This window comes from Mustela putorius, unplaced genomic scaffold, assembly GCF_011764305.1.
Source record: "Mustela putorius furo isolate JIRA1106 unplaced genomic scaffold, ASM1176430v1.1 tig00000198_pilon_pilon_pilon, whole genome shotgun sequence".
NCBI classification, from domain to species: Eukaryota; Metazoa; Chordata; class Mammalia; order Carnivora; family Mustelidae; genus Mustela; species Mustela putorius.
The window spans coordinates 6,560,964-6,633,052 of NW_025421311.1; the positions used below are offsets into that span (position 1 = coordinate 6,560,964).

General features: G+C 41.9%; 1 non-coding gene across 1 annotated transcript; it reads right to left on the bottom strand.

Annotated features, from left to right (window-relative positions):
* Positions 1–35,569: 35,569 nt before the first annotated feature.
* On the bottom strand, positions 35,570–35,677 carry LOC123391331. Its single transcript, XR_006605977.1, has one exon. It is a non-coding gene; the product is annotated as a U6 spliceosomal RNA (small nuclear RNA).
* Between the last annotated feature and the right edge of the window lie 36,412 nt (positions 35,678–72,089).

A 72,089-nucleotide genomic window follows, 5' to 3' on the forward strand; every position in this document is an offset into this window, starting at 1 on the left:
AAAACTGTATATTCTCCAAGAATCACCACTCTAGCTTGCAAAACCTAGAGGATTTATTTAGGAGTATTTTACTTCTGCCCCAGATTGGGGAATCAATTTTTTGCAGATTATCATTGATGCCCATGTGTCTCAGCCTTTATCAGACACTATAAGTTGCTGAAAGTCTATAAACAATTTTTTAAAAAAGATTTTATTTATTCATTTGACACAAAGAGAGTGAGACAGGGAACACAAGCAGGGGGATTGGGAGAGGGAGAAGCTGGCTTCCCGCTAAGCAGGGGGCCCGAAGCGGGGCTCAATTCCAGGATCCTGGGATCATGACCTGAGCCCAAGGCAGACACTTAATGTGCCCCAGGTGCCCCTCTGTAAGCGATGTTTTATGCTAGATCCCAGTGCTCAGGAAATTACAGTCCAGCCTGGAGTGGACATGTGATGTGAGGTGGTAAGCAAGATGAAGTGGGGGAGCAAGATACGCAGCTACTAAGCAATTAAAAGGCAAGGCGCAGCCACATTTAACTAAATGAAATGTGTTATCTAGATAGTAAAGGGCTATGAATGATGAGGAAGAGGAGAGAGAGATCATTGGGAGTTAAAAATAAAATGTTTCCTCCCTTCATAAAAATAAGTGTTGATATTGGGGGTGGGGTGGAGGGGATACCACAGTATTCTTGCACATACCCAGTCTATTAGAGCACTGAATCCCTGGGCCTGTGCCATTTTTACCTAGTTGATTTTTTTAAACTGATTTCTTATAATAGTTTTGTTCTCACTTAGTAAGTGAGGAAGTCACTTAGGTTAATGAGTTACTTAAGATTACAGAACTTGTAAGGGTAAAATGGAATTTTAATATAGATCTGCTGGTTGCAAAATTAAAAGAAAATTGTATTCTATCCTTGTAACCCTCTAACCTCAAATGTCTGAGGTCTGTGCTATTTAGGACTCCCAGTGATAATCCAAAAATAGTATCAAGAAACTTCAAGAGACGTGTGATTATCAGGACCCCTGCAAGGACACAAGGCTAGTATGCTGCTGTATTGGTGGGAAGACTATGACTCTGCTGGTTTCAAGATAACTGAGGAGGAAGACTGACTCTTTCCCTCTTCTTGCAATCTCCAAGTCAGCATTGTCTTAGGAAGTTAGTGGTGACCTGACTCACTCCTCAGGTCATGGATCCTTGAGAAAATTCAAGTCTTGTATTTGTCTTTGAAAATGTCCTAGCAGGGCCTAGAGATGATAAGTTCTGCTCCAATATATGCCAAATCATCAAATTATGCTTAAACTAGTGAAGGATTTTAAGTACCTACCGTATATCTCCATAGTGCCTTGTATAGTGTCTAGAACAACAATAACTCAGTGGTACATTGAAGGTAAATTGTACAATCTTCTAAGAGTTAATTGTTAAGTTTTCAGAAGTTTTTTCAGCTGGTTAAACACAGACACGTTAAACATTAAATTATAGGGGTAGCTGGGTGGCTAAGTTGTTTAATCATCTGCCTTCGGCTCAGGTCATGATCCCAGAGGTGTCCTGGGATTGAGCCCCACGTTGAGCTCTTTGCTCAGTGGGAGCCTGCTAGAAGCTCCCTGCCACTTCCTTTGTTTGTACTCTGTCTCTGTCAAGTAAATTTAAAAAACTTTAAAAAAACATTAAAGTATATAAACATATTTTTGAATAAGTTACAGTAGAAGGATGCTCAAAAATCATCATCCCATAATTCTTCTGCATTTTACTGTTGTCTTCATTCTTGAATGTTATTTGTATCTGTTGAATCTCTAGAGTGGAAATAATCATGTGCTACTGCACATAGATTTCTCACTTCGCCCTGAGTGACATGTTTATAGTCTGAAATCAGCCGTGCCGCAAGAACTTACACCATGGAAATAGGCAAACACTACAGATCAGCATGTCACTTGTTTGTTGATTGTCTAGATTCAAGAATGTTAGTTACACTGCCAGTGTCAATAATACAGATTAAACATGATAACATGTCATGTCTGTAACTGTTACATTACAAATAGCACAAAAGATTGAGATAATATTTTTCTAGTATTCAACTGTTACTCAGATCAGCAAGGAAGTCACTCATGTCGTTGAAAAATGAGTAAAGTTCCAACCTACTTCTACCTTGGGTCACTTCCATCCTATGAATATAAACAAAATATCAGCCAACGTTCATGTCAGAAGTATTCTCATTCATTAATTGCAGGCATAGTTTGAGTATGGATTCAAGACTTTGGCAAAAAGTCAAAGTTATTTTCCGAGAATTAATTGGTTATGTGAAAATTACAACAAAGTTACATATTTTATTATCTATAAATTCTATTTATCTATTCTGTATATCAAATTTTAATAACTGTGTATGTGTATATAAAATTATGTACACATAAACATAAGTATGTTTATTGATATCCATTTAGAGATAGATACAGACAGACATGGACTCTTTTTGCCAGAGAGGTAATTATTCATTATCTATGAGCATACGACACTGTAAAACCCAATCGGCCCTCAAACAGATAAATCAGTGTGTAAAGGTATTTTTTGTATGATTATAGCAAATACTATAAGGGACCATATCAAAGAAACCACATGCTTTGGGGGAATCAAAAGAGAGAAAGAGAGGGGAGGAGGAGAGAGGGAGAGAGAGAGAAAAGGTGAGACACAGAGAGAGGACACTACCTAGGCAGGATCACCGCTGTGATTCAATGTTCCTGTTATTCAGTGGTGATCCTTCCTACTTAGTAATGCCCATGAAGGTCTTGGCCTTTTTGATGGATCTTTAAGGATGGTGAGAATATACAGGCAGGAGAGGGCATTCCCAGTAAACAGGACATGACGTAGTGTTCTCCAGATGCATGAAGTTTCCTTTTATTGCAAGGAACAGGAGCTGACTTTGTCCAGGGTAAGTAAAGAGAAATGGATTTGGCAGAGAATCTCTGGGGAAGGCTGAGGTTTGGAATGAGGACAGCCTAAAGCCGTGCCCCAAATCACGGCACAAAATAGTCTCAACAGCTCAGGCATGGCGAACTGTGTGTATACCACAGCCGCGGGCACCAGTGCTTACAGCGAGGTCTCCGCAGCCTGCGACTGTCAGAGTTCTTCACCGTTCTTCCCTCCTTTGAGGACGACAGTGGGGGTCAGCTTGGGGATGCCTGAGTCACAGTCCATACTTTGGTGCCATAGTGAACTGGGAAAGCAGGTCAGTTCCAACTTCATTAAAAGGATATAGACCCCCTTCCCCGTATAGTTTCTTGGGGAAGGAAGTTCACCCAGCATAGATGGGGTGCCGGGGGTGGGGGAAGTTCAGTTGGTATTGTTTTCAATGTGATTGAATAACCATTTATTAAACATTCTATTTGCCAAGGACTGTGGTACGTACTGTGAATTCCAGTGCATGAGGCAGCCCATGAATTCAAGGTCCTTACTTTTAGGAGCAGAAATAGATGTACACCCAAGTAAACAGAATGCTGTAGGATCAGCTGTACACATAAAGAAGTGAGGGAGGCTGGGCTTTGGGGGCTGTCAGGGAAATAGACAGAAGAAGGCAAATGAAACGAATCTTAAAGGACGAGTAGATTTTTTACTTGCACAGAAGACAAGGACCTTCCAGTCACATTCATGCTCCAAGTACCCCCATTTGGGGAGAATATAGTGAGACACTACACTAGAATATGAAGAGATGGTGTGGAGGGATAAAAAGAGGCATCAGGAACCATGGAATGTTTTTGGGCAACAGATAAAGCATGATCAGAATGTGGAACGTGAACCCTAGTAAAGTATTTCAGCAGTCGTATGGAAAGCAGAAATAACAGAACCACATCATGCCCATATCCAAACCAGTGTTGAGAAGAAAAGCCCATGAGGGCTCAGGCAGTAGTAGAGAAAAAACAAGGATGCACGAAACACTGTGAATTTGGTAACTTGTTGTCCGTTCAATGGAGATAAAGTTAGCCTTGCTGCTTTTGTACCAGGAGGTCAAGCGCCTGCCCTAACGCTCTAGGCATGTCTGTGTCTCCGCATTTGGCCACCAGCCCTCCAAAGCCCAGCTGGTGTTTCATTCATAACAGAGCTCAGGTGTTTGCCCTTTGTGCAAACACTGTAGCTCTGCAAACTTCAGAAAGGCCTTGATCAATTTTGTCACATCCCTTTTATGAAGTAGAATGATTGTTTGCTTAGCTGCCAGGCTCACAAAGAGCGGTTCCTCTGTGTTTTCTCCAAGGTTGCATGGATCCAGGGATTACCTTCCCTGAACTGGATACCCAGGCAGATCCTGTGTGGGTCTGGAGTCATTCTCCCATCCAACAGGACCTGACAAGGGCTACTGGGCTTTACAGATGGACTTCTTTTATAGTATATTTGATAAAGCTTATCTCTCCCCAAATGTTAATGGCATCTTCTTTGATAAAGGGACTGAAATGTAACCTAATTGAATTAAAATTCCATGAGCAATAAGTGACAGGCAGTTCCGGGGTTTTTATCTGTTTGTTTTGAAGCTATCACACATAATACTTTTTGAAATAACTAAATAAAAAATCAAACTGTAACAATCATGCAGGTGTTAACTTTTTTCTCCATAGATGAAAACCCATTAATTTTCTTGCTTCTCTACAGAGAGAGGCCATAAACAGAAATATAACCCTTTCATGTCTCACTAGTCTCCAAATCAAAGACTGTAACTTGCCTTCAATTATTCATTACTTATAGATTCTTTTTATTCTTTGTATGTATTAAGAAGTGCAGCTTTCTTATAAAACTACATATTATTTCTTTTTTTTTTTTTAAAGATTTTATTTATTTATTTGACAGAGAGAGATCACAAGGAGGCAGAGAGGCAGGCAGAGAGAAAGAGGAGGAAGCAGGCTCCCTGCCGAGCAGAGAGCCCGACGCTGGACTCGATCCCAGGACCCTGAGATCATGACCTGAGCCGAAGGCCGCGGCTTAACCCACTGAGCCACCCAGGCACCCAAAAACTACATATTATTTCTGATTAGAAGCCCCAACTTTCATGTAAACCTGTTTAAGCAAATTTCCTAGAGCTCAGATAACCTAAGCTGTGATCACAAGAGGGCTCTGTCCCACAGACACTCAGCCCAGTTACAGTGGGGTGTCTGAGGAATTGCAAAATCAAGGCACTACAGATAGAGTATTCCAGTAGGAAGTATAGTGAAACTGGGTGCAGAAGGATTCTTGATTGAATATTAACCTGGGGCAAAAGTAATGTTCTGATGATGACAACTACTTCAAACAGTACCCCAACAATGGTTCAGTGATTGCAAAAGTGGTTTCCTTACTCTAAGTATTGGATTTATGTCTGAGTGTACTGATCTACCTGCAGTGCAGAAGTAGGGCCAAATTTGTGAAAATAACAGTGAGAATACTCACTTTTGGAGAAAACTATGAAACAGCATTGTGTATGGGTTCTGGATTGTTTTGTCTTCTCTGCTTTATTCTGTCCCTCCTCACTTTGGTTCCCAGTTGTCACAGTGTGTTTATTCAAGAGTCCATTCCTTCTGTCCTGTTTTCTTCCATTGTTCTGTGTGTCCTATGTCAAGTTTGCATTTATGTGTGCAGTGTCTTTCTCTTATTCTCTGGAAAGATGGAGAAGACTAAACTCTTCTGTTTCTCAAGATACATAGAGCATATTCCTAAATCTGCCTGGTCTTGTGTGTGCTTTGTGGGCAGGTCACTCATTAACTATCTGTGATAGTTATAGGATTATTTAAGATTGTCACTTTGATAAATGTCCTATGGGGTTTAATGGCCTTATCTTTTAATCTCTTTTTCCTGTTTCCAGATCTTTGTCACTCTTGGATGTTGTATAGCTTTTCTCTTTCCAGTTCTTTTCTTCTCTCTTCAATTGTGTTTTGTAATTTTAACAAAATATTTATGAAAGTTTAACACATGTGCAGAAATGTGCACAGTTCACAAGTGTATATAGTTCCATAAATTCTTAAAGCGTGGACACCCCAATGTAGCCACAATCTACAATAACCACTGCAAGAAATTATTACAGACAAGTTTTCCTGCATGCCTCTTCCTAATCACTTTTCTTGCATCCACAAAGGCAATCATTATTTTTACTCCTACCCGTGTAGATTAGCTAGCTCTACCTGTTATTAAGCTTTATATAAATGGAATCGTGGTCTGATCTCTTGTGTGTTTAGTTTCATTGACAGATAGCAAAGAAGGTCTATCATTTTTTTTTCTTTTCAAAATTAGCTTTTGACTTGTTTAATTTTCTTTCTTTCCATTTTATGGATTTCAGCTCTGTTACTCATTATTTCATCCTTCTTTGGTTTGAATTGCTCTTATCTTTGTAACTTCTTTTTTTGAAAGATTTGGGTGTTTTTTTTTTTTTGAGAGAGAGAAAGAGTAGGGGAGTTAGGGGGAGAGGCAGAGAGACTGGGGAAGAGAATCTTAAGCAGACTGCACTGGGTGCAGAACCTGGGGTTGTTGGGGGCTCAATATCAGGATCCTGAGATCATGACCTGAGCTGAAACCAAGAGTCAGTCACTTAACCAACTGCACCACCCAGGTGCCCCTCTGTTTGTAATTTCTTAACATGGAAGCTTAATTATCAATTTTAGTTCTTTGATTCTAATATAAGCATATAAATTATTAAATTTCCTTCTAATTAACTGATTTAGTTGTATCAAATATTATATTCATTTCAACTCAGTTAAAGATGTTTTCTGATTACTGTTGTGATTTTTCTTCAAAATGTGGGTTGTTTAGGTGTATTGTTTACTCCCCCAAATAAACAACCAAGATTTACCAAAAAAATTAGGTTAATTTCTAATTTGATTTAGTTCTGATTATAGAACAAACTTTGTACCAATTCAGTTCTCAATTTATGGTGACCTTTTTGCTTTAGAATATTGCATAAACTGAAGAATTTTCCATTTGTACTTGGAAGGTACACATATTCTGCTATTATATGAAATGTTCTATTTGTCAGACCATTTAGTTTGTAGTCCTATAAACTTGCTGATTTTGTGTCTAGGAGCTTTCAAATATGTTACTATAATCATTATCTTCTCTCTTTTCAAATATAATTTTTTTGCATAATGTATTTTGACATTTTTTCTTATATGCACATACATGAGTAATTGTTTTATCATTCTGTTGTATTAACTTTTTATCATTATGAAATGTCTTATCTTTAGTGATTTTTCTTTTCTTTCCTTTTCTTTTTTCTTTTTTCTTTTTTTTTTTTTTTTATAGAGAGGGAATGTGCACACATGGGGTTGGAGGAAAGAGGCAGAGGGAGAGAAAGAGAATCTTCAGCTGGTTCCATGCTCTACGTGTGTTGTCCCCCTCTCTCTGCTCTTCCCTGCCTGCCCCACCCCGACTCTCTTTTTTGAAAAAAGGAAAAAAAATAAACATTTTAGATGAAACATTGTATTTACTCTAGATTCTTGTGGTGATCTTTATTTCTTCCCATAGACCAGGGGTCTCATCTGGTGTCCTTCCACACATTCTTTATTTCTTGAGAGGGAGATCTGCTAGCGACAGATTCCTTCTGTTTTGTTGTTGTTGTTGTTTTTGTTTGCTTTGGTTTTTGTTTGTTTTTAAATGTGCATACCTGTATTTAACCTTCATTTTTGAGAAATAGTTTTTTACTAGATGTAGGATACTTGGGTGATCTTTTTTCCCTTCTCTGAGCCCTTTGCATCTGCCATTTCACTTCTTTGCAGCTTTCATCGTTTCTGATGAGAAGTCGACTGTCAATGGTATTGACCACCCCGGTGTGTCATGAGCCATTTCCTCTTGCTGTTTTCAAGCTCTTTCTCTTTGTTTTGACTGTGGGGTTTCTAGGTGTGGTTATGGCTATATTTATCATACTTGGTGTTTGTTGAGCTTCTTGGATCAGTAGATTAATATTTTTTATCAAGTTTGGACAGTTTCTGACCATTATTTTTTCTTTATCTCTTATTTTTTTTAAAAGATTTTATTTATTTGAGAGAGAGAGAGAGTGAGGGAGACAGCGTGAGTGGGGGGAGGGGCAGAGAGAGCAGCAGACTCCGCTCTGAGCAGAGAGCCCAGTGATGGGCTTGACCCCACCTGAGCTAAAGGCAGATGCCTAACTAACTGAGCCACCTAGGCACCCCTGACCATTATGTTTTCAAATATTTTTTTCTGTCCCCTTCTCCCATCCTTTCTGTGGAACTCCCACTGTACAGATACTGATATGATTGATAGTATCTTACAGGTCTCTGGACCTCTTCATTTTCCTCTAATCTTTTTCTCACTATTCTTTGTGAGATGATTTGTAATTTATCTTCCTTCCTATATACTGATTTTTTTTTCTCTTCTCCCATTTCATATTTTCTATGGAACCGACCTAGTGTATTTTTCTTTCCATTATTGTACATATATCAACTTTAGAAATTCTTTTTGAAATAGTTCTCATTTCTCAAGTGAGGTCCCTCTTAAGATGTTGTCATCACATGTCCTTTCATTCTCTGGGCATAGTTTACTTTGGAATTCTTCAACAATTGGGTTCACTCAGCATCTTTTTCTTTAACTGCCCCCCCCCCATATATCTCATATATGTATGGTACATTTTCAGTAATGCATTGTATCAACTCTGAATTCTGACTTATTTTTCTGAAAATTTAAAAAAAAAAATAGTAACTACCAGAACGTAAACTGCAAAATCTATCTTCACTGCATTATATGGCTTTTGATATCTCTGCTTGGACTTTAGGGATTTCCCTGTATCTGCATGCCTTCCGAGGAGTCAGTGAGTTCAACAGAAATTGTGCTCCAACACCTTAAGCCCATAAGTCTTCTATACCTGCAGCCCATTTAATTTGTATGACTCTGGGAGTACATTCAAATTTCAGCCTGTTTTCAAGTCTCTTGCCCTCCCCTGTTTTATAGGTTCTTCCTAGTATCTTCTCCACATGCATGCAATTCTCAGTGAGGGGTCTGTAGAATTCTTGGCTAGACTTTCTGTGGTTCTCTTGTTCACAGGGTACCCTTGTTGAATTTCTGACTGAACTGCCACTGTCTCCAACCAGGACCACAAACTTAGGCTAGCAAAGAAAAAGATTTCTCATTTATTTTTATTAAGCTTACCACTTTTATTCAATAAATTAGCATCCACCCATTCTACCCTGCACTTGAAATCAAACTTTCTCAGGAAAGCTGCTGGGATTCTCAGATACCATGATAAAATAGCTGTTCTTGATGACAGTGCTGGGAAGTAGGGGTTAGGTGACAGGAATGGCCCAGCCAAGAAGGTCACAGATTCCTACTGATCTCATTGAAGCTGTAGCAATTTTTCCAAGAATAAATATTTCTCCATTTGTTTTTGCCTTTTGTTAATTTCTAGGGCCCTAAATTTGTTTTTAATAATTTTATTCAGCTTTATAGTTCTTGTTTTAACCTAGCCTTCACCAGAATTTCCTAAACTCCCCAATTCCTGAAATTCTTTTACCCAATTATTTGTATAGGACCATGTCTTTGTAAATTAATTCCATGTCTTTTTGGTCTTTGACTGTTCCTTAAATGTTGATAGTTTTCAAGTGTCTACTCAACATACTTCTATTCTCATAAAACTCATGCTCTCTAATTACATGTAGTCTTCTCAGGCTACCCTACAAAATATCACAAACTGTGTGATTTAAACAACAGGAATTTATTTCCCTCACAGTTCTGATGGCTAGGAGACCAAGATCAAGGTGCAAGTGATTTGGTTCCTAGTAAGAACTGCCTTCCGACTTGCAGACAGTTACATCCTCACTGCATCCTCTTAAGGCTGAAAGAGAGAGAGAGGGAGCAAACTCATTGGTGTCTCTTCCTATAAGAGCATGGATCCTGTCATAACCTGATTGTCTCCCCAGCCCTATTTCCAAATACCATCACATTGGGGGTTAGGACCTCCACATATGAATTTTTGGGAGACATAAACATTTAATCCATAGCAGGAGAGATGGAGTAGGGTCTCTCAGCCAGAGAAAGCTGGCACAGGTACAGAATACCGAGTAGGAGAGGATGGTTGGGTCATAGAGGAGACTGCAACTTAGAACGGGTACCTAGGAAAGGGGCTCAGGCTGATATGATACCCAGTGCCCCAAAACCACAGCATCAGTGACACTAGTGGGTGCGGAATGGAAGAGTACTGCTTGGTATAATAAACTTCAACAATTCGGGGAGTGGCAGTGTAAATGTATTTGACAGAGAAACCCATGGTCTTTTGTGCACAAAAATCTCTACAAAAGATTAAATTGACCTGAAAAAATACATTTTTCCTTCTTCTCTGGTATATTCTTACTAAACTTATAATTCAATCTTCTGCCTTCCTAGAAAGTTATCTACAATTAGGAGTTAGGTAATAGGAGAAGCACTTACATAATCACAATTCTGACTAACCAGGACTTGGGAGAAGACCTACTTATGTGTAGATTAAGTAGGGCATAGTGTTAACAAATATCTCAAGTGGGTGTTTTAAAGAGAACAAGGGAAATATTAAGTGAGACACAAGGGAATATGAGTAGGAGTAATGAGATGACAGGCAGAAGGGAGTAAAGAGACTAGAGCAGCCCATGATTGAAGTAAGAAGAAACGTCACTAAAATCCAGAAGACTCAAATAAAATCATGCTATTTCTCTGAGGAGAGTATTTTATGAGACTAAGAGTCTCTAAGATAAATGCGTAGGAAAGTGAAAGTGAAGTACACTTTTATGACCATTGTGTCCTCTCAGTGAGGATGTCATACTTCAGTATTTTTATCTGTGCAAAAAACAAACAAACAAAAACTAAACAACAACATCCCCAAACCAAAGCAAAACAAAAAAACATCTGCGGTGTTGATATAAAATTTCTAGTTTAACACAGTTGCTAATCTCTTGAAGATGTCGGGCCTCTTCATGATGCACCACTCATTGCAGCCCAGAACATTCCCAGTGTTAGTTACATGCTGACAATTTGTGTAGCTTTGCAAGGGTTAGAGAGCCAGGAGAAAGATATTTAACTGAAGCTCATGTATGTGTTCATGTCCACAGGATAGTTGAGGACATGCTTAGCTGTGTTAAACATTTACAAGAATTTGTTTATTTAGTTCCTTAAACTAATGCTATAAAGTATATTCTCCTATGTGGTAAGGTTAGATTGACTTACTGTATCCAACTATTTTCTATTCTCCCCAAAAGAGAACAGACATTGACTACAGGCTGGAATACTTGGCTTTCTCCATTGCTTATTTCCCACTGCTATGATTGTAACATTTTCCAGGTAAAAACTGTTCCCTTAGCCTGGATCTCAGAACGATCTGTGCCAGGCAGGAAGCACAGCTAACACATATCATGAACAAGATACAAAGCTGTGTTGTCTAAAATCACTAAGACTTGCAACTTGTTACACACTATAATCTAGTGGGAACTGACTAATACATTTTTTAAAAGATTTTATCTATTTGACAGACAGAGATCACAAGCAGGCAGAGAGAGAGGAGAAAGCAAGCTCCCCACAGAGCAGAGAGCCCGATGTGGGGCTCAATCCCAGGACCCTGGGATTATGACCCGAGCCGAAGGCAGAGGCTTTCACCCACTGAGCCACCCAGGCACCTCTGACTAATACATTTTATTCCTGTTTTGTGCATGATAAAATTGAGTCACTGAAAGAAAAGTTATAAAATTGGCTGAGAATGTACAATTAAAGAGCAGTGGACCTGAGAGGCCATGCAATCCCTAAGCTCTCCTAACTTTTTACTGTTTGGATTCAGCGCATTTTTTGTAAACCTCATTCTGCCCTGATTATTCAGACCCAGCCCTCTGCAGTTTCTACAAAACCCACAATAGAGAATCATTGAAATATCAGACCTAGATTCAACTCTTTGGAAAGCTGGAATGAGAAAAAAATCATTTGTTAATAGAATCATGTACATGATCAGTTTCTTCACTGAAAATGGAAAGGACATCATTGGGTTTCCTGAAAAGCTCTTGCAAACATTTAGTAATACTGGACTTTATAGAGTTCCTCATCTGTTTAATGATGGTATTTTCTGGGCTAATATTCTTTGGGTTTATGATCCTTATTGTAATGAAGATAGGTTAGAAGTGAAAAGAACAAGATTCCAGTACTGGTAATATCATTTGTCAAAGTTCAACCTGGGATAAACCACTTATCTTCCTATAACTTCATTCACAGTATTTGTGAAGTAAGGATAGTAATTCCTATGATACAGCCCACAATCGTCATTAAAGAGATTAAAGAGATTAAATTGTGAAATTAAATTTACAAAGCGCCACCTATCTCATTTAATCTCTCCAGCTTCATCTGTTATAAAGATCCACATGCAAACATAAATGGCTATTCTTCTCATTAGGGCCTCAACATGAGAAAGGGTTTGAAGGATCATATACAGATCTTTAACTTTGCGATGAGAAATGCAGAGTTCCAGGTAAGGGTTGAGAGAGGAAAGAAAACGGAAATTGTTCTCCCCTTTATAAAACGCCACAAAAGCTCCTATATTTGTTTTGTGAATCTGTTCTCCTTTCTGCAGTGGGGAGAAGAAAACACATTCTGTGATGAAGCCTAGTAGGGATGAGCTCCTAGGTAACTGGAGACAGGGAAGAAAGAGTAGTTAGAGGAGAGGCAAGATTATTTGCTATATACAAGGTCTCTGCTCTCCCAGCTGTGTATATAGTAACCAGCTTTCTAGTGATAAGCATTTGTCAAAATCAGCAATCAAACTTGGAGACGATTCAAGAAATCATCTTTTCATTCTTTCAGAAACATTTATTGAGGGTCCTCTATGTGCCAAGCTTTGTTCTAGATGTTGGAGGTACAGGAGAAAACAGAACAAGGTCCCTCCTTGATGTACATTTTAGTGAAAAATGACAGACAATAGGCACAAAATAAATAAGTTCATAATAAGTAGAATTTCAAAGGTGACCAGTTCTATGGAGAAATTCAAAAACAGAGACTGAGTTGGGGTGGAGAGATGGAGAGACAGCTCAGATGGCCTGGAAGATACTGCTGAGAAGATGGGGGAGGAGCCTACTAACCAAGGAAGAAATGCAGTTGCAGGAGGGACTGAGGTAGAAATGCAAGACAACTATGGTTCAAGTATAGTTTGACGGAACCTAGTCAGAGAGAAGTGCTGAGGCTCCATTTGTATAGGACTTCTAGGCCAGGAGATGTGTCTTCACTTGCTTGAAGCACAGTTGGAAATCACTGTATGGCTTAATTCTGCAGTGATGTGGTCTTCATATATATTTTTTTAAAGATCACCCTTGATCTCTGTGCAGACTGTAGACAGAAGTGGGTCAAGCAAAGAGACTGGGAGATCAGTGAAGAGGCAAGGCAGTAATCGAGTAGAAGATGCTTGTGATTAGATTGGCTACAGGGGCGGAGTTAGGGCAAAATGGGCAGACTCGTACCACATTTTGGCAGTGGATCCAGGGAAACACCGTGATGGCTTGGAGCTGCAGTGCAAAGGAAAGAAAAACCGACAAGGATTTCAGCATGGATTAGGGTTTTGGCATTTTACTAGATTAGGAAGATTTATGGGGGAACCCGCTGCCATGGGTGGGTAGTGATCGAGAGGTTTCTCTTGGATACCATTCTGCATGACAGTCACAACATCCGAAGGGGCAGATGCAGTAAGCAGTTAGGTATCCAGTCTGGAGATCCAAGGAAAGATTTAGGCAAGGGATATGGACAAGAGATTAATCAGTATATGCGTTAAATATAAATCCCTCGTGATGAGGGTGTAGATGAAAGAAGAAAACCAAGAAAAATCCTAGAGAAATATAATATTTAGACCCAGAAACCACCTACCACCCACACAGAAGTAGCACAATAGCTAAACAATAAATATTTGGCAAATGAATAAATTTGTTACCATAGGGGCTGCCTAATTTATTAGGAAAAACACTGTGCTGTGCCTGGGCCAACACATCTGGTTTATTTATTAAAATATGGTAAATTTGTCATTCTTATGCTAATGACTATTAGGGATTGACTGTTGAAGGCTATTAGTCTTCATTTTCTTATATTTTCATCCGCTCTTAATCTCTGCATAATGCTGGTAGTTTTTGCCATTCTCCTGGCCTGAAATCTCCAAGATTTCAAGAGGGAAATCTTGAGCGGATTGTGTTGATCATCCTTTCAACTACAGATGTGAAACAGAGGTTTGCTTTTATTTCCCATCTGTCTTGCACATCCACGTGATCCAGTCATTGCCGTGGGGAGCTTCTGAGTGTCCTGGGTTGCCATGATTTGGAAGGGGCCGAGCAGAATGTTAGCCCTCACAAATGGCACTCTGACTCCGTTATCAGCGTGTCGCAGGGAGTCAGATATTGCTGGGAAGCCCACACCGGATGGTTACAGAACTTCATCCTGAAGGCCATTCACAGTGTTCATCTGAGCTGCAGCAGAAGACCTTTCTTTCGTATACTGACTTGGCTCCCACTTTTCAGTGCTGGCACCCATGCGGACAGATTTGGGGTGTTCTCTAGGTGCTGATTGCTCTCTGCTCCGTGAAGTGGAGTGCCTCCCTTTCCGTCTCTAACTTTCCTGCCCATCATCAGCTCTGCAGATTCTTAATGTTGGAAGGTGTGTGGCTCTTGAACTATGAGCTCTCTTTCCCATGTGCTATTTATACAGAAATACTGCGTTTCTTGTTGCGGGGACTTTTTTCTTGTTGCTATTCAAAGCTAAACTCATGCTATTCAAGGTCATCACTTTATTTTCATGAGATGACTGTCTTTTACCACTTTGATTTTGATATTTTATTCCACGGGTGGAATTGACATTCCTTGTAGACATCCTCCTAAGGCTGTTAATGAAATCGAAATAACTGGGGCCTCTGGTGGCTCAGTCAGTTAAGTGTCTGCCTTCAGCTCAGGTCATGGTCCCAGGGTCCTGAGACGGAATCACGCATCCGGTTCCTGCTCAGCAAGGTATCTTTTCTCCCTCTGCCACTCTCTTGCTCATTCTCTCTCTCTCTCTCTCTATCAAGTAAATAAATAAAATTAGAAAGGAAAAGAAATTGAAGTAATTGTTACTGTTGAGGAGGAGAGAAAAAAGGATAACCAGAAAAAAGTGGAGAGAAAAATCTTAGGTAATACTTAGAAAGAGCATCCGTTGGTAAAATGTGTTAGGTAGGGAATATTCAGTATTATACTACTGTATTTTTATTTTGTTTCTCATGTTTTAAAGGAAACTTTCAGGGCAAAAAATATGCTTTCTAACATACAGAGAGCAGGGAGGCTTTGCCACCCTCCTACATTCTTTGTCTGTACTATATAAAATTATTCTCCAGGAGATAAGACCCCAAATGGCTCCATTCTGTCATGGTTTGAGTTTCTGCAGAGGCAAACCCTGTGCTAAGGATTTGAGTGCAGGTTGCTTATGCAGGAAATGTGCCAAGCATCAGGAGTAGGGAAGTAAGGGAGGAGAACGAAGTCGTTCCAGGTACATAAGTGAGCAGTGTCGCGGCCGGTGCGACAAACCGACCAGGGTCAAGAGGGTAAGAGGATGGTGAAAAGAAATTAAGAGACAAAGAGATGGGGGCAGGAGGAGCACCAAGGAGGATGTCCAATAGTGCCAGTTTTATTCAAGGCTGCGAGGCATTATATAGCTAACAGAAACAATCATAAGAAAGTACCTATTTTTAGCTGATTACTAAAGAGTTTGTAACATGCACAGAAAATCCTTCAAGCTTTCCCATTATCTATTTCCCAAGTGCCAAAAGCAGACCTTCTAGCGCCAGATGTACTGATTTCAAGGCCACTCAAGACATAGTTTGTGAAAGCACAGCACGGTCTTACAGTGGTGTAGTCTATAGCCCATGCAAGGGCCGCAAGGATCAGCCAAGAATTTCTGGCCCCGGCCAAATTGTCTCTATCTGACTAGCCAACGTGTGGGAAGTCACGTAGGCGAGCGCACAACACGTAGCACAGACCCTTTCTCAGTGCTACTCGACTTTATTGACCTTAGCCTTTTGTTCGGCTATTTAGCCTTTAAAGGAGGCATAAATCAGGGCCTGGTTTGGTCCTGTCTCAAGCCTTACCATGGCCTCCTATAGAGCAGGTTACCAGAGAGGGCAGCTGGGGCTCAAATACAGCTGGGACTCTTGGGAGGTCACATGGGTGTGCTTCAGTAGGTCATGGTGGGAATGAGGAAGCTTTGTCATTTGGCTCTCGTCTTTTATTGGCCGACTTCTCCTTGGGAGACCAGCTGATGCTCCAGCCTGCCTCACATGGGCCTACCACCTCAGAAGAAAGTAGGGACATGGGATGCTTGTAGTGGAAAGCTGTCGGCACCCTTGAGAACTGTGAATGCCAAGGCGGTATGTGTGCGGCACTTAACCTCTCAGTCTCAGTAGCTTATGAACAGCAAAACGCTTTTCTCACTAGTACTGCGTGTACATCACAAGCTGGCACACTCGTCTGTCTCGTCAGTGACGTCTCTTCAGAATGAGGCTGACTGAAAGTTGATGGTCTCTGTGGCAGAAGGAAATGGAGCTCTAAAGGATGAGACACAAACAATTAAATTCTCCTGCCTAGGGCGCCTGAGTGACTCAGTGGGTTAAAGCCTCTGCCTTCAGCTCAGGTCATGATCTCAGGGTCCTGGGATCGAAGCCTGCATCGGGCTCTCTGCTTGGCAGGGAGCCTGCTTCCCCCTCTTTCTCTGCCTGCCTCTCTGCCTACTTGTGATCTCTCTCTCTCTCTGTCAAATAAATAAATAAAATCTTTAAAAAAAAAAAAAATCCTCCTGCCTAGAAACAATAGTTGTCACTTCTTCTGACAACTCATTGGCTGGAAATAGTTACACGATTCCTCTCAAAAACAAGGGAGCCAGGAAACTGAGTGTGGTATACGCCTGAAAATAAAAGAGAGAGAGAGAGAGAGAGAGAGAGAGAGAAATAGATACAAAGAGGCAGCACAATTTACCACAGATTTTTTCTTCTGGTCACCAGATATTTCATTAACATTCTTCTCACATGCAAATATTCTCACCCTCTCCCTAATGAAAACTACCCCAAAAGTCCTGTCCAGTCTCAGAATTAGGAAACACCTTCCCTCCCCAAGCGCCCAGTAGACAATGGTGCAAGCAGTAAAGACTCCCATTTGGAAATGGGAATGATGGAAGTACAAAGCTGACTCTCTTCTGTGGTAATTCTGATATCCTACTGGGCAGACGCTGGAAGGGGCTTCCGACAGGCAGGAGAAGCATCCCTCACTTGAGCTGCATGTCTCCCAGGGGGAGCTCCCTTGTTTGTTTCCTGCGTGAAATATGTCTCTACTTTCTGGGACATCAATCATTTTCCATAATCCTTTTTGGTCAGATTTAGAGTGGGAGTTGGGCCTACGTGCTCCTTGAAGAATGAGTAGATTTTTCTTAACCTGGGTTTTTGTCATAGAAAGTCGAGGGCCCCCGGGTTAATTCTTAAGCAAGCGCAGTCTCCTTTACCCTAGACTAATGCAAAAAACAAATACACTCTTTCAAAAACTTAGGTTTCTTATGAATATTTGAGTTATGCTGCTCCATTTATCAATAATCCCACTCAAAATTCTTCTCAAGACCAATTTTCATGTCCGCCATCTTTCTTTTCCTCCTTACTTCACGCCTTTGCCTCTCTATTTAGTTGAAGGTGTTTGGAACATATGAGGCTCACACTGTCAGTCTTTTCCCCCCACTGAATCATTTTATCCAACTGAAAGGTTTTACTGGGGCTACCATAATCCATTCAGAGGTTTTTAAACAGTCAGCATAATAGCCACTTGATTTGAGTCTAGCTGCAAATTTGAATTTTAAATCTATGTTACTCAAAGCATTTTTCAACTTTAATCTATCATTATTTGAAGTTGGAAGCAATTATCTCTACTGTATTTACAAGTTTCCAAAATTGCAGGGACCCTGTCCCCCATTTTCTTTCATTCCTTCTTGGAATCTGGTCAATTCTTTTCTCTTTTCTGTTCTTCTTTCTGACAGCTTGCTGAACACAGCTACTAGCAACCAATACATGCAAATACCACTTTCAACCTTTTCTCTGTTGCTAAAAGTTCATTAAGTGCATGCTTGGCTCCCCAAGTTATTGTAGGCATCAGTTCTACCAAACGTCTTGCCAGCGTATAATATGGAAAGCTACCCTTCTCATGCTTGAGAGTAGTTTTCTTTCCACCCACCACCTGATTCCTAAGCCAACGGCACCTACTTTTCATATTTTTTGTGGTGGTGTTCCACTTCTAGATAAACACTTCTACGTCAGCCACTGTGGTATAAGTAATGCTGCAATAGGAGCAACCTGGAAATGTTCAGTGCTGCAAAGTAACAGGCTTACTTCTTAATCTTGCTTTTATATCCATCGCAGTTTTGCCGGGAGATTTGCTCAGTGTCATCTTATTCTAACTACATGCTGATGGAGAAGCCATCATCTTGAAATTTGTCACTGCGGAGTGAAAATGTGGTCTGGGTAGTCTTACACAACAATTAAATGTTCCAGTCCCAAATGGACACACGTATCACTTCTGCTCACAAATCCTTAACCAGAAACTGTCATTTGGTGCTGTCTAGTGACCAAAGGGTCATGAAATTCAGACTTGCCTTTGCCTGGAAAGAGAAAATAACCTAATGCTTATTAAGCAGAGCAGTGACTACCCGAGTCAATTATATGTTTTAAGCAGAACAAATTTGTTTAATATAATAGTGTTTGCTACTTATCTTTATGTAGGTTGCTAAAAAGGATTTTCTTAACTCAGATTTTAAGGTGTATTTGTGTGTCTCACTGTAACAAGGAAACTGAAGATAATGGACATTAAGAATAGTTTGAAAAATAATCATTTGACTCAAATGTTATTTCTTTTTTTTCCTTTTTAAATGATGCCTTTGAAAGAGTAAAATTATACTGTTGGTATCATATAGTGTATAGACCAATGTTGCCTATAATAAAGATTATATTTCATTTTTATTAAATTTTTCTTGAGAGAGAGAAATGCATGAGCTGACAGTGGAGGTGGGGGGCTGCGGAGAACAGAGAGAGAGAGAGAGAGAGAGAATCATAAGCAGGCTTCATGCCCGGTGCAGAGCCCAGGGTGGGGTTTGATCTCATAACCCAGAGATCATGATCTGAGATCATGACTTGCGCCAAAATCAAGAGTTAGACACTTAATTGACTGATTCACCCACGTGCTCCAAGATTTTGTATTTAAAAAAAAAAAAAAAAAGGGATAGAACCTGAGCAGAGAAGAGACACACTGTTCTCTCCCACTTCCTAGCGGACGGGAGGCAGAGGAGCGCCCATGCTCTACTGTCTGGGAGTGTGCGGCAGGTGTCCCCTGCTGAAGAGCCCGTTCGTACTTCAGCTTTGTGCCCGCTCCTGACCGCTTGGGAATGTAGGACCCCCAGATACTGAGGTTTCAGAAACCCAAAATGTTAGTGCTTGAGGGAGCTTTTGATATCATGTAACCTAATTTCTAATTTTTCAAAATAAGAAAACTTTATTAATGGTAGGCATTAGTGATTATACTACAAATAATTACCGCTTATTGAATATTATGTGTCAGAAACTGTTTCAAGCAGTTTATATTTGTTTTTTCATTTAATCCTGCAACCAAACCAATGGAGAGATATGGTTATTATCGCTAGCCATGTTTTATATATTAAAAAGCTTTGGTGGAGGGAGGGCCTCTGACTTGCCTAAATTAGTGCAGACAGCCAGTGCTAGGTCTTGGACTCAAATGCAAAGCCACCTGGTCCCAATACCCTTGTCGAACCCAGAGGATACGTGCTTGTAGCAGCTCATCTGTCATTATTAGATTTTCATTCTCAGTACTTTCTATTTTAATACAGTAATGCATTACCAGAATTTGTTTTCCCTCATAATATTAAAAAGAAATATCTCTGAGTTCTATGATAGGCATAAAGAAATACCTTTGCTGAACTGATTCCAGTAAAGGCTGGATCTCCAAATCCCAAGATGTGTAATTATTGTGTCCAGATGCTGGGATGACAAGTTTTATTTACATGTCCCTCATTTGTTTCCATGCTTGGTTTGGTCCCTCTTTGCTCTGCAGCTGTCCTTGGGGGCATTTCTGCTTAATGGAATAACAAGATCAATGAGCAAGGCTGTTTTATGAGCCTCAACAAATGGCAGAATAAGTGGCTTGATGGTCACGTTTCTGTAGGTCTGTTACCAGGACTTGGACGTTCTGTGTTTTATAATAGCCATTGCTCAGGGAATGCAGATGGAGAGATTTAAAGAGAGCCCTGATGAAATTATGTAAACCCCTGGCTCCACTCGTACCTGAGGTTAATTCCATATTCTCCCTGAGAAAGTCTTTTTTTTCCTCTTAAGGTGTTTCAAGTATTATAATTAGCTACATCGTGTTGGTGCCTTAATTCACCTGGTCAAGGTCCATCAGATATACTTTCTATATCTTATGAATAGTTTCTTCTACAACAAATCTACATGAGGGACAAGTACTCTAAAGGACACAGACTGGTTCTCATCCCTACATTCTAAGGCCTCTGTTTGCATTAATTGGGCAATTTGGCAACATCATCCCTCACTCTATATAATGATATTCCCTTCAAAATTACTTACAACGTTCTACTCTTACACTGTCTTCTATTGTAGGTCTTCATAATGAAGAGTCTGTTTTAGTTTCCTGTAATGGACGTGACAAATTATCACAAGTTTAGTGGCTTAAGACCAGGCAAATTTATTCTTATTATTTTAGGGGTCAGAATTCAGAGATAAATATCATTGGGTGAAAGTCAGGGTGTCAGGGTGTCAGCAAGGACAGGACTCTGCCCCTTAAGTGGCTTTAGGTGAATCCTTTTCCAGCTTTGCATTCATTTGTTTCTGGCCTCTTCCAACATCCTAAAAGCCGGTGGCATTGAACCTTCAGATGTCTGCTCCATTACATCACTTTCTCCTCTGTGGCAATAGTCCCTTCTGCCCACCTCTTACAGTGACGCTTGTGATTATTTTTGGGTCCATTCAGATAATTCAGGATAATCTCCCCATGTCAAGATCCTTAATTTAACATCTTTTGCCATATAAGGCAAAAATCACACATTCCAGATAATAGGAAGGAAGCATCTTTTGGGCTCATTATTTAGCTTACCACAGTGTCCCTAGAAACTGTTTCTCTCTGTTGTAAAGCCTAATTTGAGGACCTTGTCTCCTAGTATGTATTTCTATATATAAGGAATGTGATTTTGAATTTTGTATTGAAAAAATATTTCTCTTAAATAATAAGTGAGCTTTTTCTTTATATAAATTATGATGGCTCCATTTCAGTCTTTTTTTTTTTTTTTAATTTTTTATTTTTTATAAACATATATTTTTATCCCCAGGGGTACAGGTCTGTGAATCACCAGGTTTACACACTTCACAGCACTCACCAAAGCACATACCCTCCCCAATGTCCATAATCCCACCCCCTTCTCCCAAACCCCCTCCCCCCGGCAACCCTCAGTTTGTTTTGTGAGATTAAGAGTCACTTATGGTTTGTCTCCCTCCCAATCCCATCTTGTTTCATTTATTCTTCTTCTACCCACTTAAGCCTCCATGTTGCATCACCACTTCCTCATATCAGGGAGATCATATGATAGTTGTCTTTCTCTGCTTGACTTATTTCGCTAAGCATGATACGCTCTAGTTCCATCCATGTTGTTGCAAATGGCAAGATTTCATTTCTTTTGATGGCTGCATAGTATTCCATTGTGTATATATACCACATCTTCTTGATCCATTCATCTGTTGATGGACATCTAGGTTCTTTCCATAGTTTGGCTATTGTGGACATTGCTGCTATAAACATTCGGGTGCATGTGTCCCTTTGGATCACTACATTTGTATCTATAGGGTAAATACCCAATAGTGCAATTGCTGGGTCATAGGGCAGTTCTATTTTCAACATTTTGAGGAACCTCCATGCTGTTTTCCAGAGTGGCTGCACCAGCCATTTCAGTCTTTTTTAAAAGAAGATACCAGGTAGGGCGCCTGGGTGGCTCAGTGGGTTAAGCCGCTGCTTTCGGCTCAGGTCATGATCTCAGGGTCCTGGGATCGAGTCCCGCATCGGGCTCTCTGCTCAGCAGGGGGCCTGCTTCCCTCTCTCTCTCTCTGCCTGCCTCTCCATCTACTTGTGATTTCTCTCTGTCAAATAAATAAATAAAATCTTAAAAAAAAAAAAAAGATACCAGGTAATGTGCTTGAGATACAAGTTACTTATAGGCCAGAAAAAAAAGGTAAATGGGTTAACAAGGTAAAATAAAATGTTTTCATGGAGTAAAGTAAGGGTTCCTGGGAGAGGTGACAGTTGGATTGGGTTTTTCAGGTAAAAAATTTGCATAGGAGAGGGAAGGCAGGGACATAAATGAATCCCAAATTGAGGGAAGCATTAATTCATTATTTAATAAAGATTCTTCTAGCATCATTCTGGGCACTGGGGATGTCTGAATGAACAAGAGATATAAAGTCCCTTTCGTGCAGTATTTTTATTCAGGAAAGAGGAGTTAGACAATAAGCTTAAGCAAATAAATGTATAGTCAAGTTAACACAATAACAATTAAGATGAAGACAACCGTCATAGCCAAGGAAGGAGACGTGGTCTATACAGCTAGGGTAGTGGCTCTCAGGCAGGGGTGACTTTGTCCCCTCACGGACACTTAGTAATTACAAGGACACATTCTTGGTTGTCAGAACAGGAGAGGTGCTGCTGGCATCTAGTGGTTAGAGGTCCGGGATGCTGCCAGACATCCTACAATGTGCAGGACAGGCTCCCAACAAAGATTGATCTGGCCCATATGTAGGTAGTGCTGAGGTTTAGGAGCTCTGGGCTAGAGGATCAAAGTGAACTTGGTAGGAATCAAGGTCACAGAGCTTAGCAGAGGCCTGCTCATAAGAGCCTGTTGGCATTGGTAACCATTTGGGTTTCATTCTGTGTGTAATGGGAAGCTGTCAGAAGGCTCCAATCAGGGAAGCCAAATGATTTGATTTGCATTTATTTATTTATTTATTTATTTATTTGACAGAGGGAGAGAGAGAGCACAAGTAGGCAGAGCAGCAGGCAGAGAGAGACGGGGTGGGAAGCAGGCTCCCCGCTGAGCAGAGAGCCCTACGTGGGGCTTGAACCCAGGACCCTGAGATCATGACCTGAGCCGAAGGCAGAAGTTTAACCCACTGAGCCACCCAGGCGCCCCAGCATTTATTTTATTTTTTTGAAGATTTTAGTTATTCATTTGAGATGAAGAGATACAGAGAGAGAGAGATCACAAGTAGGGGGAGAGGCAGAGGGAGAGGGAGAAGCAGGCTCCCTGTTGAGGTGGGAGCCTGCTGTGGGCTTGATCCCAGGACCTGGAGACCATGACCTGACCTGAAGGCAGATGCCTAACCATCTGAGCCACCTGGGGGCCCCTGATTTGCATTTTAAATAATCCCTTCAGCTGTTGGGTAGAAAGAACTGCCGCTGATGCCACAGGGATCTGGAAGAACGATAAGAAGACTGTTAACATAATGCATGTGAGCTACTCCTGATGGGCATGAGGCTTTTAAAGTTTGTCTTCAAATTCTTGGATATTCCTCCCTTCAAGACATAGAACTTAATTCCCCCTTCCCTTGAGTGTGGACCATATCTACTTTTGTTTAGCAGACGGAATATGGTGGAAGTTACAGTGTGACTTCTGAGGGTAGGTCATAAAGACATGGTGTCTTCCACCTTGCTTCATCTCTGGGGGAAGCCGGATGACATGTTAGAAGGACACACAAGCCCTGTGGGGAATTCCATGTGGTGGGGAAGTGAGACCTCTCTCCAGTACCACACAAGGGGCTGAGGCTTCTGCAAAAAGCCATGTGAATAAGCCTCCCTGGGAGCACGTGCCACAGCCCCAGTCAAGCCTTCAGATTACCGCAGCCCTGGATGACATCTTGGCAGAGACTGCACGAGATCCTGAACCACAGTCACCTCTAGACCTCTCTTAATTCCCCACTCACAGCAGCTGTGAGTCAATAAATATTTATTGGGGTTTGGGGATATTTTGTTGTGCTACAAAAGATAACCAAATATAGGCAAGGACCCAGGGTCAGCAGAGGTCGGGCCAAGGGCAGGAGGACTTTGGAACAGCTAGTAGAGGAAGGCAGTCGTAGATACCAGTTACAACAATGTGACCAAATGTAGCATCGGAGAGTGTCGTAGCTATGAATATCTCTTTGTTTATTTGATGTGCTCATGTATATATTAACCAAATATCCTTGTTTTCTTCCTCTCCCATTTCACCCCCATCTAATATAGGATGTGTTACCAACAGTTAACTTTATACACCAGACTTAAATAACAGGAATGTAGATCGCTGTAAGAATGAACATCACCACGGGCATTAAGGAGGACACGTGATGTAATGAGCACTGGGTGTTATAGAAGACCGATGACTCACTGAACTCTACCTTTGAAACTAATAATATGCTATATTTTAAGCAATCAAATTTAAATAAATTTAAGAAAAGCATGAACATCACCCAAACACAAAAATAGGACTTTGCCTCCTTTTTGGTGGGAAAAGGTTAGCACGTTTTCCTTTGTAGGTGGGACCTGTCTCATGTTAGGTGGAAGCATATCTTTCTTACTCTTTTTTTTTTTTTTTTTGGAAATTAGTATGGCCTTGTTCTAAAGAGGGGTGTATGGTTGCCAGGTCGGCAAGGTGTGCACTGCGGTGGCCTTGTCACATGTCAGCTTGCCTAGGCTCACCTCCGTTTCCCAGATTTCTCTGTGTATTTTTGGTTAAAGTGAGCCACAATAGAGATGTTTTTAGAGTGAAAATTGTTGGGCAGAAGTAAAATTACAGCCACTTTGGTTTCTATACTCAGTAGTTGGAGACAGCAGATTTGCAGCTTCCATGTACCGTTGCTTATTTGCTGGAGCTACCTTGTTAGGGTGTGGCATCAACCGTGCCTGAAACTACTTGACCTTCCCCTGGATTTTTTTTTTTTCCCATCTTTTCTGACCTGTGGGCCAGATGCATATTTAGCTCTGTACTAAGGGGCAGCAGCTTCTCTTGCAGGATCAACACATTAGCATGGTTGGAGATCCTGGAATGTTAGGTACAGGGCCACCTCGCCTTCAGTAACCTCATATCCTCCACACCCAGGCTACCCAGTCCCACAGTTCTCTCTGGTCATTTCCAATAAAGTCAACCTTTCTACTGACTCAGATTCAAGTACCTGTTCATTCCAGTTCACCCACTAACATACCTCACATCCAAGTGTCTTAATTTCCAGGACTTACAACCCATTGATATCACTGAACGTAACCCTTTCATGACCTTACCAGCCCTCTTACTCAGTTTAAATTCCATGCTTCGTCACCATAAATTGTCTCCCACACATACCCTCAAGTCTCTGTTGCCTCTCATCCTTGCCTAGCAAAATCCCTGCCGTGGTTAAATCCAGCCTTCCACTTATTTTATATCTGTACCCCAATAACTGCACATGGGCTGGGGAACTCCTAAACATGACTGCTAGAGATGGCATGTGTGTGCTCCCCCAAGTGCGTATGCTGAAACCTAATTTCATAACTAGTCACATCACATAAGCCCTCTGTGTGGCCCTCAGACTTATTGTATCCTCTTAGTTCTCTCATCCCTCCGTTCTTTCTGACGACAGTGGCATGCTGCGTTCCAAGGCCTCCAGGTATCTTCACTCTTCTGAGTCCTCACTCTCATCTACCTCAGGGTTTGGCCTCGCTTCTCTTTCACTGAGAAGACGAAAGCAAAGAGGGAAGAATGCCAGCGTTGCTCGTCATCACCACTAAACTACACACTTGGCTTGTGCCCCTTTATTATGCCTTCTGGCTTGTGGTTATGGATGACCCAAGCCGCCTTCTACTTGGGTCCGATTCTTCAACTTGAATGTCAGGTCCTGTGCCCTCTCACTGATGCCAGGAGGTATTTATGGTAAACCCCTCTTCTTTCATGAATGGTCAGTGTTACTGTCTCTAGTTGATCATAATCTCAGTTTATAAATGACTTGTGTAAGTCATTTATATAAAAGCCTTTTTTTGACCCTAATATCTCTTCCAGTTGCTCTTCGTTATCTGCCTCCTTCATAGTAAATATTTCCAAATAAATTGTCTGTATATATTAGCTCTGATTTCTCTTCTCCCATTTTCTCTTGAATCCACCCCATTTGAGCTTTCACCTCCTACTTACCCATTGAACCTCTTCTTGTCAAAGTTACCGTGCACCTCTTTGATACTGAGTCTAGACCTTACAGGACCTATCAGCTGCCTTTTGCATAGTCCCCTTCTTACACACCATTCCTTCTTGGCCTCTTGAACTCTACACTCTTTGTTTTTGGCTTACCTTGTTGGTTGCTCTTCTTAGTTAGAAAACAAAATACACAAAAAAGTTTATTATGTCTTATTGTTTTCTTGTCATTGTCAGCTCTTTCTCACTGTCCTGACTTCCAAACTTTGGAATGCCCCAAGACTTAGTCTTTGAATCATGTCATACTCTGATGATTCACATTTTCTCTTCCTACATACAGCCCTAGCGAAGCCGCACTTCCACAGCCCGCTCCCCTCACCCAGGGACAGTCCTGTCCGTCCAGTTGTTTAGGCCCAGAACCGAGGGATCATCTGTTAGGTTCACTCCTCAGGACTTGGCAGTTACTATTTCTTCTGCTATGATCAGACTCCAGACAAATACATCAGTGGCTTCCCCACTACCTCAGGCCTTTCATTACTCAAAAGTTGTAGGGAAGAATCTCTCGGATCATTCAACTAGAAATTGCAGCTTTCCCCTAAACCCCCTCTCCACCCTCTTGTACCCTTATCTCCCTTTCCTGCTTTATTTTTTTCCATAGAATATATGATCTGATGTTTTGTATTTTTAACTTATTTGTTTGTGGACTGTCTCCCCACCCCCAACATATAAACTCCACAAGGACAAGTATCTTTGTTTTGTTTACTGTTATATCCCCAGTGTCTAGACAGTGCCTGGTATATGGTAAGTACTCAAAAAATATTTGTTGAATGAATGAATATGCCTCAACGGACTCTAATTCCTTGTGTATATTTGGATCTCAGCGAATGGTTGCTGAATAATCTTTGTTCAAGATGGAAAAGGATCAATTGAGTACATACTTATATTTTGCAAATGAGAAAACTCAAATCTTAAAAAGCAAGTGATTTGCCATAATTGCACAAATAGGACAGGGCCATCACTAAAAGTCTCATGTTAGTACACCTAATATTTAAATGTGAAATACATTTAAAAATTTATAAAAATGTGAAATACAAGAAGAGGTTGATGGTCTTCAGATAATTTGGAGCAGTGAGGGCCAATTTTTTGTATCTGTTCTGTAAATATTTATTTAATACCACAATGTGCCTTGCCCTGTTCTTCAGTCTGTAGTAGAACGTCAAACAAGACAGAAATGATCCCTGCCCTCAAGGGGCTGTCGAAGGAGATAATTAAACAGGCAATCATTCTAAAACGTGATAGGCCATAAGGTAGGGAACTGAAAGGTACCCTGTGAGCAGAGAGGCATACCTGACGGGGGAATAGTCTTCCCAGATGAAATTATTCCTAAGGTGTGACCTAGGGCGAGGCAGGAGAAACTCAGCTCCTTCCCAAGCAAAGCCAGGAAGTATGTGGCCAGAATCTTCTCTCTTTGAGAGTCTTGGAATTCAGGATGTGCAGTGATCTAACTGGATTCCCATTAGCTTCTAACCCTTCCCCCTCCCTGATTAGTGTCCTTGTTCTCTCCACAGTCAGCATTATCAATGTCTGGGCCATTGTTTTTAGTTTCTGGTAGAGAAAGAACTTGCCCCTTATTTGAATTAGGTGGCTTAAAAAAAAAATCTAAATACACAGTGTCACGAGAACTTGAGCCGTGTTGGCATCCCATGAATGAACACTGAGGATGAATATTTTCCAAATGGCCCTGAAGGTGCATTCTATAAAAATCTGAACTGGCTGGATAACCCGTTCTTCTCAGAGTGCCCAGGAGACTGAGATCTTCTTTCTTGCCTTCTCCTGTCTGCCTCAGCACGCCTTTAAATTGCTTATTAGAGCAGTTAGGTGTTTAGAATATTAATAAGGACTAGCATACTCATCTATTCAATTACAGTGATATGTTAATATTCAGAATTTCGGTGTCATCTTAATTTTGGAGTGTGGGCCACTAATAAAGGCAACACAGAGTCCAGGTGATTTTCAGATCATTTTAACAGGTTCACTAAAGTAAAAGGATAAGAATTTCTATCCTGGAATGCTTTCCATTTCGGAGTTGATGAGGACACTGTTCTGCGGGCAGTAAGGACCGAAAATTTATAAGGGTATGGAAGACAGATCACGGTGCAACCTAGCTGTTGAAGTTCTCATCCGTACCGTAAACAAAGAAGAACGAGAAACATTTACCGTGCACTGCAACGGTCTGTACGTGAAAAGAGACTGTGGAGTGGGGAGCCAGCGCAATTAAGTTTCAGTCTTTAAAATGTCACCGCATTTTAGACAGTTCTGTATAGAGCTTCTCACTTTTATTTTTTATCTTTCATCAAACTTATTGAAACTCCTGTCTTGTCTGGAGAGCAAGTCACCGAAAAGCAGGGACCAAGCGATTATAGATCCCCTGTACGTTACAGGTTCTGAGCTAACACCGTCCACTGTTCCAGTATGACAGTGGTTAACATGAGTAGGTCTGTCTTTATAACACGCTTATACCACAGTAGGACACCCTGATAGCAGTCCCTAAGCTGGGTAAAATGAATGATCACCACGCGGGTTGGCAGAACGTTCAAATTGGAAAAAAATAAACTGAAATTTTAGGGAGCACATAGTGTTGCCATAATGGATGATGACGAAGAATTGGGCCCACACCCAGAAGGTGAGGAGGAAGGATTAAACCAGATGCTTCTGGCAAGGTCAGCAAAGGACCTCTACAGGATAGAATGTGTGTTTCTTCTGACGGTGAACACTCTGGCATCAGTGAAGTCCAACAATGTCATTGTGTTAACTTCAGCTCAGCGTTTAGTCATTTCTTCCGGTTCCAGCAACATTGATGATAGTGTTTTGCTTTTGGGCTTCCGTTACTGTTTGTGGAAGGGCCGTCCTACCATCTAGATACTGGTTTTGTTCCTTTACCTGTGTGCAAGTAGTCGTTAGCACACACACACACACACACATATATATATATATATTATAGTAATTTCATGCCTTTTGACTACTTTACAAAGTACGTTTTTGTTCAAAAGAGGGATATGTCATTAATATCTGTGAATTCCTCTGATTTAACAGATGGAATGATTCTTTTTTTTTAATGCAGCCTTAAAATGGACTTCTTCTTATCTATAGTGACTCCTTAGCATGCAATAATAAATGTTGGTGCACATTTAAGGATGTGAAGAAATGACCTGTGATAAATGTTCACTATGTGGAATTTAACAGATGTCCTTGGGCTCCCCGGGGACTCTTGCTCCATGTTCCTCGGTATACATTAGAGACCCGAAGGCATGAACAAGGCTCTGATGCATTGACCTATGGCAGAGGTTGCAGACACGTGGCCCACAACGATGTTTATTTTGTCATGATTTTAAAAACTTTTTAATATTTTAATATCATTTGATTGGTCAACACTTAAAAAATTGAGAATGTTCATAAAGACATCTGACTTTCTGCTTGTTGTGAAATGTTAGGCACCCAGGAACACTTGACGGGTATTTCAGGGTTCAATGATAGAAGCTTCACATCTAGCCGTCGAGGAAAAAGAATCCCCATTGGGAGCATTTGCCAATTTCTGTGCTGTCAGCGCTCCGGCTGGTACTGATTTCCAGCCATGGAGGTGATGTGAGTACAGTGGAGTTGGGAAGATAAACACAGTCAGCTGTTGGAGACCGGCCTGAGCCAGCTCTCTGCTCTCTAGGCAGTCTTCGACACAACGGGCTGAGGTTACCAGCTGCTCCCTTCAGGGAAAGCACGATCGCCACCCTTCTCTCCATTTCCTACGGAATCTGTGTCCCCCAGTCAGGTGACTTGCTAATCCACAGAAAAAGAAAAGAGCTGACCCCATCAGGACACTGTGATAAACTGGGGCCTGGTTGGTCCTAAATTAGAAGGCAGGACAAGGATTAGAGGAGCTGTCACTTATGAATCAAGTCTTGTCTTTTCGAACTGACTGTTAAGAGAAGTTACTGCACATTCGCCTGAACTATTAGTAAGATAGCAATCTGGCTTCCTGCAGGTCCGAGGACAGCATCTGGCTTCCTTGACTGATTATTGCAATTAAGGGTATTGGTTTCCTGGGCAGGTTGCTCTGGGTCGTGGGTCATATTTGGTCATTTTCATATATGGACTGGCCATTGTCTATTTGTATATTCAGTCTCACTTGGTGGCCGTTACTGCCCTTCTCATGGACTATCTTTTCTCTGTCCTACATTCTTATTTCTGAGGGGATTTACAATCTGTCTGTCCATATTAGGTGCTCCAACAGTCCAAAGAAGTTTTATAAAAGGCATATTTTAGGTGGAATCATATTTATGATAAGAAATACATGTTTGGTCTTCATCCACGGGTCTGAGCACATAGCTCCCAAAGACCTTGGATTTTCCTAAGTTATGCTAATGAGATGAATTTGGAAAGCTACGAATGGGAATTGGTTGCCAAGGGAACCAAACCCCTCAACCTTCAGGGAGAGGAGAAGGACTGAAGATTGAGTTCAGTCACCAGTCATCCATGATTTAATCAATCATGATCCTGTAACAAAGCCTCCATGAAACACCAGAAAGGATGGGTTTCAGAGAGCTTCCAGGCTGGTGAACCCATGCAGATGTGGAAGAATGATGAACTAATGCCCTACCCACATACCTCGCTCTGTGCATCCATCTGTGTAAGTTAAATCCCTTTATTGGAGAGTGGGAATCCAGTAAGTGAAATGTTTCTCTGAGTTCTGGGAGTGCTCTGGTAAAGTAGTGGAACCCAAGGAGGGAGTCACTGGGGCCTCTGGTCTGCAGCCAGTGGGCCAGATGCACAGGGGGCAACCCGGATCTGTACCAGGCATCTGAATTGGGAGGGAGGGGGGTTCCATCTTGTAGGATCAGTGTATTAACATGTGGGGTCCGGAGCGATCTCCAGGTACTACTGTCAGAATTGAGTTAATTATAGGGTTCTCAGTTGGTGTCCTGGGAAAAAACCCACGTGTTGGAAATGGAGAATACCAGAATCATGGCTGTGGGAATGGGAGATGGATGTGGAATGGTCCAAGGAAGGAGTGGAACACACAGAGAAGGCCCATTCCCAGCAACAGGTCACACCCAAGGGACCCAGAGCTTCTCTAGTGCTGCCACTGTTATTTTGGTGTTGCTCAAATTTTAGCTTAGGGCTTTCTTGGAGGAGTTTCTATCTCAAGTGAGAACCAAACTTAAATGCCATCTTGAGATATTGAAACCAGAGAAGGGTTCAGTATATCCTAGCGAAGCAGTAAAGTGTAATATGCCCGCAGCCAACGATGGTGGTTGTTTCTGCAGTGCTGTTGACCTGGGATCAGGCCTGGGTCAGAGTCCAGCCTCTGTGGCCTCTCGTCATCGGACCGAGCCCCTGTCCTCATTTGGAGCAGCACTGACGGTGAACACTGCCATTGAGGTTCCCTGTAAAGCTCAACAAATGACACACAGGGAGCTGCGCTTCCAAACACCTTTGATTTCGTATCAGAGACTCATTCCTGGGCGTTGGGATTCCTGGATTTTTCTCTTCCTTCCACTTCTACCGTGCGGGCGGCTCTTCAGGACTCTGCTTTCCTCCAACCCTCAGCCACTGGTCTTCTCCACTCTTTTAAATAAAATTCCAACTTCTTAAGATATTTCTTCTGCTAATTAGAAGCAATCAAATAGCTTCTCTCTAGTTTTGCTTTATCTTAATGAAGGATGAAGACTTTCCCTCCCATTCATTATTTTTTCCTACCTCTCTATTTTTCCTTATTTCTTCTTTTCAGCTTATCCTTGTGTCCTTTGGCTTAGCTGTTCCTGGGTTTCTGGTTAGTGTTGTTGGCGGTTTAGCAGACGGGCTGCGTTACTGAATTTGCTCTGCGCTGTATGCAACGCCGTACTATATCCAGCTGTGTCTTCTGGTTTCACAGCAAGGCCACCAGAAAATAATTTCTCCTCCCAGCTGATACACTGAACTTTTCCATTTCAAACCATCCACACTAGATCCTTAGCAGAGAAAAAAAAAAGCCATATCATTTTGCATTATTTGTGGCGATGTCTGTTCAAATACATTAGTAGGTATAGAAAAGCAAAGGAAATAGCTAGGGAACCACAAGGCGTCTAAGGTTGTGAGGATAATGGAAAGCTACTGGATTTTTTTTTTTTTTTTTTGACCAATGTGTAATAGAAGGTAAGTTGCTAGTGACCGCACAGTGCTTTGGGTAAGGTTTAAATGGTAGGTGTCTTCGTGCTACTTGCCTTCAGACAGATTTTTAAAGAGTATCTCCGTCTCCTCTTTGGGGCATATATTGCCTTTTGAATGTATGACTCAAAAGTGAGCACAGGTGTTTTTTCAAAAAGAAAAATTCACTCCTTCCTCCTTGCAATCATTCCTCCTGTCAAGGTGGCCCATGACTCAGCAAATTCTGCCCCTTGTCCCGGGAGCTGTGTGGTTTCAGTCCATGGTATCATCCAGTCCCCGTTACCCAGCAGTGCACTGATCACCAGCTGCTTTCAGCCTCAGCTGCTGTACCCCTCAGGGTTCCAACAGAGAAACAAAACAAGAGAGGGAACGAGAGACAGATTGATTGACTGATGGATTGATTTTAATGACTGGCTTACACGATTGCGAGTGCTGGCTAGGCATATCTGAAGAAATCCGTAGGGCAGGCTGTCAGGACCGGCGCGCTAGACTTCACAGGCCAGATCTGCCCAAAACTGCTGTCCACAGGCAGGGTTTCTTGCTCTTCAGGGAAACCTCAGCTCTGCTCTGACAGCCTCCTTGCTGTTTGCATCAGGCCCACACAGATTATCCAGCAGGATCTTCCTTCCTTAGAGTAAACAGTATAGACCTTCCTCACATCTGCAGATACCCGCACAGCAGCACCCAGTGTTTTGTTGGGTAACTAGAGACCACAGCATAACCAGCTTCACATATAAAACCTTCACAGCCGCCCTTCCTCCAGAGAACTGACCTCAGGCGGTAGGAGCTGCCTGGCCTAGGGGGATATGCTCCCAACTCAGCAGCTGCCAGTCCTGCACTGGCTGGTGGGGGAGGGTTTACAAAGTCCCATCTGTTCTCTTGTAAGATAGGGATGATCTGGAGTTCACTTTATATGAATTATTATATATAACATATGACAGTACTATATAATATGTTATATATTGTTATAATATATAATATATGGTGTCTATAAAATATGTTCTATATGTAGTGTATAATAGAAATCGCATTATGTATTTATTTAATTTATATATTAAATTCATAAAAGCACATACATCCTAAATTACCATTGCCTTGTGTACCAGGAACCATGCCTTGCTTTCGCCAAATCCCTTTTCCTTTTCTTCTTCCTGGGCATGTAGGAAGATGACGTTATTTTAGGGCCAGATGACTAGATCTGGTTGGGGGCTCTAAGCAGTGACGTGTGTCCCTCAAGGCCACAGTAGAGAAGGGCAAAAGAACTGTGGGTTCTCTGCATTCTCCGTTTCCTTCCGTGGCTGTGTGGATGGTGTGGCTGGTTTGCTTGTGGCCAATGCTCTGGAAGGTCCAGCTGTGTGATGCAGCTGTGCAGATCCGCGTGTCCCCGCCTAGGGGGCCACCGCCCTGGAGAGCCACTGTACCTGCTGCGGGTTTTCATAAGCAGGAATTAACCCTTTCCCTGTTATGCCCCCGAGACTTTATGATTTATTTGTTACCGATCTACCAATCTACCGGATATACATCCTTTCTTCTCTTAGGGGAGAGATATTATATCTACCTAAGGTCTTTGGTTTTGTCCTTGTTTTTTTTTTTGTTTTTGTTTTTTTTTTGTCTTTTGTTTTTTGTTTTTTAAGATAGAAAGTAAGCCATTTTCTGAAGCCACCCTGCCTTCTCACACTTCCACGCTCATTCTGGTATTGTCTTCTTGGTCTCGAAAGTCCCCAGGCTGGCTTGCGATCAGTCGGAGGTCCAGTCCCAATCCTACTCTTCTTAATAGGCAGAATCTTCACTAGATTACTTGGATTCCTCATTAATAACAAAGTGATAATAATTTCTAGTCAAAGTGGTTTTTCTTCTGTTTTGTTTTTTACCTAACAAACCATTGTTTCCAGAAGCCCTTAGTGTAATCTCTGATTCAGAAGTCAAAATGCCGAGCAGAGACTCATTAATGGTTTTGCGGTCTTCTTTTCCCCCTATAAAAAGCCTACACATCCTTTAAGGCTTACTTCAAATGTGACCTCTTCTTGCTTAAATGATTTCCGTTTTTCCTTTGCAATCACTAGGCACAATATGTGCTCCTTTGTTTAGCCTTATTTCGTTCTGCCTGGAACTAAAGCTATTTGCTCACACATCTTACTGCTTTCTAATAGATTTTCAACTCTTCAAGGGCAGAAAGACCTGTTTCTTTCATCTTTGTATTTTTCTCTTTCCTCCTCACACAGCACCAGGTGAGCTCCTGGCAAGTAGGAGGTTCTGGATGATGTTTATTAAAATGGAATGAAATGAAACCTAGCAGGTTTTGCAAATAAAATGGACGTGTCTTTTCCCCAGAATCGCCAAAGCCTTTTTGGAGAGGAGAGCAAACGAGATGGGCAAAGTGTACCCAGTGTGCGTTCTCTAAACCATTAGCAAGGTTAAAGCTGAGTGTCTCTGCTGTCTGGCCCTAGGACAAGGAATGTTTGCAGTTAACCAAGTTTTATGCGGTAGTCGTTCTACATGGATTTTGCACAGCTCTGCCGATAACAAAGACACGCCATGGAGATATTTGACATTTTTCTTTACAGACCTTGTTCCACTCAGCTCTGGACTCTGAGCTGAACTTAGCTGGCTAATGGCTGTCAGAAGAGCGAAGGAGGCTACAACTTCAAGTCTCCGAAGGCAGCGAAAGAGAGAATGAGACCTACAAAGGCATTTTAGCTTTCACTCCCTTTTTGCGGCTTTGACCACAGGGTTTAAAAATAATTGCAACGGCAGTGATCTGGATACTTAGGAGAGAGCAGAAGCAGTGTGTTTTGAAGTGTTTGCTGTTCTTTTCAAAGAAGTCATCATGATTGTTAGAATAGTTCGTGGAATTATGGTTAGAACAATTTTTAAAAACTTAGCTTTATAAATTTAGCTTTATAAAATTTAGCTTTTAAATGTAGTCTTAAAATAGAGGAATGGAAAAATACATCATGATCCATTAATTCTAAGAATATTCTGAGACATTTACAAAATCATATTTTTGCAGGATATTTCTCATTTGAGAGAAAGGTAAGAAGGAGCAGGTTATCAAGGAGGAGCACCTTGATTAAATGTGTATGTCTCAAAAAGGAGGTGTGTGCATGTGCATAGGGAAAGCCTGGAAGGAGATACTTCAAAACATTAAGAATATGTGTTCTTTTCAGTTTTTGACTGGCAAAACCATTGTAGGTAACTTTCATGGGGTGTTTTTTGTTTTGTTTTGTTTTTTGTGTGTGCCATCCTGACTTAGGATCCGTGTTAGCCTTCTCTGTATGGTTCCAATTTTAGTATACATGCTGCAGAAGCGAGCACAATTTTGATGTTTTTACATATATTTTCTGTGTCTCCTTTTATATGTCTATAGAATTTCCTTTTAGCTTTTCCCTTAGTTCTGCTGTAAAAAACAAACAAACAAACAAAAAACCCCAGAAAACAAAAGATGACTTATTTTGACTTAATAAAATAGTGTACCTTTAGGTACTTCATATAGGGTAGACTCATCTCTAAGCATTTTTCTGAAGTTATCTTACTTTATCTTCATACAAATCCTGCTATTATTTATAGTTATTTGCCAGGGGAAGGATTCGAGGCATGGCAGGGTTAGGGACCGTGGTTGTGGCGACCTGAATGTTGTAAGAAAGAACTCAGATTTCACATCCATGGATTCTCTCCAGAGCTGTGCTCAGAACATTAGACCCCAGGCAATGCGTAGGATGCATGGAGGAGGGGGATGGGGGGTTTAGGATGACATGTGCTCGTATTATTTGGGAGGAATTCTGTTCCCAGCCCAGCCTGTTGAAAGCAGTGCAGAAGGCTAGGTACTCAACTTGAAGTAGAGGAAAGATGATCTCTAAATGAACAGGCAGTAGGGTTGACTGGCAATACAAATGGAATTTTTATCCAGAACAAGTTCCCAGTTCTTCATGGCCCAAATGATGGCTACAGAATTTGATGGCCTTTGAAGATTTTGACAGGAGAGTGAGTGGTAATCAACCCTGTTCTTTTTTTTTTAATAAGAAAAATATCTCTATTTTGTAATGTATGTTACAGTAAAAAGGTCAATATCTTTAATATGTATAAAGTTCTTCTATACAAATAAGAATGGAAAAGTACAAGAACAGACAACTCACAAAGGAACGTGTATGACCAGAAATCCCATGGAAAAAAATAACCTTTCTCATTAAAAATATCATAATCAAGCAATAAAATGTGATACCTCTTTCCCTTGTCAAATTGAGAAATGATTGGCATGCAACATTGTGTTAGTATTAGGTATACAATATAATGATTTGATACACGAATGTGACATAAAATGCTACTACAATAAGTGAGCGTCCATAACTGCACATAGTTGCAAATTATTTTTTAACCCCATTCTATTCAACAAATATTACTTGAGACTGTATCCTGGGGACCAGACTCCATTCAAGTGGTTTTGAATGAAGGAAGCCAGGACTTGAGGAAGGCCCCTAGAGCATGGGAGAGAGATCAGGTTAGGCTTAGCACGCGAACAGGAATGCTGAGGGCCATCTGCATGCTCCTTTCCAGTTTCCAATGTGATTTCTTTAAATGTTTTACTTTTTCTTATTTTATGTACCAAAGAACTTCATAAAATGGAAAGACAAGCAGTATTTAACAAATACTTACTATATACTAGGCACGATGCTAGAATTTTTTCTCATTCTAGCTCATGCAATCTCCTGAAAGACTCTTTTTAGGAGGTCATGGTTGCATACTAGCCACCTGAAGCTCGGAAGAGTCAGTGAACACGCTGTGAACTCTGGGCCGCTACCTCCATATGCAGAACTCTGGCCATTGCACTGAGCTGCATGGGTTCTCGGTTGCCTAAACCTGACATATTGGAGCAGGTGCATTTCTACAAAAGGGAGAGGTTCTTAATCAACTTGGTACCTCTTTCAGCTTCTTTGTCACCTATAAAAGGAGTTCCAGTTTGAGCATGCTCAGCTGGTAGTTTCTCTGAAAATTTCTCCGGCTATTCCTCAACTGAGTCAGGACCCACTTGACACATTTATGCCCCCCCCCCCAATTCAGGCCTTAAGCCTTAGATTTATTTTTTTCCCTCATTAGCCTCCTCTGGAATCGGGCTCAGGAAAGTTCAGTGCCTAGGTGGACAGCTTTTTATAAACAAAATTTACTGAAATATAGCCAAGTTCATTTGTTCACATACACCTCTGGCTGTTTTTATGCTACAATGACAGAGTTGAATGGTTGCCAGAGAGACTAGCCTTCCAGGTCCAAAAAAACCCCACCGATCATCACATACTTTGTCGTATTTTCTACCTGGGTCCCCTGTTGCTCTTGCGCCTGACTGCTGTTTTAGTTCAGTTCCGTCTTTGTTCCAGAAACCCACCATGATTAAGCCAGCCCTGTCCACTCCCTGCCCCGCCCCTTCCTTCACCTTGGTCACAAGTTGGAGGGAGAGACAGAAGGCTGGCTCCGGTCTTGGAGAAGTCCACAATTACAAGAAAAGACGAAAAACAGAACTGTCAGATACAGAGCTGCAGAACCTAACAGCAACCAACAGACCGATTTCAAAGCGAGACAAAAGACAGACATTTAATGGCGTCTGGAGTTGCAAAAACATTTGAGAAAAACTGAGCAATGAGAAAAGTCTACAGAACTTGACCATGAGCAGCTCACTGGTGACCCTTGGAGCTGTAGTTGTCAGTTGAGTGACGTGGGAAGAAACCAAATTTCTGGCAGTGAAGACGATAAGGATCTGGATTTCCAGAATGGACTTTGAATTACTGGCTGAGGAGGTTAGCACTTCCTGCCTGCCTAATTTCTCATGGGCAATTTTGTGATTTTGTTTCCTTATTTAGCTTCTCTGCACATTAAGAAGAGCTAGTTATGCTCATCATTTGTAATCAAGCAGCTGTTGCCTCCGGAGGCTCTCTGGACAGCCACAGTCCACGTGCCTCCTTCCTCTGAATCTCTCGATGAGTGTTTGGTTTCACTGAAGTTTTGTGGGTTTTTTTTTCTTTTTTCTTTTCCTCTTCTTGAAAGTGTGGAGATTTTGTTTTTGTCCTGGTCTGTGCTCCTTGAATCCTTGATAGCAGAAGCCCTGATATGTTAATGAGGTCATGTCTTTGCTGGTGGACAGATAGATCAATGGCTTTCAGGTGTTAATGAGATGTCCTCAAAATTTATGCCCATTGTTAGAGAGCTGATGGCTCCCTGCTGAACCATTAGCCTTTCTTCGGAGGACCAAAGGCATTTTTTCACCTCTGCATAAATGTCACTCATCAGGCTTGGATATGCAGTAGAAATCCCAACTGTCTCAGTGGTGCACGTCTCTCCCTGCTTCTTCAAACTTGACTGTCTCTGACCTCAGAGAGAACTGGTCCTCTCCTTTTCAGCCGTGCATTTGGTCCCCATTTCTATCGCTTCCTCTGGGCATCACCACTTTTCTCACCTTCATCCAAGTGGTGTGGACCCCGCCTTCCCATTGAAAATACTCTGGAAAGTTCATTACTGATACCCCAACTGTCAAATCCACTGACTTCTTTCTCATTGCCTACCAGACCCCGCAAGCGTCTCCCTGGTCCCTTTCCCAAAACTCTCTTACAGCTTGTGCTAGGGATCCGGCTATTTTCTTGTTCTTCTCCTTTTCTGATCCCTTGCTTCTCAGTCATTTTTGTGCAACCTGGTTTCTCTGTTCCTTCATGCTGTGGCTTCTCAGATTTCTGTTCCAGGCCTTCTTTTCTTTATTTGCAAATTCTTCCCGGGATCCTTCGCCCTCATGAGCGAGTTCATCTATCTTTCAAATGCTCAGATAACTCCCAAGTCTGTATCTCTGGTCACTCTCTTTCTCTCTCTCTCTCTCTCTCCTGAGCTCAAGACCAGCGGTACCCGGTAATCATTTCTGCAATGACGGGAGATTTTTCTGCACCAGTGATGCAGTAACCACTAGCCTCGTGTGGCTATTGAACATCTGAAATGTGATTAGTGTGAGGAATTGAATTTTTAGTTTTGTTTCAGTTTGAGAGCGAGCGAGAGAGAGTGCGCATGAGCAGATGGGGGGAGGGGCAGCGGGAGATGGGGAGAGAGAATCTCAAGCAGGCTCCACACTCGCGGTAGAGCCTGACATGGGGCTTATTCTCACGACCCTGAGATCATGACCTGAGCCGACATCAAGAGTCAGAAGCTTAACCAACTGAGTGACCCAGGCACCCTGAATTTTAAGTTCTATTTCATTGGAGCCCATCTAATCCCCCCAATATTTCCTCCCCTTCTACTCCCCATTTCATTAAAATAGCATCATCATCTACACAGTTAGCCAAATGCCCGATCGGATTTGTGTTTGATTTTTTCCTTCACCTCACACTGACAGTCAGTTGTTTCCATTGGCAAAGTATTTCTCAAATCTGATTTCTCCTTTACTGCTTTATGACCAGTATCCATTATTAATGGCTTTTAGTGCATTATCCAATCACATCGCACACATATGTGCATGCGCACCTGCACACACACACACACACACACACGCATTCATGATCGATATTTGCCATTTTAAGTGCTAAGACACACCTGTCTGTACAGCCAGGCAGATAATCCTGGTTACAAACTTGAAAAGAACAATGCCTCTTAAAGAACTATCAAAAATGTTGAATTCTCATGAGACTGTGGACCCTGAGAAACAGACTGAGGGTGTTGGGGGGCGGGGGGTGGGGGGGTGAGCCTGGTGGTGGGCATCAAGGAGGGCACGGATTGCATGGAGCACTGGGTGTGCTGCATAAACAATGAAGCTTGGAACACTGAAAAGTAAAATAAAATAAAATTGAAAAAAACAAGGAAGGGGAAAAATCAAAACATAAAGCCATAATAAAGAAATCAGTTTTATTTAGCAGTTTAAAAAAATGTTGAATTCCTTAGACTCTTCTTTTCTCTGGGTGCTCTCTTTGGCCTTCCCTCCCTGTTATTTCTCATGCCGCTTGTGGCACAAACTAGTGTTGCAAAGAGGCTGCTAATACTTCACTTCTCCTGCTCCTTATAGACCTTTCAGTGGTTGACTTCAGTTCCTCCCCACCATCTAGTGATTTCAGCAGCAACTATATGGTGTACTTAGGCTGTGGCCAGAAGCTACTTTGAGGGACAGTTTTCTAGTTCTTCTGATGCCATACAGCAGACCCTAAGGAAGAGATGGGGAGGTTGCCAGGGTCAGAGTCAGGAGCCCTGGATTTCACTCACAAAGCACCAGCCTCTGGAGGTCTTCCCAATCCTAAAGGTCTATCGTAGACTCCAAGGAACCCACACAGCGTGGAAAACACTAGGAATGCGCAGGGAAACCTCAAGAACTCACCACGGTGGTGGTCACATCCGATCCTCAGTTGATGTTGCTGTTTTAGTTGCTTGTCCTTTTGGTTAAAAGTTGGAAATATTCTCTTATTTAAGTGATGGGGTTTGGGACAGTTAGGTTTGCTTTCAACACACTTAGCACTTTAGTGGAGAAAAGCTAGCCTTTTCAAGAAATGATGCTAGATCGATTGAATATCCATAGGCAAAGAAATGAACCTTGAACTAAGTCTTACACCTTATACAAAAAATTAGCTCAAAATGGATCACGGACGTCAATGCAAAATATAAAACTTAGAACGTTTAGGGAAATGACTTGTAAAAAGGGGAGGAGGGATCAAACAAAGATCACAAGATTAAGTGGAAAATAATTCCTCAAAAAGTTGATCGTAGAGTTGCCATACAACCTAGCAATTCCATTCCTAGGAATCTATCCAAAGGAATCAATATAAGTTCACACAAAAAAAAGTGTACATGAATGTTAATAGGGACATTATTCATAATAGCCAAAAGGTAAAGACGGCGTAAATGTTCATCAACTGATGGATAAGCCAAATGTAGTATGTTTATAAGGTGCAACATCATTCAGGGGCACCTGTGGGGCTCAGTCGGTTAATCATCTGCCTTCTGTTCAGGTCATGATCGTCATGGTCCTGGGATTGCGCTCCTGTCATCGGGTTCCCTGCTCAGCAGGGAAACTGCTTCTCCCTCTCCCTCTGCTCTTTGTGCCACTTGCACACACTCTCTCTCACACTCTCTCATCTTAAAATAAATAAAATCTTAAAAAAAAAAAAAAGATGGAACATCCCTCCACTGTAAAAAGGAATGAGACACAGATATATGCTACACCATGGGTTCAGCTGAAACACAACGCTAATTCAAAAAAGCTAGATCCAAAGATCACATATTATGTGAAATATATGAAATAGGAAAATCCAGAGGTAGGAAAGCATTCAGTGGTTGTCAGGGAGCAGCACTGGGAAGATGGAGAGTGAGTGTGATGAAAATGGGAAGGGGTGGAAACGTTCTGGGGTTCAGCGATACGTTTTAGAGTGGTGATGACCGCACCACCTTGTGAATACACTTAAAAGTGTACACTCTGAAAGGGCGACTTTTCTCGTGCATGAATTATATCTCTACAAGAAAGAACAGAAGGAAAAAGAACCTCTGTATGCAACTACCACATAAGCCAGCAGTCGCACTCCTGGTCATTCATCCCATAGAAATGAAGCCTCTGGTTCACTAAAAAACAAAACCAAAGACAAACTGTACGTGAGTACTCATGATGGCTTTATTCTAATAGTCAAAACAAGATGTTCCTCCGTGGGTGATGGTCAGCGCTGTTACAGTCTTGGAAGCTGCCACACTACATCCCCCCTGGGCGGAATGCCAGAACGTGGTGCCTAGTGAAGCAGTGGCCCGTCGTCAGAGCTTCCCTGCTGAGTGGTTCCGTGGCTGTGGCATGACTGCAGTGACTGAATTATAGGAATGGGAAGCAGGTGAGTGACTGGCAAGGGTGAAGAATGTGGAAAGGAGACCGGGGGGGGGGGGAGGGGAGGGAAGGAGGTCTGACCCTGGACGAAGCAGATAGGGTCCTTGCGAGGACGGACATGCTCGGTATCTCGACGTCATCAGTGTCAGTGGATCGACAAATCCTGGTTGCGATCATGTTGCCATATTCCCATGGCGGGGATCTAGGCGAAGAGCATGGGGGTCTCTCGGTATCACTTCTTACAAGCGCATGCAGCGCTACAATGAAGCAACATTTAAAGGCTTAAGTAAAACGAAAAAACGAGTCCTAAAATTGGCCTCTGGAGGTTCTTGCCAGTTTAAAGTCAGGGGAAGAACGAGAAAGCTCTAAGATACATCGGTGGCCCTGAAAGGGTCTGTAGAAATCGTTCAGCTTGAAAGAATGTGCCAGGGCGAGGGCACACTGGGGGAGCAGCAGGAAGGCGGGAGGGTCCCGTCAAGGGCGTCTCTGGTGGAAGGGGCTGTTTTGCTAGCGAGTTCAGCTGATCAAAAACCTCCGACTCCAGGCAGGACCCTTGGACTTTGGAGAAGGGATTCTAACGGGCAGGTTTATGTGGCAATTCGGCAGGCTATAGTCCCCGCTTACTTACTTAAACACTCATAGCCCAGGTGTTGCTCTGAAGGCATATGGTAGAAATGATTAACATTCATAACCAGTAGACGCTGAGTAAGCAGATTATCCTACGTAATCTGGGTGGGCCTGACTGAAGCAGCTGAAGGACCTCAAGGAGGGAATTGAGGCTTCCCTGAAGAAGAAGAAATTCTAAGGGGTGGGGGGGGGGCAAAATGCGTGAAGGGGACAGGGAGGCACAGGCTTCCAGTTATGGAGTAAATAGGTCATAGGAGTAAAAGGCACAGCCCAGAGAAGTGGAATGACTGTGTTCACTGGAAACTAATGTCATTTTGTGTGTTCCTTGTACTCAGATGAAAACATTTTTTTAAACAAAGAAGAAATTCCGCCTGTTGATTGCAGATTCGGTTCCTACACATTCATGTTACGCCCGAGATTTCCACACTGTCCTGTTTGGTGGTCTTAGATTTGCTAGTGCAACACCTACAATTGCATTGCCTACTTCCATGCAATAAGTCTCTTAATCTACATCTTAATATATACAGTTGACCCTTGACCAACACTGGCTTGAATTGTACAGGCTCCTTTTTATCATAGAATATAATTTATAGTGGTGTTCTTATATGCAGTTTTTTAAAATATATAAGTACTGCAAATGCATTTTTTCTTATGGTTCTCTTAATATTTTATTAGTTTATGATATAAACATTATAATAATACATATAAAAAGTATATGTTCATCAACTATTGGTGTTATCAGTAAGGCTTCTGGTCAACAGTAGATTATTAGTAGTTCAGTTTTTTGGGAAATTCAAAGTTCTACGTGAATTTTCAAGGGCATATAAACCAAAAAATAAAATTTCTTGAGGCGGCTGGGTGGCTCAGTCGATGAAGTGTCTGCCTTCAACTCAGGTCATGATCCTGAGGTCCTGGGATGGAGCCCCACGTTGGGCTCCCTGCTCAGTGGGGAGCCTGCTTCTTCCTCTCCCTCTGCTGCTACTCCTGCTTATTCTCTCTCTCTCTCTCTCTCTCTCTCTGAAATAAATAAATAAATAAATAAATAAATTCTTAAAATAAATAAATTTCTTTGTCTTTCTCTGTGTCTGCCTCTCTTGTATTTAATCAAACTTCCACTGAAACAAGCTAGGAGCTAGATACTGAGATTACAAACACAAGTGATCAGAGCTCTGTCTCCTTCAAAGACCTGTTCAGGGTCTCTCATGAAAGAAACAAGCATAATTGAGTAAGGACTAGTGCCTTGCCCTAAGAAAAGAGATTAGTCTCTACCATCTTTAGAGATTCATTTTCCATTTGGAGACAGGGTGGGAGGCATCCATGACATATCATTTGTTCATGATTTTGTGGAATTTTTGAAGTATTTGAACTGAATGCCCAGTAGCACACTTGACCCCAAAGTGGGGTGGGGTCAAGTGTGCCGAATTCTTCTCAGTTGTTCACATTCTTTACATATGAACTATACATTCCCTGCTGATAATACTAGGAAACTCATTTTACTAAAGCAAATTTTGTGGAGCTATTCCCTATTGCCACTTTGTCCTTTTTTTTTTTTCCTTCCTTTTTTTCCTGCATAGACTGAACATGAATATCTGATTATACATTCTCACGGAATGTCGGGCTCAGTTCACATGTTAGATGATGAAGTTGTGGGCTCTGTGACATGCAACCTCTCTTTGGGTTCTGATTTTTACCTCTCTTTCAAAACTCTATCTGCTGTCCAAAAATAGCTTTCTGGTTTTGTTATTGTATCTGCTGTATGATTTTAAACCAGAATAGTTATTTTTTCTTTGCCAGGTTTTGGATATCGAAGTAAAGATACTACAACTTTTGTTAGGAATCATGACTTTAATTTACTTGTTTAGGGACTTTTCAGAGCAGTTCAGTGTGATGGTTAAGAGGATAGCTTTGGGGACAGTCTGGCAGGCTTATACCAGTCTCAGTGTCCTTATCTGTGAAACACTGATAGTAATAAGTCTGCAAAGATTAACTGAAGTGGCTAGCTGAGAAGTACAGCTAACGTGCAGGGAGTACTGTGAGTCTTGCTGTGGTTCTGTCATCCCAGCAGCACTGTAGAAGTGCCCCTTTGGTTACAGCATGTGTCCTATAACACTAGTGAGTCACGGAATTTGTAGGAAGGCAGGCAACTCATCATGGCTAACAAAGACACTGACTGTCTAATCAGGGTAATTCTTAATTTTCAAAAAAATCTTGAGAGATATATTGCACTTAACCGTTTTTAAAGCATCCGCCTCCTCATCAGCTTTGTTCCCCATACACATTTCTAGGACCTGCAAAGGCACATCTGGTTTTCCATTCCACAAAGAAGTGGTTCTTCAAGAAACGGAGGAGGGTTCCCAAGGTCAAAATCTCAAACAAGGGAGATATTGAGCTAGAACTCTAGTTCTTTCGATTCTGTGTTTTCCCATCGCGCCTCACTTATTTTGTCTCAATCAAGTATTCACGTTCCCTAAAAGTGAAGAATTTGGGAGGACGCCTATGTGGTTCAGTCAGTTAAGTGGCTGCCCTCAGCCCAGGTCATGATCCCAAGATTCTGGGATCGAGCCCCACATTGGTGTCACTGCTCAGCGGAGAGCCTGCTCCCCTCTCTCTCAAATAAATAAGTAAAATCTTTAACAAAATAAATAAATAATTAAAGTGAAGAATTTAATTCTAACAAAAACATCCCCATTTTCCAGTGACTTCCTTTTTAACACGCCTCACTGAAGAGGGGAGATACACAGTCTGTGTCTCTCAGGATTTGCTCTGGTCAAGGCTGCCCGGGCTGCGCTCCCTCTTCTGTACCAACATCTCCGTCATTCTGTCTTTCAGGACACAGTTCAACACTCATATCTACTTGATCACCCTTGACCATTCCTTTCCTATCCAACTCCCTGAACATTTATCCTGTTCTCCTTTTTATTGCTAATTACCTTTCTCTGTGCGTGCCTATTTCTTCAGTGTGGCTGTTGGCATTCTTATGCAGAGGGACCATAGCCTAGCACTGGACAGAGTTCTTTGATGGTGACGACTGTGCTAAGAAGAGTGATAATGATGATAATACAGACTGCAGTCCCTCCAGTTAGCCTTTTTGCTGGTGTGCGCCCCATGGCTGTGACCGTGGCTGTGACCTTGGCAGTCACCCTCAGTGGGTCACCGATTGTTCACTTGTATTCATTCATTTGACTGATATTTTCTGAGAGTTTATACCAGGCCCTATAACAGCTTCTAGGGTTATGAAGACAAAGAAGGTCTGAACTCAGGGACTTGCATTTTAATGGAAGAGATGGACTTAAATACATACAGTGACATGATATATGTTTCAAGTGCTCTAATAGGAATGTTATTAGGATGGCAAAATGAGGGAAAGATTTCTTAGTTATTTAGAGGGGAGTGGTGGGTTCAAGAAAAACTCCAGAGAAGATGTGGGGCTTGCAGCAAATCCTAAGAGATGAGTAAGTGGGACAAGCTTACTTATGTCTGGTTTTTTTTTCTTTTTCTTTTTCTGCTATTGGCAGCGAATATGTCCCAAGGCATGACAAGACCACTAGTTTAAAGTGCCTGGAGCTAAAACAGAACTGGAGATTTTGACCTTCAAAAACTGGAGTAGAAGGTAATGCCATGATCTAATTTAAAGAAATAAATTACCCGTTATTTGGAGAAGTTGACTGTGAGATAACCCAGAATTGTGTTAAGATCATGTTCCAAAGAGGTTCCTCATCTCTGCCACTCTATGGGATTCTAAAGGGTTACAAAGAAAAACCAGAATGCTCTGCATTTGAGACTTTCACAGAAATGGTGTGTAGATGTGTCTCACTGTACAGTAATAGGCAAAATCTCAACATCACTTAAAATCTCAACATAACATATTTTATTCAATATATGGTACTGTGTGCCAGGTACCATTACAGGAGCTGAGTTTCTAGCAATGAGTAAAATAGCAACAAATTATTACCCTCCTGAAGCTTACATTCTAGTGGGAGGAAATCAATAGCAAGCAAATAAATAAGTAAATCATATAATACATTTAGGGGAAAAAAAGCGTTATGGGGAAAAATAAAGTAGGGAAGGGAGGTAGGGAGTTTTGGGTGGGGTGGGGTAAGCAAGTTGCAATTTTGAATAGACTGATTTGTAAAGGTCTCACTCAGAAGAGGGCAATCAAACCAAAATGTGAAAGAGATGAAGGCCCAAGCTATATAAATGTGTGGGAGAAGAGAATTCTAGGCTGAATAAATAGTATATGCAAATGCCCTGGGGTGGGGCTATGGCTGGTCCATTAAGGAACATCAAAGAGGCCATTGTGGCAGGAATGGAATAAGTGAGGAGAAGAATATGAGGTTAGGGAAATGACTAGGCAACAGATGGTTGTCCATCTGTCCATTAGGGAAATGACTAGGGGACACTATGTTGGCTTTAACTCTGAGACATTGGAACTTTAAAGCATGATCTATCTTCTGTTTCAGTGGCAAACCTAAGCTGCTGTATTGAATATATTCTCTCAGAGAGCAGAGGCAGAATTAGAATAATTAGGAGATGTTTCTCAGTAATCCAGGTAAGAAGTAATGTAGCCATGATGCATCATTGATGGACCGTCATGATGGTAACAGTGGTATATATAATGAGAATAGGTCAGAATCCGAATATAATTTGAGGATAAAGTCAATAGGGTTTGCTGATGGATGAGATACATTGTAGGAGACAAAAAAGAAAGATATACGTGCTTTTGATCTCATCTGTTTGCCATTAACTGAGATGAGGAAGACTATGGGAGAGGCAAGTTCTGAAGTAAGATCAAGTTTGGACAAATTGTACATGAGATATTTACTGGAAATTTAAGTAGAAATGTTGAGTAACAACTGAATATATGAAATGAGAAGTTAGGGGAAAAAATCCATGTGACAGATACAGATTTTCGAGTCATTGGCACCTAGATGGTATCTCAAGTCATGAGACAGGATAAATCCCCAATGAAACCAGTTTAAACACAGAACAAATTCCTGGACTACCCCAGTATTTAGAGGCTGTGGATATGAGAAAGAACAAGCAAGAAGTCTACAAAAGAGTAGCCCTTAAGGTGGGAAGAAAGGTTTGTGGAATGTGTGGTGTGCTGGAAGCCAAGCAAAAGAAGCTACAGAAGGAGCATATCCAATACTGTCTCCAGTATTTCAGTAGGTCAGATGAATGAGAAGGGAGAATCTGTCATTGCATTTAGCAATGTGGTAATCATTGGTGACTTGATAGGAGCGCTTGTCAGTGTGGAGTGATGGGGAAGAAAGCCTGACGAGATTGGATTTAAGAGAGAATGAGGACAGAGAAATTGGATACAGCAAATATAGACAGCTTCTTAAATGAGTTTATTTTAAAGTGACCAGAGAAATGGAGCTAAAGCTAAGGAATACAGCATTTTTTGTTTGTTTGTTTATAAGGGGGTAAAAATATTATGACTATATAACTCCATCATCCTTATTGGAAGAATAAAACTATATGCCCAGAGTAGGGACAGCCCAAAATCTGGGTACCTACATCATTATGCTTCCTCTGTAAAAGACTAAATGTTCTAAGAGATTGAATTCTTTCAGGAGAATTTTTTCCCCTAATTTAACCAAAGTGGCAATCAGAATAGTTTGACTTAAGCCAAATTGTGAAATCATGAGCCTGAAAGCTGACAACCAAAGTCAAGTTTCAACAGTGATATCCCTGGTTGATTTCACTCTTAGAAGAACATTGTCAGCTTAATGGCAACTTTAAACAATAATTTGGTGACAAAACTATGAAAATTTGATCATATAAGTCTACACATTTAATTTAAGGATTACACTTAGACAAATCACAAAATGTAGGGGTAAAAGCAACTTTGAAGAGGATTTACTTTAATATGCACCTTTTATCAATTGGTAACTTGAACTCCAAAGGTATAACTAAGATCCCAAAGCCAGTAGAACAGGGCTGGGACTAGACCCGAGTTCTTATCGTCCCCGTATTATGTCTCAATCTCATTTCAACCTGGAAGAATGCCCTGCCAATGCCTCAGTGGCCTGTGTTTCACTTTCTATGGCAATTTTCCATGAAGAACAGACATTACAAGAAAAAGCTGCTAATTCAGCTAGTAAATGCTGAAGTCAGCACTATTGATTGCTTTCCCCTGCGGTTAGCTGCTAAAATAAGGAATGAATGCCCAGAAGCTGTGTTTCAGTCTGTGTGTGTTTATGGAGCACCTTCTGTATGCCAAGCATCGTGCAGACCTGTAAGGAGAAGATGAATTCCGGCCTTCCTGAGGGCTTATGTCATTGCTGTAGAGGAGAGGGAGAAAAAGGCCTGACAGTTTCTGGGCTAGGAACCTTCCTGTGCCATCCCTTCTTATATCTCAGCACAGCCATGGGGGTGGGGACGGTCATTCCCTTTTCACAACTGAATAAAACTGGAGTTAAGAAGGTTAGTCAAGTTGCTCCAGGAACAACTTGGGAAAATGTTGCTGAGTGTAGGGACCGTGTTTTCTTCATACATACTCGCTGGGCAGCTGGAGCCTGATATTTTACTGACATGGTAAGAGCCTCTTTCATTTACGTTTTTGGGGGACCAGAAGGAAAATGTGAGGAAAAAATTATAACAGAACCTAAGAGCACCTTGCATGTGTTTTGACCAAGTAACTCAAAGAAGGGCTGCTGTGCTGTCCTTTTATGTCTGGGTAGGGTGGGGGAGGGGAAGAGGGCATGGGAAGTTACTCAAAGTTGCATTGTTCCAGCTAATTTCCATGATGCCACACTATATGAGCATCTTTTAACAAGTTGGTTGTGAATTTTAATGTTTAGAATTTAGTGACCATTCATGTTGCTCTATCTTTGAAAAAGTTGGATTGTAATAACTAAAGGAACTTATTAGTAACTAAACTTTATAACTAAACTAACTCTTTATAACTTAAGATAAATGGGTATTAAATCTAGTGGCAGAAAACATACATCTAGGAGTTGATCACCTAGATTTTGGTCCTGACTCTGCCTCTTACTAGCTCTGGGACTGGTGGCAAATCACTTGGGTTGGACTCCCTGAGTCCTAGTTTGTTCATCTTTAAGTGAACATAACGATGAGTGTTACTGGGCATAGTTCTTGAGCAAACTGAGATAATATATATAAAAGTGCTTTATAAATTCTAGAATACCAATAAAAATCTGAGTTATCATCATTTTTATAAGTATTCTTAATTCTGATTGCAGTATAAGGTATCTTTTGACATACCAGGGTTATCCAGGAATTTTTTGTCTTTTCCGCTGGTGCTTCTAAGAGTCTTTGCTTTTGAGTGACACAGAGCTGCAAAATCCAGTTATATCTCCGGGGCCACTTCAAAGAATCCCTGACTCTCAGAAGTTCGAGAGCCCTTGGAGGAAACAATGACTCCTGGAGTGCCTTGGACTCCAACCCAATTCCCAGGCACTCTCCTATGCCGGGCCTAACAGTGGGCGTGAGAGTGTATAGGCCTAGGAAATGGGATAGTATTTTGGGAGTGCCGTGTGTTGGTCATCAAAACTACTCAAAATGAAAAATATGGGCCATTCTTAAGGAAAATATACTTATACAATGATTAATGTGTTGAACCTGGGTCACTGTACTTGATTTTGTACTGTTGGCCCCTAGAAGACTTGGAATTTCCAATGTGTAAGCGAAACAACAGATTTTCTCTGGAATTAACATGAAGGATGTGATCATTAGAAACACCCTCAACGTATTGAGACCTTGCAAGGAAATCTAATTTTGCACAGAAATTTCATTTAAAACCTATGAAAGAAAAGACGGAAGGTAAAATTATTGTATTAGGAACATGAGAAGATTCAATTAGAGTTGCGGCTCACATTTTCTTTTAAATTGAATGATGTGGCGTCTTTATTGTTTCCCAACTTAACTATCGCATTCGTGATTGCCATGGATGGAAGGTAAATTGTTCTGATTTAATGGGTTGAAGTTACTGCAGAGGGATTTGATAATCAGAGTTCTTCTTAGCTTCTCATAATTGAAATAGATTTTCACTAAATATACAGTGTTAACAATTTAAATAAGATGGCTTTTATCAGCTGAGAGCAATTTTCATGGGACAAATTTAAGCCTGTACCTTTCTGACTTTGTGGGCAAAAGATTTGATTAAAATTGACCAGCTAAGTGTGACTGCCCTTTAGAGCAATGGAACATTCTAATGAAAAGCCCATTTTCTGAGGACTGGTGAGCAGTAGGTGGCCGGAGTCACCTGTGTGGTTTGGTCTGAGGAGCAGCTCTCTCTACATGAAACGGAGAACAGAGAAGCAGAAATAACTTTCACGGGCCAAAGTTGGCCAAATGAGATTGTAGTCACCTTGGTCGGGAATTGCTTGGTCACAAGTAAGAGAAATCTGTTCAGAGTTACTTTAATATAAAAGAGGCACCAGTTGCTAAAAAACGGGGTATCTTTCAGAGCAGGGAGTGTAACGAGCCTCATGGATGGCTGGAACCAGAGACTGGACCGCAGGTGGGAGCCCAGGCAGCCTGTTGGCTTTTCTCCATATCGGTGCTTGGTTTCACACGTTCTCTTGTCGTTGCTTCTCTTGGCATATCTGCTTCAGCGTTGTCTTTCCAGACCCTGGCTTTCTCTGGCCACTTGCCCATGGGCCTGATGAAGCCACCCCAGACCAAAGGTGATAGAGCCAGTCCTGAAGTCCTTTGCATTCTGATTAAACGTCTTGGAGTTCAAGGACTACTTAATTCATTCTGAAACTGACAGTACAGTCTGGCCTTGGGGATCCTGGGAATTCTGAGCAAGTCCCCGAACTCCAAGGAGAACATCTGGGGGCTGGGTGTCAGCCTATTGGCATGACTTGGTCAGGAAGAATCTGGGAAAACTTGAGAGCTCAGCAGGTGCTCTTGCTTCTTCCCTGGTCACCCCATTGGGGGTACCTGCTTCCCTCACACTGCCTCCCCTGATCCCCATCTTCTGTCTTTGTCAGCATCAGACCTTTCAGTAGACTCCTCTTCATGGTCTCCATTGCTATTTGTACCTTCCAGCCATGACCTCTCATTTGTTCAGCTATGATCTGACACCATCTAGCAAACATGGAACCCTCTGTGGCTGACGGAGAATACTTGTTTCCCAGAGGCCTTCAAGCAATGACTCAAATGGTGAGAATGCCAGATGTGAGGCGGGAGTCATGTGAGGTCAGAAGGGTCAGACAGACTTGGGTTTGAATCCCACCTCTGCTACTTTTAGAAGTGAGAACTTAAAACCTTGGTTGGCATCTCTGCTCTGGTGTTTTTAATCATTTCATTTCTACTTACCCCACAGAGCTGCTGTAAGCATGAAGTGCGGTAAGGGATGTAGGTATATTAGGTACCCAGGTTCAGTAGGTTTTCAGTTAATGATAACCCCTCAGTCTTACCCCTTCTGCAAGCCCTTCACTCAACTCCCATTACAAGAACGCTCACTTTCTTAGAGTAAGATTAGCACCTTGTAGAAACCTTTAGAAAATCTACTGGTTTCTCTTCCCATATCAGGTAATTCCCCTTTCTGATACACAGACTGGAAAGAGGCTCTCACACTCTTCCAGTGAAAGGTGTGGTTGGTTACAACCTCCAAGACAACGAAGTGTTCCAAGACAAAGAGGCATTTCAGATCTAAAAGGTGTGTGTGGACATCGTGGACCAAGGAAAACATGGGCAACGCGTTTCTAGTGACACCACCTTTTAACCCTGGAAGCTTCTTTTTTATATGGCTTATTAACTTACATATATGCAAACGTGGGCGTGGTCATAAAGATAATCTTATGAACAGGTGCTACGTTTTTGCCACCGGTTCTATATTCACCATATACAGTGTATCACATTTTATCTCACACAAAACCCTCAAGTCATCCCATCTCACGGATAAGGAGCTGAGACTCAGAGCTGTGCAGTAAGCGGTCTAAGGTTTGAGTGCATTGGAAGATACAGGGATTCCAAGCCCCCAAATGATGCTTTTGACCACTTGTAACATGATGTGCTGCGCTCCGCAGTTTCCCGTGCTGCTTTCATTGTCGTCAGTCCCCACCACCGCACTCACAAAGCCACCTGGGCCCTCAACCTGCTGGGCAGCGCAGAGAAACAGCACCCCCACAGCTGAGATCCAGGCCCCCTCCATCTCCCAGATGTAGAACCCTGCTAGTCATTGCAAACACAGAATCTCACCCCAGACGAACTGAAAGCAATGGCATTTTAAAAAGTGGCTTCTGCACACGTTCAGATTTGAGAAACGCTGATCTGGTGTGTGAACCACAGTGAATGCAGGTTATCTTAATTGCTTGGCTATTTTTCAGTGTGTTGATCTCCGTTCTGCATTGGCTGCAAGGTTTGATCCCTGGACGCAGTCTCTGTCGTGGAGCTCTTTACCTTCCTCTCCTTTCCTGGCTGTATTCAATAGTGGTGTCTGCACTGATGGAGACGACTCGGGAACCAGGACAGGATTTAGTTTTGGGGGGAGTCCTTTGCCCTCTCTCCCCACACCCCCGAATGGAAGGCACCGCTCAGGTCTTCAACCACAGAGGTCAGGCCCGCTGACTGGGGAAGCATTTGCAGCTCAGAAGGCTAAGGGATCTTTTTGCTCATTTGCTGGGGTTGAGCCTTCTCTCTTCTGCTTTCCTTTTCACTCTGGGCTTGAATACAACCCAGCTGGATGTGTGACACCTGTCCGTCTCTGAGGTGACACGTGCTAAAGGCACCAGCACTGTGCATCTGGTTTGTGGCTTTCAAAATACGTCTGTCTTATTTTTAAGAGCAAAGAGAAGCAGAGCAGGGTGATTGATTCCTTTAAGGTAGTGACAGAGGGGCACCGGGCCCTTCACTCTGACGAAACAGAGATTTCAAGTAATTCTTAATACGTGGCTTTTAAATTGCATTTGGGTTGGTGAAAATAGGTCAAGCTGTCCTTGGTGCTGGTCAATCAATGATAATAGGTGACTTTTAAATCTTTTTAAAAAACTCGATGATACGGAGATGCAGCAGGAGAGCTTCCCACACCCCACTCCTCTAGGCTCCTTTCCCCAGAGCCCTGCTGAGAAGGCCCCAGAGGGGATGCAGTGGGGGAGGGAGCCACGTGATTGCCAGCTCCAGGGCTGCTGGCAGGAGAGCTCAGAGGAGGCAGCTGGGAACCCTGGATGGGGGGATTCTGCAAAATCTGACTGTTGCCTCTCTCGGCTTCATCGTGGTTCTTGGAGAGGGGACACTTTCTGGGAAAGATGGCAAAGCTGAGAAAGACAGCCTGGGGAGAAGACTTGGCCATCATTTGTGCTCCAAATCATTTTTTCTTTGGTTACAAAACTAATACATGCTCATTCTAGAGAATTTAGAAAACACAGAAAGGTCCATAGAGGGAAATAAAAATTTCCTGTAATCCCATTAGCCAGAATAATTATTAATACTGGGTTATAATTCTGTTCAGTTACACCCGTTTTCTTCTACTTCCTGTCTTTGTGATCATTAATATTGCTAAAAATGTGACTTTAATGGTTGCTCCATATAAATGTGCCCAGTCTCATTTTTATAAAATTACTAAAATTGACCATTGCAGCTATTTCTAATTTCTAGCTATTAAAAATGTTATGAATGCTCTCTAAAACAAATCTTTAACCATCTGTGATGAGCATCTTGGAATAACTGCTAGAAGTAGGATTAGAAAGTGAACGATGTGATTCTTTTTAAAGTTTTTGGTACATTTGGCCTCCTTGCCCCCTGGAAAGGTTGCTTTCAGTTTGCAACTTGCTAGGACCTAAGCCTTTTCAGATGCAGTAGCCAGTATGCTTTCAGTTATAAATAATAGTAACAACCACTAATTCAAAGTGACTTGGACAGAAAGGAGATTTAGTGGCTTCAGAAACTGGACAATAGCTTCATTGTTTCTCTCTCTGCTAGTTTCATCCTCAGTCTAATTTCCTTGTGGTTATAAGACTGCTGCTGGCAAAGGGCTTCTTTCATGCCTAGAAGAGAAAGACAGTTCAGCCCCATCACTGGCCAGAAGCCATTCTGACTGGCCGGGAAAGCCCAGGATTACCGGACGTTAGGGCTAGGGGCTTCCTATTACCTTGATGGACATGACCACCAAGGGGCACCTGGGAATGGAAGCAGCAGAGCGAGACCCACACTTGCCATATTGTTGCTCCCCGTGGCCGATGTGCATCGTGGGTGTTGGCAAGGCAACCACTGTGCTCTTTATGTCCTGTTACATCGGGTCCGTTTTAAAGTTTTCCTGACATGATAGGTAAAAATGGCATTCCATTGCTTTTTTACCTTGTGTTTCTTTGACTACTGTTGAGATTTCATGTATTTTTATGTTATTATATTTTGTTTTATTTTAGTAAAGGTTTATTCTTAACATTAAGTAAAAGATGTAATATATTTTTAAAAACTATTTAATGGCCATTTGTATGACTTCTGTAGTGAACTGCTTCTTTAGGCCCTTTCCCTGGATTTTTCTGGATTAAATCCATTCTCTTGGGGCACCTGAGTGTCTCTGTCAGTTAAGTTCCTGACTCTTCAGGTTATGATCTCAGGTCGGTAAGATCAAGTTCCATATCAGGATCTACACTGGAGCCTGCTTAAGATTCTCTTTTTCTCTGCACTCCCTGGCCCTCCCCTCTCCGCTCTCCCTTGCTTAAAAAAAAAAAAAAAAAAAAAAAAAAAAAAAAAAAATCCATTTCTTTACAGATTGTAAAATTGTATTTAGGAGCTTGAACAGTGGCTCTCATCCTGGTTGCACATTAAACTCATCCAGGGAATTAAAAAAATATATATGATGTCATCACCCACCTCCAAAGATGCTGATTTAATTCAGACAGCGTATGTTTTCATCTCTTCTCTGGAGATTCTAAATTGCTTCCAAGATTGAGACATGTTAACCTCTTGATACCTGCCCTCAACGCTCAGATCTACCTATATCTCTTCCACGTCCGACCAGACTTTTCTTCTTTTATAGATTACTCTGCAGTCCTACAGCCTATCATAAATAGCTCTCGTAAGATGAAGCACTTATTCCAACCCTGGAAAAAACCAGAATGAGATGAATATTCATGACCACTTAGTATCTATAAGTTAAGCAGTCAGCAGCTTTTCCAGCAGGTTCGGGCAACAGTGCTCAGACTTGCCGGAGTCACTTCCTGGCCTTTTGCTTTCGGATGAAGGGGGAAAGGCAAAGATGTCCCTAAGACAACGAGTCCGGGAACAGCCTATTTGTAAACAGGGAGCTCCATGGGAACGTGTTCTTGCTGAAAAGCAGGAAAATGTTTACCTCTACCTTCCTTGTGGCTGGCACTTCAGCTGTACTACAGAAACAAATGGTGTTATGCTTGGTTTATTCCCGCTCCTAAAGGGTCCAAGGAAATGGGAGCAGACATTTCCTTTAACAAATGACAGCGCTTCTCTTAAACAGCTACTGTTTGTGTGTCCCCCCTCGCTCGGTTTGGGTTTGGGGAATAGCAGGCTCCTTGTTATTCCCAGGGTGTGTTAAGTCAATAAAATCAAACTAGAAACATTGTTCCTTCCAACATTGTGCTGACAAATAGGTTAGTTTTTTTTGTTTGTTTGTTTGTTTAAATCAGAAACACCTCACTGCTTCAAATCATCAATCAGGAGAAATTATTTCATAAATGTTCCTTTTCTTGGCTGTAACTGAGATGTGCTTCTTCCTTCCGAGTTCAGGAGGGCTATTAAGGTCTTTGAATACTAAGGGGAAAGCTGGCATTCCATCCAACTAGTTCTTGCCACTGCCTCTAAGTATTTATTTGATAAATAATCACGTCTTCCTGAAATCTTACATTATGCATATCCATCATTGATTGATCATCTTTAATTATCTCACTCAGTCTTCCTGTGGATGTATCCATAAGCTGTTTGCTAATGTTTTATTTATCAAATTATAAAAATATTTGGCATTTTAAACAAACACATAAACACCATCTGTGAAAAATGGTTGCCACTATCACTGCAGATAAGTACCCCGCAGTGAGGCCTGGTGGACTTGCTGGCCCTGACAAGTACTTTTATTGTCCTCAGGGAAAATGACAAGGTCAATGTATTCCAAGGGAGGGCGAGACAAGCATAGGACATCGGGAAACCATCGCCATATAAGATAGAATCCCATGCTTTATACCTCTCAACTCAGACTTGCATACCTTCTTGTCCAAAAGGTGTAAGGGAAATGCCTAAAGGACTTTATTATTCTAGCAGCCTAATTTTACCTACCAAGCCCACAGCAGTATTCAGTTAATGAAAGGAAGTCCTTTTTTTTCCTTGCTTCCTTGAGAGTTAATAATACAAAAATGCAGATTTTTGAAAAATATAATCAGTCCCCAAGGAAATTGCTCCCATCTTTACAATTTGCAAATCCAGCAAAGTGCAGCAAACTGTGCAGTTTAGCAATCAAGGAAGAATCCCAGCCCTCGAAGAGGCAACATAGTTTATCACTTTCTGAAAATTCAAATGTCAAAGCACTGGGAAAGATATGGCTGAGATTTTTCTTGTCTGGCAGACAAGAAGAGAAGGTAGGCGGTAGCCCAGGTAATACTCAACACAGTATTTTCTTGAAGCGGAAGGCAAAGATAAACAAAATTTCAGAATAGATGCTGCAGCTATGTCCCAAAAGATACTGGGTGGCCCTTTGGCTATTTTTGGAGGCCTTCTGCTCCCACCCTATTTTCCTAGATAGATGCCTCCCCTTCTTACACATGCCCACTGTCCTCTTCTAGGCAGAGGGGTGCAGAAAGAACAAGGGTCTGTGAACCAATGACAGCTTGGTACAAATCTCCACCACAAACACACAGTGTGACCTGGAGAAAGTTATTGACCTATTTATGATATCGATGCAATTCATCAACTTCATTCAGATTTCACCAATTTTATATGCACTCACTTGTTTGTGTGTGTGTGTGTCTTCGTGTAATCATCACTAGAGTCAAGACACAACACATTTCCCATCGCAAGGATTTTTGTCTTATAACTACAGCCCTCTCCCTCAACCACCCTGACCCCCAACTCCTTACAACCACTCTGTTCTCGGTCTCCACAATTTTGTCATTTCAAGAATGGTATCGAGATCGGCTCCTATACTAGGTAAGCTTTGCAGCTAGGCTTTATGAATTCAGCATAATTTTCTTGAGAGCAAAGTTGTGTATATCGGTAGCTCATTCCTTTTTACTACTGAATAGTATTCCACAAATCAAGTGTTTTCTTTTCATATTTTTTCTTTTCTCTTAATTCCTGTATAGTTGACATAGAGTGTTACATTAATGTCAGGTGTATAGTCTAGTGACTTGACACTTCCATACATCACTCAGGGCTGGTCACAGCAGGTGCCTTCCTTCACCCCCATCACCGGTTCCCCCATCCCTCACCCACCTCCGATCTGGTGACCATCAGTGTGTTCTCTGCAGTTGAAAGTCTGATTCTTGGTTTCTCTCATTTGTTTCTTAAATTCCACACATGAGTGAAATCATATGGTATTTGACTTTCCCTGACTGACTTATTTCCCTTAGCATTATACTCTCTAGCTCCATCCGTGTCATTGGAAATGGCAAGATTTCATTCTTTCTTATGGCTGAATATATTCCAGTACATTTATTTATATGCACATTTTCTTTATTCAGTGTGTGTGTGTGTATGTATGTTACATATACGTGTATGTGTGTGTATATATATATATATACGTGTATGTTTGTATATATACACCACATTTTCTTTATCCACTTATCTTTTGATCACACAGAAATAAACCCACAGTTATATGATCAATTAATCTTTGACAAAGCAAAAAATATCCAGTGGGGAAAAGGCTCTCCAAGAAACAGTGTTGGGAAAACTGGTCAATTACGTGCAAAAGAATGAAACTGGACCAATTTCTTATACCATACACAAAAATAAACTCAAAATGGATTAAAGGCTTAAATGTGAGACCAGAAATCATAAAAATCCTAGAAGAGAGCATTGACAGTAATGTCTCTGGCATTGGCTATAGCAACATTTTCCTAGATAATGTCTCCTGAGGCAAAGGAAATAAAAACAAAAATAAACTATCAGTACTACATCAAAATAAAAGGCTTCTGCACAGCAAAGGAAACAACCAAGAAAACTAAAAGACAACCTACTGAATGGGAGAGGATATTTGCAAGTAACATATTTTATAAAAGGTTAATATCCAAAATATAGAAAGAACTTATAAAACTCAACTCCCAAAAAGCAAATAATCCGATTAAAAATAGGCAGAAGACATGAATAATTATTTCTCTAAAGAAGACATCCAGATGGCCAACAGACACATGAAAAGATGTTCAACATCACTCGGCATCAGGGAAATACATACCAAAACCATGATGAGACACCACCTCACACCTGTCAGAACGGCTAAAATGAACAACTTAGGAAACAACAGGTATTGGTGAGGATGTGGACAAAGGGAAACCTCATGCTCTGTTGGTGGGAATGCAAGCTGAGTCAGCCACTGTGGAGGGCAGTGTGGAGATTCCTCAAAAAATTAAAAATAGAGTTACCGTATGATCCAATAATCACACCATTGGGTATTTACCCAAAGAATAGGCAAACACTAGTTCAAAAAGATAGGCGCTCTTCTATGTTTGTAGCAGCATTATTTACAACTGACCATTCTATTTTTAAATTTTTTTTAATTTTTGAAATTATTTTATTTTTTAGAGAGGGGAAGAAGGGGAGAGAAGCAGAGAGAGAAGGGAAGAGAGAATCCTAAGCAGGCTCCACACCCAGGGCAGAGCCTGACACAGGGCTCAGTCTCACAACCCTGAGAACATGACCTGAGCAGAAATCAAAATGCTGACACTTAACTGACTGAGCCATCCGGTCACCCTGTTATTGACCTTTTTAGACTCAGTTTTTTTCAGTAGAAAAATTGACCTAAATAAAAGTAGGAGCTCAAACAATATAAAGGAAGGAAGGGAAAGGGGAGGAGAGAGACAGAGGTTGGGGAGAGAAGAGGGAGGAAAGACAGGAGGGAAGGAGGAGGACAGGTGTTGTTAGAGTCAAACGCAATCATTTCTCAGCCGGCCTTAGTTCTCTACCAGTTCTCCTTCAGCTTCTCCAGTCCCTCTCCCTTTACCCTCTGCTCAAAGCATCAACAACAACCAGTCAAAGACCTTGACCTAAGGACCATCCAGCTCCAGGGATGCGCATAGGCACGGTTGGGTGGCCCATCTGTAGCATCGCACGGAGATGACATACGGCGTTGGTCCGTTTGAGTCAGGTTAGCTTTACTAGAGGCTGTCTTCTTTGTAGGGGAGGTTGAATGTCACATTATTGTTGGGAAAGCCTGCTAGTAATCGGCTGTAGTTAGGCTTTTATTCAATCTCCCCCATCCCAGTGAAGGCTTTTTTAAAAAGTTTCATGTCTGTGCTCTACAGAGGAAGGAAAGTAAAGCATAAAACGAAAAAGTCTCAGGAGGGGTGGGCACAGGGAAAATAGGGACAATAAAGGACATGAACTAGCATTTGCGGAGAACTTACTAGTGCTGTTCAATTTGTAATTATGTATCTTATCTTAGATAATCATCATAACAATATGGGTAGGTATGGTGATATCACAATGGAGGCCCAGAGAGATTAAGAAATCTCCTCAACTAGGCCTTGAGCTAGGGAATATGGAGCTGGAATTGAAACCCAGACACTCTTATTACAGAATAATTGAGCTTAATTTTCTGCTGAGAGTGGGCACAGGCTTGGAGTTGGACAGACATGGGGTCAAGCATTGGCCTTGCCACGTGGGGGCTGAGTGGCATTGATTCTGCTACTTAAACTTTGGGAATCTTCATTTGTAAAATGGAGGTGCTAAGAGAACTCGTCATCAGAGGTCTGGTTGAATGTTAAATACGACCATGCTTGCAGAAACGCATAGCATGGTATTTGCCATGTACAGTCTCTGTTTTGTAAAGTGCTACTCATGAATAGTTTCATTTTGTGATAGAGGTGACCTAAATAGCAACATTACTTTGTTTTAATTTGCTAATTTTTGTACATTCATCAGCACATGGGCACCATTGACATTGGTGCAACTGTTAAATATCTTTTTAGACACAAATTCTTACTTTGGAAAATATGAATTATATTCTGAAAATTTCTCATGCACTGGGATGAAATGGGTTTCTGCTTTTATAATAAACCCCTAAATGGGATTTAAAAATCATCCCGAAGAGAAGTAGACTGTGTACAATAATAAATCGCTATCCTATTATTCTGCTTTCTTAATACCGTCTAATCCTTGTTGTTTTGTCTAGGTCATTAAGAAACTTTATCTGAAGGGCTCAAAGGAAGGCAATGTTGTGGAAAAGATTAGAGTTCAAAATTCAGATACTCAGATTCTTTTTTTTATCACAAACTCGAGGCAAATATGTGAATTTGTTTCCCATGTTGGATATATTTGAATATGTACCAGCCACCTTTGAGTGTTCTTTGAAAAGGGACATGTCACAAAATAATGGCTCCATGAGGAAGCAACCTTAAAATGGTGCCAAGTGTAACAAATCTAGATTCATGACTACGTACTATTTATTGGCTCTGCACTAGCAGATTGAGTAAAATGAAGGAAACAATTTAAGCACCTTTTCTGCCTTTTAATGATATGTTGAAAAGCGTTCCCAATTCTCCTAAATGCCCCCAATCATCATGCCTGAATAGTGTTTCAACTCTGCAATTTGAACCATTTCCTGAGCTGTTTCCGATCAATGTATATTGTTTTCACACCAACTAATTCTAAAGAGTTCTCAGTAATTTTCATCTTTAGCAAAAAGCCCTGTAGGTGGGAAAAATGAAGGCTTCCAGGAGTGAAATTCAGGTAAAGAGAGAGCTGTGAAAGGGAAAAGAAAGTGGGGTCAGTGAGGTTTCTGGAACAGAGGCTGGCATGTTGGGGGGGTCCTCTGGGAAGAACACTGGGGTGGTTTCTCTAATTGCTAAGCCCATCCCCACCTCTTGAAAGGGCCCATGACCCCAAGGAAGAGAGAAAACAGCCTCTCTCTTCTCCCAAACCATGCAGAAGCTAAAAGGATCCTTTGAAAAAAAATTGTCATGGTTTGAAGCATGCTTTTTTCATTTTATAGTATTCAAACCAAAAAGGAGGAGGAAGGGAAAATAATGATGATACTGGATCTCTTTCCCATGCGCCAGTGAAGCAAACGTTCCTGTGTCATTTTTGATGCTCACCAGAAACAGAAGGTAGTGACGGAAGATAAGAGCAAGGATGAGAGAGGTGAGGAGGGGGAAGTAGAGTCAGGGAGGGATAAGAGAGAGAAACTGGCCAAAACGGTGATCATGGTTGAAATCCCTCCTACTTTGCCTGGTGGATTTTTTTCAGAAGCTATTCTATCCCACACATTATATAAGCCTCTATTACATACGCACTATGATACCAACCGTGACACAGCCTTGGGCCAGTTCAGAAACTGGCTACATGCACTTTAGTGTGCTGCCAAGAAGATCAAGGTGACAGACTCAGTGGGTGTCCTTTGTAGAGTAAAGGCTTAAAAGCCGGTTGAAGACTCAATGATTATTTGCTTCTTGCAAACAAAGTATATGCACGTGGGCACATTCGGAAGCAGGACAGGTGGCACTGAGAAGGAAAGTCACCTCTTGTGTCTATCAGAACTCGTGATAGCCAGAAACTCTCATAGACAAAGACATCTGGGTCCTGGGCTTTTCTGGAGGAGCACGAGAGAGGAAACACGCCATGGAAACATGCCTCACCCAACAGACCTAGGGCTTGAAGGACTCATGTAAGTCTGGAACTTCCAGTTTAAGGTTGAGGAAAATAGTCTGAATCAGGAACAATTTGTCCAGTGTCCAAGGTCAATGTTTATTGTCTGGCATAAATAACAAAAAAAACCAGGTTTCTCGTATCAGGCCATTTAAAAAAAATCATCCTCCATTTCTTCTTAAAGAGTCAGCAGATCTGAACCCCAGTATGTTTAGGTCCCCAAGTCTTTCATGCCTGTCAGTGTTAAGGACACATGATTGCTCTGTCCCCATCGCCAAATCTTCTGAGGTATCTCTAGCCTGCCCACTGCCCCCCGACATAAATAACAATTTGGTCAGTTCTTTTCTGTGTAATATTTTGAATCTTTGTAAATTGGGAGTTGGATGAAGAGAGGAGGGTGTTTGGTACTAACAAATGAAACTACCATAGTAAATGCCACAGAAGTCTAGAGCACTCAAAATACCTCATCTGTAGTCTTTAAAATAATAACAGCCACAGAGATTCCTTTTGACCATGTAAACTTCTAGAATTCCTGTCTCTTTCATGTTAAGAAGCGAAATGATTATTTCTTCCTGTCTCCATCCTTTAAATCTGCAATCCCATAACCATCGCTTTATCAATTACTCACTGTATCAAATCAGTCATCCCTATTTTATTGTGTCCACTTTATGTACTCACTCCTGGCACAGTCTATTAACAGCCTCCCCCACCCCCCGGAACAGAGGAAAAGCCCTGTAGCTCCTTTCTGTCAGACACAGGAATTCTTCTAGCTTGTTCCTCCTTGCCTGCCTAGTGGATTTCATTTACTGATTTTCCTGACTAGTGTCTGTATCTCACAGGGGCGGGAGGTACCAAAACAAAAAAGTAAATATGCTCCCTGTCTTCAGAGAGTGTTTGGTTCAAGGGAGAAGACAGATCCCTGCTACTGTGGTCCTAGGGCTAGAATGTCAATATCCCTTGTGGCCCCATCAGAAATGCAGGCTTACATGCATTTCAGACTTACCGAATCAGAATCTTCATTTTAATGAGATTCCTGGGTGATTCAAATACACATTGAAGTTTTGGGAGCTCTGAAGTCAGCATCAGATAAGGAAATATAGTGCAAAGTTGCCTTTACCATTGTCTGAGAAGTAAAAGACACTGGTTCTGGAAGCAAACAAGTGGGCACTTAACTCAGATTTGATCAGTCAAGGAGGACTATTAGAGCTGAAATCTGAAGGACACATTTATGTGCACATGCATTGGGGAGAGGTAGTTAGAGAACATGGAGTGACTGGTCAGAATATGTCAGGTTCTGCTAGAGTAACAAACAACCACAAATCTTAGTGGGTTAAAAATATCAAAGATTGCTTTCCCTCTCATTGTACTTATTTATTGTGGGTTAAACTCAAAAACCAATTGAAGAGAGACTCCAAATCTGCTTCCATGTTCTCCAAGACTGAAGCAAAGGAAATGTAATGACTTGTATACTGACTCTTCACCATCAGCCCAGGGATGGTTCAAGATTCTTCTATGCAAATTCCAGTAGCCAAATAGATAGACACGGCCACACCTAATTATAAGGGGGCAGAGAAATGTAACCCTGCCATGCTGGGATAGAGAAAGTGCTAGAATACTGGTAAAAAATCCTCATGACTGCTATGATGGAAACAGCCCATGGGGAAATATTTCAGGGAAAGGAAATAGCATGTCCAAAGTCCCGGAGACAACAGATAGCAAACAGTGTTCTAGGCTCTGGTTGAAGTTTTGAGTTTCAGAATGGGGTTCAGGAGGAGGACTTGTAAAAGATGAAGCTTGAGAACTAAGACAGGAGAAGATTACTCAGGGTTTCATAAGCTCCATTAAATAACTTGGAATTTTATTTTCAGAGGTGTAAGGAACCCCTGAAAAGTTTTAAAAGTTCACAGCAATGCAATCAGATCAACATTTAAGAAGATCACTCTGGAGGGAAATAGGAATTCATTCATTCATTTACCGAATATAATGCCATGAGTCAGGCACTGTGCTAGGTTGATGAAGAGATGAAAACAGATCAGATGCCTGACTTTAGAGCTTGAAATACAGTGTTTGCAGGAAGAACATTTAGGAGTATCCAGGCAAGCAGTGAGAATGCCCTAGACTAAGGTAGGGAGATATTGGAGATGGGGATGGAGAGAAGTGGGCATATCTGAGAAAAAGCTATTGGGTGTGGGCGGTGAGGAGGGGAAGAATTCCATAAAAAGATTCTTCCTATGATTTAGGCTACAGGGTGGATGGTGAAGTCATTTACCGAGATGGGGAACACTGCTGAAGGAGCAGATGTGGGTAGGAAAGGAGTTGGATGAGTTCCATTGGGGCCCAATCTATGAGCTTATAACTTGGTTTCTGGTTTTGTTTTTATCAGTTGAAGTTGATCCTAATTTTATTTAAGTACTTTGTACCTAATTTTTAGCTAACCTCTGGGATTTGGTGACTGGACATTGGAAATATTCTCTGCCGTGGACCCTGGCACTCTCCAGACTCTCCATCCTCACCTTCTCCCACAAGTTTCTTAGTATCAAGGGGGAGATAGCAAAATGTGTGAGGTAGGGGTCTCCCATCACCCAGGGAGGAGGAGCTCATCCACATAACTTTGGTAGTGTTCATGAAGTTCAAAGGCTGCTCTGCACTAAATGTTTGTGTACCCTCAAAATTTATGTTGAAATTCTAGACCCTGATGTGATACTATTAGGAAATGGGGCCTTTGCGACGTGATTAGGTCATGAGGGTGGAGCTCCCAGGAATGGGATTAATGCCCTTAGGGAAGAGACTCTGGTCCTCCCACTCTGGGAGGACACAGTAAGCAGAGGGTGGTGCATGAAGAAGCTGCTCTCACCGGACGCTGAATTTGCTGAATTTGCGGTACCTTGATCTTGGGCTTTTCATCCTCCACAACTGTGAGAAACAAATTTCTGTTGTTCATAAGCCACCACCTGCAGTATTTTGTCACAGCACCCCAAACTAAAACAGAGGCCTTTATACCATTCATGGATGTTTCTGTGCCATTATATAATATTCAAAGTTAAGCCACATCAACATTTTTTTAAAGCTTTTATTTACTTATTTGACAGACAGAGACCACAAGTAGGCAGAGAGGCAGGCAGAGAGAGAGGGGGAAGCAGGCTCCCTGCTGAGCAGAGAGCCTGATGCAGGGCTCGATCCCAGGACCCTGAGATCATGACCTGAGCCAAAGGCAGAGGCTTAACCCACTGAGCCACCCAGGTGCCCCAAGCCACATCAACATTTTAATGGCTTTGGACACGCAGGATGTGGAGAAATGGGCAGTTTTCTTCAGCGCTCCTGGAGGTTCATGTCACATACAGATCCTCTGACATGGTTCATCCTCTCCTGGGTACATGCCCCCAAAAGAAACCTATGCACCCATGCCCAGGACTCATGGACAGGAATATGCATATGGCAGAACAGTAATAATTAAGTTGGGAAAAATCCAAATACCCAGAAAAAGTAAAATGTATGAATACATTTTGTACATCCACCAGACATTATACCTCCAGTAGTGAACACTACCAAGTCACAGCTGTGGTGAACATTACAGAGACTTCTCGCAAACACAGCGGTATGTGAAAGAAGCAAGACAAGAAAGAACACATAATACGCTTCTATTTAAGTAAGGTTTAAACATAGGTGACACTGCTGTATTATTGAGGATTGCTTACGTAGGTGGTAAACCATAAAGAAAAGCAGGAATGTCTATCACCCTTGCCCTGCTAGGACGACAAGAAGCCGGTTTGGATGCATCTTCTCTCTTTATTTCCGCAAGCCTACAACACTTATATACGCTTACATGACCAATCAGCGAGCAGGGTACAGGAGTGAGCGAATCGGGCTGTGCACCTAAATGAACAACTTCGCTAGCAACCAATGCTGTTTACTTCCTCTTTGGGCATTCCTCTTAGTCTCACGAGACAATCCTAACCTGGCAACTAGCCAGGCGCCATCTTTTAATGGCAGAGGCCGCCCTGGCCAGGGGCCTGCCTCCGACAAATGTCATTATCAAAAGTGACAGGATAGCCCTTACCTTTGGAGGGAAGTTTGGAATTAGGACAAGGGAGAGCCTCCCAGGGTTGAGAGCCTCTGGACCTGCCAGCACTCTGTTTCCTGGGGTTAACTGAAGTATGCTTTAGAGGAGAGGAACTCACCTAAATTCTGTTTTAAAATTTTGATTGTCAAGTCAAAGGTTGAAACTTGTCTTCATGTGGGTCCTAGAATCTCTGTATTCATTGAAAAAAAAAAGATTAGTAGTGGTAGATTGAGCTGGAGAGAAGTGAACAAAGGAATTGGCTGGTGTTGGATTATAGGAACAGGTGGGAAGACGTTAAGGCAAGGGGAGGGGGGTCTTGACTAGCTTTGTTCTGGGGATGGACAGACTGCTTTCCCCCCTGGAATTCGAGGTCATATTTTGTTGCTGATGTTGTTGTTTCCATATTCTGCCTAAATGGGCCATCCTCTAACTTCCTTCTTTTCTTTTAATTTGGTTCTCAGTCACAGTTGGCTTTTGGGCCGTGTTCCATTCATCAGCGAGCAGAGCATGTCCCAAGGCCCCTGTGCACTGTATACATACGTAGAGCGATAATTTCCTAAAGGTCTTTGTCTGGTTTGGGATTGCATACATTTCTTCTTTGTAAGTTCTACTACAATCGTTTTGTTTTCTGATCGTTAACATAATACATGAGATCTGTATGTACTGACTTATAAAGGCCGCTAAGACATAACATTGAATTTTTAGAAAAGCAAGTTACAGTTATGTTCAGAAAAATGCCATTTCTTAAATGATACATTTCTATTTGAGTACACATGTCTAATGTAGACAAAATTCGCCTAGGAAGCTATAAACCAGGGTTCTCAACTGGGGAGTGGGTGATTTTGATCCCCAGAGGACGTTTCGCGAAGTGTGGAGATCTTTTCGGTTGTCATAACGGAGTAGATGCTGTAGAAATCTAGAGACTAGATACCCAGGAGGCTACGTAGTACCCCATAGTACACAGAGCAGCCCAGCCCCACTTCCCAAAAGTTATCCTGCTTAAACGCCCACAGTGTAGCACTTGAGAAACCCTGCCATTATTGAAAAGGAGTAACAATGTCAATCTATGGGAAGGGGGTTGAAACGGTAAGATCTTTAAGGAGTATTTTAGCTTTCTCTGAGTTCGCATTTTGAGGAAGATACTTTATTTATAGTCTGTAAAATACTAATAAACATAATAAAACATGAAAGTGATATGTATCTGTTATAAACATTAGAAAACACTGTTTAGTTAAAAAAGGAAACTAAAACCACCCAAAATTTACCGTCTAGAGATATCTGGCATATTTCTTTGTAAGTATTTTTTCTATGTGTATCTCTGTGCACATAGAGAATTATATTTTTTAAATGATGCTCGCACTTGGGGCACATGGGTGGCTCAGTGGGCTAAGCCTCTGCCTTAGCTCAGGTCATGGTCTCAGGATCCTGGGATTGAGCCCCGCATCAGGCTCTCTGCTCAGCGGGGAGCCTGCTTCTCCCTCTTGCTCTCAAATAAATAAATAAATAAATAAATAAATAAATCTTTTTAAAAAACTAATGTTCACACTCTACGTCAAGTTCGATGTGTTTTCCCATCTATATTGTATTCTGAACATCTTCCCATGTCAATAAATATTCCTTAAATCAAATTTTAAGTGGCTATGAAACACTCACTCTGCATGGATATACCAGAGCCACGTTTCTAAGATAAATTCAGAAATATTTCTAATAAGGCAGTGTTTGTATGTTTAGAATATATTCAGGCGAAGGCAAATTTCCGAAGCAAAGAGGTTTATGGGGAGAATAAGCCGTAGTACAAAATGCCAACTTCAGATTTCAGTCAGATGATGACCTCATTCCGTTTTCAACCGTGGCTGAAATGATCAGAAATTAATAGATAGCACACACATTTAGAAATGGAAATTTGAGAGCTGGGTGCCAACTTAGAAAAGATATTACTTAGTAACGTTGCTACAAGAAGAAGCCTCCTAAAATACAAGTAATTGCCACTTGTGGTTTAATTATTCCATTTTCTCAAGAACATAGTTTGGAGCTCAAGTGTGCATATTGGGTAGCGATTAACCTTCAGTGGTAACGCGGAGGACACCAAATAGCTTATTTAAGCATCTCCCTTCTCAAAATGCCACTGAAATGAATTAAATTCCAATTGCTATTCATGGATTAGAGCAAATTGCTCATTAGGACCCGGCGGATGGAGACCTCGTGACAAGTGGGGGGGACACTGGGGAGGAAATGGCTGCCTGCAAGAGGTTCGCGCCCGTCCACGTCCACGAGGAGGAAGGAGGGAGAGCAGAGACCCCGGATTCGGCCTGCCTGGAGCTCGGCTCTCCTGCCCCACGAGGAGCCCGTTCATTCTGTGCCGGCTGCCTTGGAAATGCTTTGAGATCACCACCACCAGGTTCTCCTTAGCCCGACATCTGCCCCAGGCACTTGACCTTGCCTGCTTTAGATCAGCAGGAGGATGCAGGGGAACAATTGGAATTAGTTTTCTCAAGTGCCATCTATTCAGGAAATATTTCTCTTCCCTCTGGCAATGAACTGAGGAGGTCAGGATTCTGATGTGAGACAACCCGGGGAAAACAGCCCCGTTTCTCTGGGGCTAGGGGTGGAGACTCTAGACCTGGAATCCGCCCTGGGCTCGTCACCAGGCCTCTCTGTTCTCCGCTTCCTCTGGCTGCCCCACGGGGAGAGCACAGAGACCTGATTCTTTTCATTGCTTGAGGATTGCAGGAGATAATAGAGAAAGCAGTGTGCTGGGCATAAGGAACAGGCTCGGTGCCAGCCAGTGGTACAGTTCTCTGTTGTCACCCCTGCACACTTCAACTGCTGGAATAAGTGCAGGAGGGTGTCAAAAGAAGAGTGAGGACATTGGGGAAGGTGTCACGGAGAACACTCACCCGTCAGGGTCTCTGAGCCTCTCTACCTAACCTCAGACTCACCCAGCTCTGGGTGGACCTGTGTCTTCAGTAGCATTGCTTTTGGCACGCTGGTTAGGCTGATCTATCTTCTCTGTCTGGTTTAGGAGGGTTTGGGAAAGGAAGACTAGCTTTCCAACACAGCGCTTCCAAGGAAATTATCATTTACACATTCATTCATTCATTCATTCATTCATTCATATATTCGATAGCTCAGAAAACACTTATTGGATACCTTCTCTCTGGGCAACCCATGAGATAAGGAGTGAATAAAATGCACACCATACTTTGAAAAAGCACAGGGTTTATTAAAATAAGGAGCTATTTGAGCGACCTCAAATGATGAACCTTGCCAGCAAACAAAACAAAACAAAAAATTTCACTGACCCCTTTCTCTCTGTACCCTTTTCCAGCTTCCTTTAAAAAAAAAAAAAAAAAAAAAATCTGCCTCTTTTCACAGCTGCTAGTGAAGACGCAGAACATCAGTGTTCAACACGCAGAAGCTGCGGCTTAACATTCTGGCTGTGGAATATCTAGCAGGACATTTTTTGGGAAATCTTAAATCAAGTAACTCTTTTACGAGCCTAGTCTCTCAGAATGTACTGGGTTTCATCACTGTCCGGGGCGCTCCCTTTCTTGATCTTTAAAGGAAGGTATGTCAACCTTAAGAAGAAATTTGGGAAGTTTGAGTCGGATCCAGTTCTAGGTCTTAACTCTAGGGTTAGGAGTTAACATCGTTTCCTGGACACAACTCTCTGTAAGGTTATTACGATGAATTTCCTAATTCTTTGAAATGTCTGACAGTATTTTTGGTTGTGGAACCGATTGTGTCTTAAGGCTGAGATTTTTCTCTAGTCCGTCTGACTTAAGATGACTCCTTTTTGGCTTTTGTAACAGAAGTACAAGGGGAGTGGGTGGAGAGGGGGTGCAAGGTGCCAGCCCCTGCTCCATTCTCAGCCAGCCTCCTGCTCCCTCATCAGAAGCTATGACATGGAAACTTGATAGAAACGGTTGTTGGCAGAACAGCATCTAGAAAAACATCACAAACAATTCTGCTCCAGTGAAATCCTTAGACTGTGGCATAGCTCCCCGAATGGTGTGATGGCTCAGACCAAATCAGACGTGGGATGTGCATTACAGAACGGTGTTTGCAAAGGCACCAACATGCAGGGATGAGAAGGACACAGGTTCTCTGCAATCAACTTGGTCCTGGGGTTAAGTTAGAAAACCCTCTGAGGGAACATGTGCCCTGAAGATGTGCCCTGGCGTTGCCTCCCTCCCCAGCTTCCGAGAGGCTTGCCCAGTGATTATCTATGCAAAGTGTCCACTAGATGCAGCCCTGTTAGATAAATTGGGCCTTCCTAATGACTGGATTGCCTGGTGGGCATAATGACTTCCTTGGTCCTGTCCTCACCGCTCTTGGATCAACATATCAGGAGGTCTTCAGCCTCCACAGGCCCAGCTTTTCTTCAGGCTCTAGAACCCATTATTTTCCCAAGTCTTGGGAACTATAGTCTACATCTTCCACATGTTCTGGCCCCACTCTGAACTTGTACTTCAAGCTCCATTGGATGTGTTCTCACCTGTTCTTGATGCCAAAACATTTATATTATATACGATTCAAGTAATTGGGTCTCCACCTGAGTATCTTGAGCCCTGTAAGTTCCTTTGGGTGGGACTGGACTTCTCCCTTGGATTGGAAAGTTTCCCTAAAGACAAGAATGGTTCCAAATGCTAATTTTCATACTTAGGTACTTGAAACTCAAAGCCAGATCCCTGCATGCAGACTTGGCTCAGCTCAGGGACACCCACCTGAAGCCCTTACCTCGTGCTACTTAGATATCTATCTGACTTAGACTAGGTGCTGGGCCCTACCTCTCTGCTCAGTTCTTCTTTATGATTCTACTGTCCACCACCCACACCCCTCACTCCCTAATACTGGTACCACCTCACATGATCGGAAAGTTGTTCATTTTAAAAAATATGTATTGAGTGCCTATGATGGGTGCTTTGGACACCGAGCTGTGCAAGACTGAAGACAGCATCTTCTCAGGGCTTCTCACCCAGTGGGCCATGCAGATAAAGGGATGAGCAATTACAACAGCGAAATGCTGTGGGACGGGGGTCTGAAAGCATTTGGGTGGAGGAAGCAGACATGAAGGTTGGAGATAGGAGGAGACATCTGGAGGTAGAGACCTTTAAACCAACACTAGAATGTTAAGCCAGACAATGGGAAAAAGGCAAGAGGAAGAGTAAGAAGACATTTTAACAGGCAGAAAATTAGGGCAATTGAAGACCAGTAAATTAGAGAAAGAGATGACCTCTGAGGAGTTGAACAAAATCTTGAGAGAATGAGCAGCGAGCAAAGAGGTTGTTAGGACCCTGATCACCCAGTTAGCAAGCTTATTCTCTATCCTAACAGCAATGGGAAGGCCTTGAACACTTGCAGATATGGAAGTGGCATGCATGTGGGGGGATCAGCCCCTTGTCCTGGCCCCCATGATCTGGTACATTCTGCCTGCAACTGAAGGCAGGATTCTGACAGACAGTTGTATCAATCACCATTGAAGGTTT